General features: G+C 38.9%; 1 protein-coding gene across 1 annotated transcript; it reads left to right on the top strand.

The window, feature by feature from the left end:
* The first annotated feature begins 22,145 nt into the window (after positions 1 to 22,145).
* Zc4h2 (zinc finger, C4H2 domain containing) lies at positions 22,146 to 48,182 on the top strand. The gene is made up of 5 exons (XM_013034294.1): positions 22,146 to 22,390; positions 41,820 to 41,991; positions 44,023 to 44,195; positions 45,393 to 45,555; positions 46,814 to 48,182. Exons 1-5 carry the CDS (start codon positions 22,338 to 22,340, stop codon positions 46,925 to 46,927), a joined length of 675 nt encoding a protein of 224 aa, XP_012889748.1. The 5' UTR covers positions 22,146 to 22,337; the 3' UTR covers positions 46,928 to 48,182.
* The last annotated feature ends 23,907 nt before the right edge of the window (positions 48,183 to 72,089 follow it).

Genomic DNA, 72,089 nt, shown 5'->3' with positions numbered 1-72,089 from the left:
AGGATTGAAAAGATGTAATATTTGTGTGTCTGGATTATTTCACTTAACAAAATGTATTCTAGTTCTATCCATGTTGCAGTAAATGACATTATTGCATCTTTTCTTGATTGTAATATTCCATTAGGCCTATATACTACATTTAATCCATTTATTCATTGAAGGACATCATGGCTGATTGTATATCTTAGCTATTATGAACCATGCTGTAATAAATATAGGAGTGTAGGTATCTCTTTCATACAATGTGATGGCTAATCTAAATTGTTGACTGGATTAAAAGATTCACTGTCCTAGGTGTATCTGTTACTTCATTTCCAGAGCTGACTGAGGATGAACCTCAGTCACCATCTAATAGGCTGAGGACCCAGATGGGGAAAAAGGGAAGAATGTAAGAAGCCTGTTAATAAAGGTTCATTCTCTTCTCTCTTCTCCTCCTCTTCTCTCCTCTCCTCTCCTCTCTTCTCGTGCCTTCGCCTCTCCTTTCCTTCTCATATTCTCTCTGTCTCTCTGTTTCTCTGTATCTGTGTCTCTGTCTCTTTCTCTTCTCCTTTTTCTGGCCGCCATAAGGTAAGCAGCTCCTATCACATTCTGTCATGATATTCTGCTTCATCTCAGAGGTCACTAAACAATGGATCCAACTGACCATGGACTGAAGTATCTGAAACAGCTTAAATAAATCATTCCTCTTTTAAATTGCTTTGTTCAAGTATTTGTCACAGTGAAAAAAATTCTGACTAACACCAGTGATCTAATTTCCTTTGGATATTTGTACGTTACAGTGAGATTGATGGATCATATGGTCATTCTGTTTTCAGTTTCCTGAAGAAACTCCATACTGTTTTTCATGATGCCTGTACTAATTTATACCCCTAAATGCAGTGTATAAGAGTTTCCCTTTTTCTATATTCTAGCCAATGCTTACTATTTTTTAATCTTTTAAATCATAGGTGTTCTAACTGATGTGAGTTTATAGGCTATTTCATTGTGGTTTGATTTTTCATTTCCCTGATAGTTAATGATATTGAGCATTTTTTTCTTTTTCTTTTCTTTTTTTCCCGGTCCAGGGACTTTAACACAAGGCCTGGGCACTGCCCCTGAGCCTCTTTGTACTCAAGAAGAGTGCTCCACTACTTGAGCCATAGCCCCACCTCCAGATTTTTCTGAGTAATTTATTGGAGATTAGAGTCTCACAGGCTTTCCTGCCCGGACTGGCTTCAAACCTCAATCATTAGATCTTAGCCTCCTGAGGATTACAGACATGAACCACCTGTGCCCATCTGTTACATCCAAATCTTTAAGATCATCAAGACCACATGGAAAACAAAGTCCTACATAATCTGATTCCTGTTTCTAGTGCTATCCAGAATGTAAGCTGTGGGTTTTTGGCAGCCTGTTACCCTTAGGCCAATATGAAATGCATTTTCATTTCCAAGCAAATATTAATTGATTACAACACAGACACATGCTGTGTAGCAGAGGGAAACCAGCTTGAGATTTTAATTTGTCACCAATGATCCACAAAGTATACAGTCAAGCAGATAATCAAGGGTTGGCAGTATATAGCCATTACTCACAAGTACGAGCTGTTTAGGTTATTCATTTATTCTAAGTATAGCAGGGGATAACAGAAAGACAACCAACTAATGCTACAATGTTGAGAATGATAGAGAATTTTTATGAAGTGAAATTATAGAGTTTTGCTCTCTCTATAATGGTATGACATTTGTGAGCTCCAGAAATATGTTCATAAATGCACTTTAATATAAATTCACTCACCTTTGTCGAAGGGAATAGAATTAGCATTTATTGAATGGCTAGGATCCTTGGAGATGCCTTATTCACTCTTCTGTATAATTTATTGATTATATAACTGAGTCCCAGAGAGGCAAAATGACTTCCCAGAAGATTATAGCCAGAAAATACAAATATGAAGATTTAAATGAAATTTATTTGAAGGTTAGTAAAACAGAGATTGCTGGACCTCAATCTCAGAGCTTCTGATTTGATAAGTTTAGGATACAATTGAGAGTTTGCATTCTACAGGGGCCAGGTTGTGCCTACTGCTGTTTTGGGACTCACACCATAAAAACTATTGCTGCAGGGATTCTAACTATGGAAAGCCTTAAGTCATCTTAACTTGGAGTTTGAAATCAATGAAATAAGGTACTAATGAATTCCAGTTATTCAAAATTCTAAGAAAGGTTGAGTAGGACCTAGAAAAATTAGTCACAATTTTTAGACCACAGCAGCTTTGTTTGCATGCAGTGTGCCATACATATTTTATATAATCTTTAAAGGGCTACCACACACTCATCTAGTTCATCCATTCATTTGATGCCTTACCACAAAACTTCTATATGTTTATACAGCTTCTGCTTGCATAGTTCTTGAGATGGGGAGCTCATTCACCTATGAAAGATTCCTTTCCACTCTTATACTCACTGCTTTAACCTGAAATTAGACTTTTCTTCCTTCCTTCCTTCCTTTCTTCCTTTCTTTCTTTCTCTCTCTCTTTCTTTCTTCCTTCCTTTTTTGAATACATTTTTTATTGTAAAAATACTGTATAGAGGGGTTACAGATACATGAGCAAGGTAATGAGTACATTTCTTATCAAGCATTGTTACCTCCTCCTTTGTTTTTCCCCTACCATCCCTTCCCTCCCACCTCCACAACTACACTCCCCCCTCTCCCCTCCCCTCTCCCCACCTAAGCTGTAAAGTTCATTTTTCAACATAGTGTCTTGTACATCTCATTGTTACAATGGGTCAACCTGTATCCCTATTTAAGCATTTTGTTTTTTCCCTTCTCCTCTCCAAGTTAGAGAAGTGTATGTACAAGATGCAGGGCACCGACATCAAAGTTGTGGGGCTTTGAACTCAAGGCCTGGGTGCTGTTCCTGAGCATTTTCTTTTCTTTTCTTTTGCCAGTCCTGGGGTTTGAACTCAGGGGTCGGGTACTGTCCCTGTGCCTCTTTGTGCTCAAGGCTAGTGCGCTACAATTTGAGACACAGCATCACTTTAAGTTCTTTCTGAGTGGTTTATTGGAGACAAGAGTCTCATGGGATCTTCCTGCTCAGGCTGGCTTTGAACTTCATCCTCAGATCTCAGCCTCCTGAATAGCTAGTATTACAGGTGTAAACCACTGGCACCTGGGTGATTATATCAATTGAAATGTAATTTTACTTATAGTGAATCTGCAATTTAAAAATATGAAGTTAAGTGGGCAGCACACAGTTGTAGTCCCAGCATTCAGGAGGCAAAGGAAAGAGGATCCATGTTTGAGGGAAGCCTGAGCTATTTCAGGGTGTTCATATTTCAGAAAAAAAAGTAGGGAACAGGGTTCACACCTGTATTCCTAGAGACTCAGGGGGTTGAGATACTAGGATCGTGACTCAAAGCTAGTCCAGGCAAGAAAATCCTTGAGGCGCCCATCCCCAATAAGCCCCCCAAAAAAGCCAGAAGTTGGGCTGTGGTTCAAGTGGTAGAGCACTAGCCCTGACCAAAAATAAATAAATAGCCCTGGGACTGCACCCAGGCCCCAGAATTCAAGCATCAGAACCAGCACACACACAATAAACCTAGTTTGTATCTCCTCCCCACTTTTATTGCTGGTCATGGGGCTTGACCTCTGGGCCTGGGTGCTGTTCACAGTGAGCACCCTACCACTTGAACCACAGAGCCACCTCTGGTTTTCTGGTGGTTAACTGGGGACAGCAGTCTCACGGACTTTCCTGACCTGGCTGGCTTTGAACTGTGATCCTCAGTTCTCAGCTTCCTGAATGGCCAGGATCACAGCCACTTGCCACCGGTGCCTGGCTCCCCCCCTTTTTTTTTTAGTATTTGTTTTCACTCAAGTTTTACAAAAGAAACCTCAGCTATGGATTGAAAAACTAAAAGTGTGGGTAACTCAGCACAAATAATTTGAAAATCAGCTCTTTGAAGGTAAATTTCAAAACAGAGAGTTAACAGTGTAGTGAAAAGGAGGGCCCTGGAATGAGCTTCAAACATTGGATAAACCTGATCTAAGCTTTAGTAGCTAACATTCTGAAATGCTCAGATTGTCAGGTGCCTATAATCCTAGCTACTCAGATGGCTGAGATCCGAGGATCACAGTTCAAAGCCAGCCCCTGCAGCTAGCAATTTTTTTCTCTACATCTTGGAAAAGGAAGACTAGAGGAGAAAATATCCAAATCATAACTCTTCAGCTCATGACAGAAAGCTTGAATGATGTTCTGAACATCATTCCCTTTCTATGTTACTTTTGCTGAATAACAAATTATTCAAATTCAAATATATTATCCAAATATATTCAAATATATATTATATTACAAAAATATATGTAACTATATGTTATATAAATATATACTACAGTATTAAATATATTACTCAGATTCAAATATATTATTATAACAAATTATTCAAGTCAGTTTGAAACAGCTCACATTTACTGTCTTACCATTTCTGTGGGTCAGAAATCTGGAGACAACTTTGATTAGATCCTTGGCTTCCAGGGTATCTCACAGCCAGAGAGTTTGCATGTCTCCCCCAGTTGTCTAGGATATAATCATCTTTATTTTTTTATGCCAGTCCTAGAGTTTAAACTCAGGGCCTGAGCACTGTCCCTGAGCTCTTGTGCTCTAGGTTAATGCTGCTCTACAACTTGAACCACAGCTCCACTTCTGGCTTTTTTTTACTCAGGGCTAGCATTCTACCACTTGAGCCACAGCTCAACTAATGGCTTTTTGGTGTTTAATTGGAGATGAAAGTCTCACAGACTTTTCTGCCTGGGCTGGCTTTGAACCATGATGCTCCGAGCTTAGCCTTCTGAGTAGCTAGAATTACAGGTGTAAGCCACCAGCACCCAGTAGAGATATAGTCATCTTAATGTTTAATTTTGTAAAAATTAACTTCCAAGTTAATGGAGAGAATCTCTAGTGAAAGAAAAGTAATAATATTTTGTAACCAAGCATTCAATGATCTTTCACATTTTCTGTTCATAAGAAGCAATTTACTAAGTCTAGCTCACACTCAACTGCCAGTTGCAAAAAGAAACTAGGAGACAGGGATCCTTGAACATCACCTCAGAAGTCTATCTACTATAGAAGTTCTTTTTATTGTAAAGGTGATGTACAGAGAGGTTACAGTTACATAAATAAGGTAATGAGTACATTTCTTTTCTTTGGGGGGGGGTCCGGTCATGGGGCCTGAACTCTGGGCCTGGGCGCTGTCCCTCAGCTCTTCAGCTCAAGGCTAGCGCTCTACCACTTGAGCCACAGCGCCACTTCCGACTTTTTTTTCTTTTTGCTTATGTGGTGCTGAGGAATCGAACCCAGGGCCTCATGCATGCAAGGCAAGTGCTCTACCACTGAGCCACCTTCCCAGCCCTACATTTCTTTTTGAACAGTGTCACCCTCTCTATCATTTTCTCCCATTCCCTCCCCCACTCCCCTCCCTCCCAAGTTGTAAAATTAATTTTCAACATAGTGTCTAGCGAGTATCACTGTTGCATTGGTTTTCCCTTTGTCCCACCATTTCTGCAATTCTCCTTCCCTTCCCCAAATCAGATAAACTTATATAGAAGACAAAGGGTACAGAAATCAATAACAGTGACAAAAGGTAATAAAGCAAAGGGAAAAAAGAAAGAAGGAAAGAAAGAAAGAAAGAAAGAAAGAAAGAAAGAAAGAAAGAAAGAAAGAAAGAAAGAAAGGAAGGAAGGAAGGAAAGAAGGAAGGAAGGAAGAAAGAAAGAGAAGAAACAACTGTAAGCAGTACACTAGAAAAACCTCTTGTTTCCATTTCTTGGAATTCATTTCAATAAGCATTATTTTGTATTGTCAAGCACATAACTATTGAGCTATTGTGATCATCTGCTAAGAATATCCTAGACATATTATATAGTTATTACAAATGAGGGAGACCAACAATGAGAAAAGTGAGGCTAAAATCAAGAAAGCAACTCCTATTGTTATAGACTCAAAAAAATAAAATACCTAGGAATTATCTTAATCAAAGGTGTGAAGGACCTCTATGATGAAAACTTTAAAAAAAGGAATGAAAGCAGACTGAAAGAAGTGGAAAAACCTAGCATGCTCCTGAATTAGGAGCATGAAAATGGCAATACTATCAAAGCTATCTACAAATTCAATGCAATACCCATCAAAATCCCAACAATATTCTTCAATGATATAGAAGAAGCAATCTAAAAATTCATATAGAATAAAAGAAGACCCCAATAGTAAAAAGAGTGCTGGAGGAATATAAATACCAAATTTCAAACTCTATTATAAAACTGTAGTTATAAAAACAGCTTGGTTTTGGCACATGAACATGCCTGAGGACCAATGGAACAGAACTGAAGATCCAGAAATGAGCCCACAGATCTGTGGTCACCTAATCTTTGATAAAGGAGCCCAAAACAGGAAGACAGACAGCCTCTTCAACAAATGTTACTGGCCAAGTTTGCTATACATATGTAGAAATTGAAGTTAGATCTTTATGTATCACCCTGCACCAGAATCAATTCCAAATGGATCAAAGATCTCCATGTCGAAGTTCTTCTTTCAAAATATTTATTTTATTGTAAAGTACATTTCTTCTCGAACATTGTTACTCCCTCCTTAATTATTTTCCTACTATCCATTCCCTCCCCCACCCCACCCCACCAAAGTTGTAAAGATCATTTCCAACATAGTGTCCTGTGAGTCTCATTGTTGCAATGAGTCATCTTGTGTCCTTATTTCAGCATTTTGTTATTCCCCTTTCCCCCCCTAAATTAGATAAATGTACAGATGCAGGGTACCAAAATCAAAAACAGTGACAACAGGGGATATACCAGAGGGGGAAGAACATACAAAAGAAACAAAAAAAATCACATAGTATATTAAAAACAACAACAACCAAGAAAAACCTCTTGTGTCCATGTCTTGGGATTCATAGAAAGCCCAAAGATTGGAAGAAGAACCTCACTAGCCATACGACAGACAAGGGCCTCGTATCTAAAATATACTTAGAATTCAAAAAAATAAATCCCCCATAAACAAATCCTCAAAGAAAAAACTCCCCATTAATAAGTGGGTTAAGACTTAGAGACTTATCTGAAGAGGAAATAAGAATGGCCAATAGATACATGAAGAAATTCTCAACTTCTATGGCCATAAAAGAAACGCAAATCAAACAACATTGAGATTCTACCTCACCCCAGTTAGAATGGCTATAATCAAGAGATCTAATAACAAAAGATGCTGGAGGGGATGTGGTCAAAAGAGAACCAACTGCACTGTTGGTGGGAGTGTAAACTTGTTCAACCACTTTGGAAAGCAGTATGGAGATTCCTCAACAGACTACATGTAAAGATCCCCTATGATCTAGCAGTTCTACTTCTCGGCATTTACCCCAATGATCGCTGTTCTTTAATACTTCCTAGAGAAGCTATCCCTGACACAGCTTCAACAAGGCAACTTTTCAATGATTTAGATTAGGCAATACAAAGACTAGGTTGCATGCCATAGGGAGCTGAGCTGGCAGGTTGTTGCAGTGTACACACAGCTACCAGCATAGCATTCAGCAGGTCAGAGATTTTATTCAGGTCAACGAGTATAAGTTCACTTTCCTTCCCTTTGCAGCTAAGACTAGTTCTAGTCATTGAAACTTAAGAGAAAATGTATGGACATTTCTGAGAATGCTTTTCTTTTCCTATAGAAAGGAACAAAAAAGAGCTGGGTGCTAGTGGCTCATACCTGTAATCATAGCTACTCAAGAAGTTAAGATCCAGAGGATGGCTGCTTAAGGCCAGCAGAACATTCACTAGATCTCATCTTCAAATCAGGTTGGTGATTTAAGTGGTACAGTGTTAGCTAAGTAATAAAGCCAAGTAAGAGGGAGGACAAGTTCAACACTCCAATACTGAAAAGTGAAGACAAATAGCTAGAGGTTTGTTCTATCCTTACTGTGTTTTTTGCTTCCATGAACATAAATATGATCACTAGAATCAAAACAGCTATCCTACAACCATGTAAGAAAGGTCAATGAAATCTTGGCCTGGACAGCATTGAGCTATTCTATTAACAGCAATAACCCCATACATCTAGACACATTAAGTGACAAAAACATTTGGTTAAGTCATTGTAGTTGAATTTCATGTTTCTTCCTACTAAAAGCATATCTATCTGGTCCAACCATGTACATTAGATGACTGGAACTTTAATCTTTTTTTGCCAGTCATGAGCTTGAACTCAGGGCCTGAGCACTGTTGCTGAACTCTTTTGTTAAGGCAAGTGCTCTACCACTTTGAGCCACAAGTCCACTTCCAGTTATCTGGTGTTTAATTGGAGATAGGTGTCACATAGACTTTCCAGTGGCCTGGGCTGGTTTTGAACCACAATCTGCAGATATCAGCTTCCTGAGTAGCTAGGATTACAGTCATGAGCCACCAGCTCCCAGCCTGGAACTTTAATTTTTGGTTACCCATAATTACCTATCATCATTCCAATAAATAAGCAAAAGATAAATAAAAAGTAGAACTGTATCCTGTAATCTTAGTATTCAGGACACCAGCTATCAGTAATTAAATATAAACAGATTAAATTGTTCAATCAAAAGATAAAAATTAGCAAGTGGATCAAAATATATAATCCAACTATATGCTACTTATAAATGGGTCTGTTTATATCTAAATGTACAAATAAATTGAAAATTAAAAGATGAAAGAATATTCCATGTAAATACTATAAAAAGGGGGAGAAGTGGCTATATTCATATCAGAAATATAGATTTTAAATAAGCATATTAAAAGTGACAATAAGAGGTGCAGAATTAGGAGCAAGCCATGAAGAATTAAAACCCTATTTGTAAACAGCTTAGCATTATGTTTAAGATTCTGATTCCTAGAACTGATAAAATAGGTAAGTATACCCCTTTCAGGATGGTATACTAATGAATTCTAAGTACATTTGAATGACCTATAGAATGAAAAGTTAATTATTTCTGGCAGGAGATAAGGAGTATTCTGGAAAGTATGTGAAATGAATGAACCTACCTGAAAGATAGTCAAAAGCCAAAAATCAGACATTTCAATTTTTATCCTGAAAAGTGTAAGGAGCCACAGATTGATTTAGATAGGAGAAGGGGGCTAATTGTAGAAGTAGATTAAAATTAACACCTCAGGGAGGAAAAATGGAATGTGAGAAGGAGATCAGAGGTAGGCAAGATTTGAAACTTTCACATTAATCAAGACATGAGGTGATCAAGCTAGAACTAAGGTATTGGGAGGCAAGGCAGATAGGAGTAAAGAGGAGTAAAGAGGAGTAAAGGTATTTGAAACAGGAATAATGAGAAAATTTGTGCTATTATCCAAACTAAGTCATGACCTAATGTTTGACCTGGAACTCTGAAATACCTAGAACTACTGGAAGGAAACAAGGAGAAACACTTTCTGTAGTTGAGAAAGATGACTTTTTTTATAAACAGGAAAAACAAAGAAAAAATTGACAACAGGATTACATAAAACTAAAAAGCATCTGCAAACAAAGAAAACAGATAAAGAGATAATCGACCAAATGTGAGAAAATATTTGTCAAAATATTTGACAGAAGATTAGTATTCAGAACAGGTAAGGAAGTGTAACAAAAATAATCAAGTAATCCAGTTAAAAGTTGGGCAAAATATCTGAATAGACATACAATACAAATACAAAACAGATACACATAAAAATATTCTAAGCTGGAAATGTGGCTTAGTGGTAGAGTTCTTGCTAGCATGCATGAAACCCCGGTTCAATTCCTCAGTACCACATAAACAGAAAAGGCTGGAAGTGGCACTGTGGCTTAAATGGTAGAGCGCTAGCCTTGAGCAAAAGAAGCCCAGGGACAGTGCCCAGGCCCAGAGTTCAAGCCCCAGGACTGGCAAAAATATATTTTATATTGTCTGGCATGTTGACCCTTTGCTTATAATCTCATGTATTCAGGAAGCAGAGGCCAGGAGAAATGTATGTTAAGGCTACTCAGGGACAAATGTTAGTGAAACCCCCATCTCCATCAATAAACAGAGTATGGGAGCACAGCTGTGGTCCCAGCTAGTGGGAGTCTATAAGTAGAAGAATCATGGTCTGAGGCTCTCTCCAGTCAAACAAACAGAAGAAAATCTTCCAGACCCTAACTAAAAAATAACTGAGACAATAAAGAAAGGGCTGGTGGCATGGGTCAAGTGATAGAGTGCCTATTTAGCAAGGTCCTAAATTTGTGCACCAGCACTGCCAGAAAGAGAAAGAAAAAGAAAGAGGGGGGGGGATGGAGGGAAAAAGGAAAAAGAAAGAGACAGAGACAAAGAAGGAAAGGAAAGGAAAGAGAATATATTCAATATCCCTTAGCCATCAGAGAAACACAGTCAATAGTATAGGACATCCTTAGAATGATTGAAATATATTGTAAATATGTGTGGAAATGTAATGGGTAAGTCTTCCCCTATAACTAAGATAAGCTAATAAGAAAACAAATCATGGGTGAAAAAATAAAAGTGAATATATGATTTGAAAAGAGCTCTTATGCCCTGCTAGCAGGAGTGTAAATTATTGTAGTATGGAAGTTCCTCATATAACTAAATATACATCTACCATTGATTTTGGAGGTACATATTCAAAAGAATTTAAATCAACATACCATACAATGATGGGAATTGGTGTGTGTGTGTGTGTGTGTGTGCGTGTGCATGCGCACATGCGTGCATGTGTGTGAAGGGGGGTAAGGTACATAACGAAAGGTTGAACTCCATTCACATTTATAATTAAACAACAAACTAGAATCTTATTACAAAGAAAATGAGTCAGGAAAGCAAAGACAGTTAAAGAAGACCACCAGGTTTGTGGGTTTTATTATTGTTATTATTCCCTGTTAATTTTCCCTTCCTTTGGTAGTAGCATCATTATTTTATATGGAAATGATCTTTCTAAAGCATTTTGTGTAGAACTGTTAAGAGTAGCAACGTAAGATTTTCTCCCGACCTTGGATAAGAGTTCATTGACCAAAGATTAGACAATAAGATTATCTTTTGTGAAGTTATATAATTTAAATGAAGTGATATGTTAATGGGGAAAATACATTTGGAACTAATTCATCATAGTGGTAGCACCCTGAAGAATCTCTGGAAGTACTCTAGTTCCAATGCTTTAGTTGATTCTTTAATTCCCAGCTAGCCTTATTTTTCCTTTTAACTGAATCAGAGGCACTTACCATTACATACAACCAATGAATCTGTTACCAGAGGAGGGGTGAGGAGTTCTGTCTTCTACACAGTTATGATGAAAAAAAAATAAGTAGTCAAGATCCACATGTGAAATTCATTTTATAGAGTCTGAGAAAAATGAGTCAGCTCAGTGATGGTGGCTCCTACCTACCCAGGAGACTGAGATCTGAGGATCTGTTTAAAGCCAGCCTGGGCTAAATAAAAGTCTCTGAGATTCTTATCTCCAATTAACCACCAGTAAGTCAGAAGGGGAACTGTGTTTTAAGTTGTAGAGCACCAGCTGTGGGCAAAAATGCCAAGTGAGAGTGCAAATCCCTGAGTTCAAGTTCCAGTATTAGCACATGCATGCGCATGCACACGCACACACACACAAAGAGTCTCACAAAGTAGACATTTTAGCAAGGATTTATTTTAGGATACCTGGGTAAAATGGAGAGTAATGAGAAATGGAGGAAACATTTCAGCTCTCCAAACAGGAAATGGGAATGAAGACTCATAACTGGTAGTTTTCATCTGAGCTAGGAAAATACACATGGTCATAGCAACCAGCAACTCCTAATCTTGAGACAAAGGTTCTAGGTGAATTAAATTGGTGCTGTTTATTAATCTATAATATCAAAATGTGATCTAGGCCTACGTAAAACATAAGGGAAATATACTTCTTTACTCAGCAGGCATGGAGAACCTTTTATCTATGAAGGACCACTTGGATATTTCTAATAACATTCATAGGCCATACAAAATGATAATATAGTCAGATGGTTACATGTAGCAATGAGGAACATACAAGAAGCACCCGTGTGTTTGGAGGCATGGCTAAGGTAGTAAAGCACCAGCCAATGTGCAAAAGTGTCAGATACTGAGTTCAAATCCTGGTGTTGGACAAAGAAGTATATATGTCTATCTCATTAAATACTAAATGATTTCATGGGCTATATATGGTCCTCCAATGTACTACACCCCCAAAAAGTTTGCAACTTTCTAACACCTCAAAGGATAAGGAAGGTTCAGGTAGATGGTTTACGTTTTCCTGGCTTTGTAAGTTAACATGTGAAAGGAAAATGGTATGGGAACTGATTGCTTTTTTCCCCCAGTTTACTTCCTGATTCTAACTTCTGAGTTTGGCCCTTTGAATGTTGATTGATTTTAATTTTCCTGTTTCCTCACCTACCTTTCCTGCCTCACAGCCTCCTTCATACTGGTGTTGTAATCAAGGTAATTTATACTCACTATTTCAATTATTATTTCTTAGCCCCAAACATATCCTTATAAACTCTGCTTTATGTGCTTGGTGATTGCAAATACAGTTTCCTCTGGCAACTAACTCCCTGTAAAGCTCTGCCAACAGGGGCCATTAAGAAAAGACCTCAAGGCTGAAAGAGGAAGACTGCTTGTCCTTAGGGTATTGGTTCCTATTTGTGTTGCTCCAGCAATGTATTTTCATTAGTTGGTGGCAACTGAATTCTGTAGCAACTGGTTCCAATTCCTAGTTTCTGCTCTACTGTCATAACTCACAGAACTAATTTTATCAGGTTTCCTCAGAGAACCCCCAGCACCAGTGGGGCCTCTTTTAGCAGGAAACTGGATCTTAGCTACCAAGAATCTTCCTTTAAATGCTTAAAGTCTAATAATCTCCGTCTTTTCCCCTAGCCATAGGAAAATAGCTGCTTCTTGAAATTATAACCTCTGTCAGATCTCAATGTCCTTTTGCTCTTTGAGTTTTCCAATAAAAATCTAAAATTATGGGCCTGGGAAGGTGGCTCAGTGGTAGAGTGCTTGCCTTGGATGTATGAGGCCCTGGGTTCAATTCCTCAGCACCACATAAGCAGAAAAAGCCAAAAGTGGCGCTGTGGCTCAAGTGGTAGAGCACAAGCCTTGAACTGAAGAGCTGAGGGACAGTGCCCAGGTCTCAGGACTGACCAAAAACAAATAAATAAATAAATAAATAAAATATTGTATTCTTTGTAAAAATTCATGGCATGTCTAGGGTTTTGGAAGTGGAGGGGGGACTCGAGAACAGTCATGGATATATGGAACTCAAGAAGAGGAATAAGGGCTGGGAAGGTAGCTCAGTGGTAGAGTGCTTGTCTTGCATGCATGAGGTCCTGGGTTTGATTCCTCCGCACCATATAAGTAGAAAAAGCCAGAAGTGGTGCTGTGGCTCAAGTGGTAGAGTGCTAGCCTTGAGCAAAACAAGCTCAGGGACAGTGCCCAGGCCCTGAGTTCAAGCCCCACAACTGGCAAAACAAAACAAAACCAACAAAAAAAGAAGAGAAATAAGTTGGGGACAATGCAGTTACATGGTGACTTTTGTTCATGTTGAGCATGAGTTATCTGTAAGACACCTAAGTGCCAATCAAAGGAAAGCAGTAGTTTATATGAATCTGACTGATACTGTCTAGGTTTGAGTTCATTTTCACTTCCAATTAAAGAATTAACAAGCATAAAAGTGTTTAAAGCAAGCAGGCTAGGTTGATTTCAAACCAAAGGAAAGCAAGCAAAATGAACTCCTCTAAGAATATAAAGTAAGCAATAAATCATGGGAGTGTTGTATCACTTTAGTCACAGAGGTATTACTGGTTTTTTGGTGGTTAATTAGAGATAAGAGTCTCAGACTTATCTTGCCTAAGCTGGCTTCAAATCATGATCCTCATATTTCAGCCTCCTGACTAGGTAGAATTACAGGCGTGAGCCACTGGCACCCAGCTTCAAACATACGTACATACATACATACATATATATATATATATATATATGTATATATGTAAAAAGATCATGTTTTTAAAATGCCTCCTTTATGAGACCTCCAATTATGAAAAATCATACTAGTTGAATTCTAGTTGAAGCCAGTAAGCAGGTATGCCTCCCCTATATTCTGATATCTTAGGATTCTACCAAACCTAGTTTGAAAACCATTGCTCTTGCTGATTTCTGAGACAACATCACATCTCTGGCACTTACTAACCTTTGCAGGATTAAATGAATGGATGAAGTAAAAGAGTTAAGAGGGAAAATGTTGGGTTAGTTTCTATCTAAAATGTGCTTGGAGAGGTGCACGAACTAGGCACATGGCATACTTTTATCTCCCACAGAGAAATTGATTGAGGCTCTGCTGTGGTGTCATGTCAGCAACAGAGCAGCTTTGAAACCATCCATCTGGAAAACCTTTCCTGATTCTCCAAGGTGGGCTTTCTTAGTCTCTTCTGACAGCTAAGACCTGGACACACCATGACTTAAATTCCTTCAGTTGCCTTCTAGGAAAACCCTCCAGGCATTTTACTAATGATTCTTTTTTTTCTTAATATATATTTTTATTGTAAAGATAGTGTACAGAGGGGTTACAGTTACATGAGCAAGGTGGGGAAAAACAAAGGAAGGTGTAACAATGCTCAATAGGAAATGGACTCATTACCTTGCTCGATAATGATGCTTATAGTTTGGAACTGGTTTTTCAAGGATGGACATAAGCAGAATAAGCCAGCTTTTCCAGTCAATGATATCCCCTACATAGAGCACAACACCCTTGATAAAAAGATGTGTAATGGGAAAATTGAGGGTATAGGTGGGGCTCGAGAGAAAGAGAAGAACAACGGAAAGGGTAATCAAGATACATTGTATTCATGCACTGGCACGTTGAATTAAGATAATAAAATAATGGAATTATTGAATTCAATAAAATAATTGAATTAGAGATAATAAAATAATAACATGATAATAATAATTTCAAAAGAAAATAGAAACGTGACTTTTTTCTTGTCATCCAACCAACAAGCAAAATTTCCCTCTCTTTTCTAATATATTTCCTTATAGAAACCACTGATTGGGGAGACAAATTTGATCTTTTAGCTCCTGACCTCCTTTACAATAAAACCTTTTTTACAAAAACATGGGTGGCACCATATTGGTTTGTATACACATTGGATAGTGAGCCCTTGCTCAATAACACTTCTTTGTAGTCACAGAGTATGCTATTCACTCCTCTATTATAAAACAGTTTCCATTGTTTTGGCATTGTTTATTTACTGGCCTATCTCTAATTAGTCTATGAGCATCCTGACAGCAGAAACTTCTGATTTCTCTGGCTTTCCAGCTCCCAGAAAAACACTCGAAACAGGGAAGATATTTGAAAAACATGTACTGACTTGAAGTGTTATGCATTTCTCACATCTTTTCTCCCTTGAGGAAACCAAGTTGTTCAAACCATTCCCCAGAAAATATCTAAATTTTAAGAAGGAAAAACTATTTGTATTAAATATTTTAGTAATGTTCAATAGCCAGCATTTTTATCTAATTGAGAATGTATTTTGTCTAATTGAGATGTATTTTTATGTGCCAACATGCCATATATAGAATTTCTCACGTTATTTTATTTTGAATAGCAGATCATGAAATCAATGCATATAGTGTATATGTAAAACACACACACATAGTGTATATGGCCATTTTATAACACTGAGAACATGATTTCCCTATTTTAAATGGTATCAGAAATTTAAATTTGCTATAACCTCCATTTTATGATAAACTGGCCATAGCAATGATGCATTTGTTTGGTATTTTCATTTCTAATTAGATATGTACAATCATTCTTCTTTATCCTTATGATTTAAAGGATGCTGGGGGAACTGTTAGGAGTTAAGCTGCCAACACCAATGATAAAGTTAATTGAAGAATATCTACCCTGAGCCAGGTACAGTGGTGAATGATTGTAATACCAGTGTTTTGGAGGCTAAGGCAAAAGAATCACAACTTTGGGGCAAGTGAGTGAAATCCTGAATGAATACACACACACACACACACACACACACACACACACAGACATGCATACACACAATTATTACCACTATTACCAACAAAAAGAAATATAACAAATATAGTTGTGATCATTTTTTTAAATTTAATTTTGTTGTCAAGGTAATGTACAGAGGGGTCACAGTTACATACATAAGATAGTGAGCACGTTTCTTGTTGAATATTTTTACCTTCTCCCTCAATTTTCTCCCACTTTTCCTTCCTCAATCCCCCCGCAAGTTCTAAAGTTCATCTCCAACATATTGTCCTGTGAGTATCGCTGTTGCATTGCCTCTCCCTTTGTCCTTTGTCTCACCATTTTGTTGTTCACTTTCTCTTCCCCAATTCAGATAAATGTATATACAACATGTGATTTTTTTCACCTTTCCTGGTTAAGATACAATTAATATGTGAACAATTCCATAAGGAGAAAGTTTAAGGAAATCAGAAAATCACTGCATCTTTTAGAACAACACAAGCAGGAAATGATGGATGAAATAGCTCATACCTACTGAGAGTGGTAGGGATGGATAAGATGGGCTCTAGATTCATATCTTATTGGTCTTAGAAAATAGATATATCTGCATTGTATCCTTAGACTTTTTTTTGCTAGTGGTAGGCCTTGAACTCTGGGCCTGGTCTTTGTCCTTAAGCTCCATTTGCTCAAAGCTAGCACACTTGAGCTACAGCACAAATTCTGGATTTTTCTGTGATTAATTGGAGATGAGTCTTAAGGACTTTCCTGCCAGAGCTGGCTTCAAACAATTATCTTCAGCTCTCTGCCTCCTGAGTAGCTACGATTATGGACATGAGCCACCAGCACCTGGCTTTTCAGATATATTTTAAGCACCGTAATAGTGAGTTCCACCTTATCATTTTATAGATAGCAAGACTGAAGTCTAGTAAAGGAAGGGAGTCAGTATCAGAACTGGGATTTGAATCCAAATTCTTGGGACTCAGAATTCAATGTCTTCTCTGAGTTTTAGAGGGAGTTTATAAAAATTATTGAGAAAATTTAGCAGAAATACACAAAGCTACTTTTACAACAATGTTTTCCACACTAAAGTTTACAGACTTGGAAAAGGGAAAATTAAGAGTCCCCAACTGTAGTTCCAGTTCTTCTTTGTTGACTGCACTTCACACTTGGGGATCTAGGTCACTGAATAGGTGAGAAAGAATAAGGAGTGAAAATTCAGTGATATAAAGCCATCAAAAATAGCATGAATCTTAGCTGAAACATTGCCTGGAGAGTACCTAATACACTTTATAAAGGCAGATACAAATTATCTTAATCACAAGTAACTCCCATCAATCAGGGAAATCTTAGATAAGGCTCTAATTACTACTCCCCAAATTAAAGGGATAGAGAACATGAAAGTTTTCTGGTAAGTAACAGATTGGTAACAGATTACCAATTCAGTCTTTCATTCCTAAATGCTGGCAATGGCAGCAAGCCAATTCCATTGCCATTTCCATTTAATTCTTTGCTTTTCTTTTTTTGTTCCAGTACTGGGACTTGAACTCTGTCCCTTAGCTTTTTCATTCATTGGAGATACACCTTGACTTCTGGATTTGGGGTAGTTAATTAGAGATAAGAATTTCATAGGTTTTTCTGCCCAGGCTGGCTTTAAACTAAGATCCTTGGCTCTCAGCCTCATGAGTAAGTAGGATTACAGGCATGAGCTTGCCAATTCTGGTCTTTAGTTTTTCTGTGTGTCATATATAGGGTCCCTTCTAACTCTGATATTCTATAGTTCTCTTTTACTCTTTTCTGTCTCAGTAAATGGCACTGTCCTACTTTTCAGGCCCTGAATCCAGGAATTATTTCCTTTAAACATATTATTTTTATTAATTTTAGGTTTTATTTTATTTTTGGTTCATACATTGTAACTGTACACTTTCATGGAGTACAATGTGATATTGTAATACATATAGTGATCAAATCAAAATAATTAAAATATCGCCTTAACTATTTTTCTTATTTTTGTGGTAAAGACATTTAAAGTCCTCTTTTCTAGCTTTTTTTGCAATACACAATGCATTATCAGTAACTATAGCCACCCTACTGTGCAATAGAACACCACCACTTATTTTTCCTAAATGTAATACTGTACACATTACAAGAATCATTTTAGATGTGCTATTGCTCCCACTGTACCTTCTATCTCATCTATGCATGAGTCATATCAATCCAGTAATATGTTTCCAGTAAATCTATTTTTCTTCATATCTACTATTACTACTGTAATTCAATCTATCACCAGCTTTTTCCTGGACAACTGTAATCACTTTTCTTCTACTTTCTTTTGCTTGTACTCTTACTCGGTACAATCTATTCTCACAGCAGTCAGAGGGCTATTTAAAACCTAGATTATGTTGTTCCACTGCTTAAAATAAAATCCCAGCTCATCATGGTGGCATAGAAGATTCTGCTTTTTCCTGCTTATCTCCACAATCTACTACTGCTTCACTTAATTGTCCAGAGCCCTGACAGCTTATGTGTTTGTCATTGGTGCATGGGTGCATGCTTCTTGAAGCTTGAACTCAGGATCCAGGTGTTGTCTCTTAGCTTTTTTGTTCAAGGTAGGCACTCTACTACTGGAGCCACAGCTCCATGTCTAGCTTTTTGGTGGTTAATTGGAAAGAAGAGTCTCAGGAATTGTCCTTCCCCTGCCAGCTTTGAACCACAGTCTTCAGATCTCAGCCTCTTGAGTAGCTAGGATTACAGGCATGAGCCACCAGCGCCCCACTCTGAAGACCATTCTTAAACTTCTTCCCACACATTCTCATACATATATTTCACTTCTTGTCCAACCAATGCTCACTCACTTTGTAAAGTACTTTATGCTTATTCATCACCCTATTTTCTTTGTCATATTTTTCCATACATACTGTCTTCATTAATCTGAAAATGACTCAATTCAAATTGAGTTCAAATTCTTACTTCATACCTTTGTGCATTGCCTTGATAAGCATGTTTTTCTCATTTGAGTCTATTTTCAGTCTTATTAAAGAGGATTAACCTGTCTCCTTCATTGTAGTTCTGAGGATGCAATGAGAAACTATACCTATAGTCTTCTTGCACAGAAGTCATTACATGATAGGTACATGATGCATAAATCCTAGGTACACAGCTTCTTCCTCAATGCCACTCATAGACATGGTGGAAGCCAGTTCTTGGCCTAAATCCACAGGCAATGCAAATAATCAATTCAGTGGTCTTTAAATGACACATCGTGGCGCTATAATATAGGGACCTTCAAGATCGCCAGAAAATCTGGGTGCTAGTGCCTCACACCTATAATCCTAACTACTCAGGAGGCTGAGATATGAGGATTATGGCTCAAAGCCAGCTCATAAAAAAGTTCCTCAGACAACTATCTCCAATTAAGCTACAAAAATCTGGAAGTAGAGGTTTGGTCAAGTGGTAGAGCACCAACTTGAGGGGAAAAGCCAAGCAAGAACATAAGGCTTTGAGTTTAAGTCCCAATATCAGGAAATTTTAAAAAGAGATCATCAGAAAAACATCAGACTAAAACCACTTCTGGGTTTATGCCCCTAAATAATCAAAGTCAGCTTACAATAGAGACACCTGTAAAACTATATTATTCAAAATTGGTGGAAAAAGGGATAGAGAAAATACAAGAGTTTTTTTTTTAATTAGGGATGGAGTGTTCTAAGTGGTGGAATACCTGCCTAGCAAGCACAAAACCCTGAGTGCAAGGCCCAGGACTGGAAAAATATGAAATTATTCTGGAAAATGGACAGAATTCAAGATCATCATGTTGAATGTAATAAGCCAGTTTCACAAAGCCAAGTATCACATTTTCTCTCATTTGTGGAAATAAGAAGAAAACAAAATAATCATGAAATTAACAGGGGGACTACTAGGAGGAAGAAAGAAATAAAGTACTAGATGGGTGACTACGATTGGGTGTATATGAAAAGGTCATGATGAAATCCCTAACTCTGTACTATTTAATATTCATGAATAAAAATACATATCCTGTTGATTTACAAAAAGGAAAAAATATAGAGGATATCCTGGCTATGACAATTATTAAGATCTGGGATTCAAAGAACAGAAATGTTTCAGTACCTTACCCAGAGAATATTTAAATTGTGTGGACATTCAGAATGGGCTGAGATTCATGTTTCACACACTTTTTTAAGCTCCTACAAAATACCAAGTCATGTATTCAGCACCATTATGGAGGATGATCTCATTGAGTCTTCAAAATAAACATTTGAAGACTGGAAGTCCATTTTTTCAGATGATAAACTGAGTTTCAGGCAAATGGAAGCTCGGGGAAATTTCTGACATACCTGTAGTTGGAAGAGAGTCAAATCCTCCTTTTGACCAAAGCCTACTTCTTGGGGTATGTCCTTGCTCTTTGAGTAACTAACTCTTTCCTCTTAGGTACTGTCATTTCTAATTTTCCACTTTGCTTCCAATGTCACTTTCCTCAGACATGCCTTCAACATTATCATTCCTATGCTGTTCAAATTATTTTATGTTAGGGACTGGTGCATAGTTCATGAGTAGAGATTATACTAAATATGCATAAATCCCTGGGTTCCATCTCCTCTGCCTCCACCAAAAACACTTAATATAATGTCACATTACTTGACATATAGCGAGCACTTAATAACTGCTACTGAATATATGTGGTACATAGGATTAAGTCCCAACTTTTTATTCTGACATTCAAATCTCCAATTTATGCTTTTAAAATTTTTTATTGTAAAAGTGATGTACAGAGGGTTACAGTTACAGAAGTAATGAGTACATTTCTTTTTGAAGAGTTACCCCCTCCCTCATTTTCTCCCATTTCCCTCCACTCCCCTCCAAGTTGTAAATTTCATTTCCAACATAGTGTCTAGTGAGTATCACTGTTGCACTGGTTCACCCTTTCCCCTACCATTTTTGTGATTCACCTTCCCTTCCCCAAATCAGATAAACTTACATTCAAGACAAAGAGTACAGAAATCAAATCAGTGACAACAGGGAATAAACCGAAGCAGGGCGGGGGGTGGGGAGGGGGGAATAAAGAAAAAAGAAATAATTGCAAACAGTACACTAAGAAAAACACTCGATTCCATTTCTTGGAGTTCATTTCAATTAGCATAGTTTTATATGGTCATACGTACATTGAGCTATTGTGATCCTCTGCTAAGGGTAGCCTAGACATATTCTAGTTATTACCAATTAGAGAGACCATGCAGCCTATGTTTCTTTGGGTCTGGCTTACTTCGTTTAATATAATTTTTCCCAAGTCTTTCCATGTCCTTACAAATGGAACAATGACAACTTATGTTTTCTGTATACATTTCTCTTTTTACCTCCACACCTGTCATATGAACTTTATTCTCCTGAGACCCTGAACGATTTTTCCTTTCTCTGTGTGTTTGTTGTGTCCTTTCGTGGAAACCCAATTTTTCTTCTATGCTCTGGGAAATTCTTAGTAACCTTTAGAGAGATCTATTTTCATCATCACTGCTCAGGTTACAACTTATTTATTCCTGTAATAGGACACCTCACTGAACTGTAATTAATGGGCTTTTTTTTCAGTCTCGCTTTTCAGAAGCAAGGACTTGCTTTTATTTTATCTTTGCCTGTTCCAGTACTTCCTTTATTGAGTGGCAAAGTCTGAGCTTAGTAAAGTTTCACTGGATGGATAACTAGAAGGAAAGAGGTTTCCCCACCAGCTTTCCCCAGTTTTTATCGCTATCTCCTCCTTCCTTCCTCTCTCCTCTTTCCTCTTTCCTCATTCCACCCCCACTTCAATCTCAATACCAAACGTACAAGTTACTAGGCAGAAGCTAGGACACTTGACATTCCCCTGCAGGGTTTCACTCAGTGTCCAGGGGCTCACTAATTAGAGACTTGCTAATGTGTCTGGGGCAGAAGGCCCAGAACGGTTGTGGGTACGTGTATTTCTCATTTCTCTAGTTGTCTTCGGGACTATTTCCCTTCATTTTTTTCCATATGCTGGTCAGACGAATATTTCCATTGGTCTGCCCTCCCCACAACCTTTGAGATAATTATCTGTGACAAACTGATTTAAAGTGCGGCTGCAGGAAGAGAAACAGGAGTGTCTCGCTTGGCCTTCTGGGAGTTGTAGTCCTGCAGGGCCTTGGGCTGCCTGGCTGGCCCTGGAGCTGCGGACTACAGCTCCCAGGCCTTCCCCAAGCTCCTAACGCACAGGCTCAGAGCCCCAAGCCTGGAGGAGGTGGCTACATTGTATCTATTGTATCCCTTGGCTGGTGCATTTATAAGATTCTCCCGGACGGGAAATTGAGAGTGAAAAGCATGGCAGATGAACAAGAAATCATGTGCAAATTGGAAAGCATTAAAGAGATTAGGTAAGTGAGCCACTGTACGTCGCAGCATCCCTGCCCCCTTCCGCCGCCCACCTCGAGACCCCCAACATCTCTCGCTGGGCACCAAGCTGTTACCTATGGAAAATATCTATTGTTGGGCTACTTGCGGAGGGGAACTGGAGAGGGTCGTGTTCACCAGTGATTTACAGGTGAGGTGAAGATTAGGGGTGTTGGAGAGAGTCGGAAACAGACTTCAGACTTGGAGGAGGGTGGGAAGAGATGAGAGGGAGGAGGGAAAAAGGAGGGAGGGAAAGCAGGGAGTGAGAGTCAGTCTCCAGATGGAGACCCTAGGGACTGGTTCCAAGACAGCTTTATTCTTTTCGGGTACTGGTCACAGCATTCACGGATGCTTTCTTTTTTTTCTTTTTTTTCTTTTATTGACTCTAAAGTGTTTTTGGCTTCTTGCTCTTTATGGTTCGAGACCCGACATCCCCCCGCCCCCCCCACCACACACACACACAGAGACACACAGACACACACACACACACACACACACACACACACACACACACACACACACACACACGCCAGCCAACTTCGGTATCCCCAAGATCGGGAAAGCCTTTTGAAAGCGGAACCTATCTAATCTGCTGTGGCCGCTGCCCTTGGCTGTGGGGCTGGGATGCTGAGGAATCCGGGGGGGGTTGGGGGGGGGACCCAAGATCGGGAAAGCTTTTTGAAAGGTGAACCTATCTAATCTGCTGTGGCGGCTGCCCTTGGCTGCGGGGCTGGGATGCTGAGGAATCCCGGGGGTTTGGGGGGCCGGGACCTGGAGGATGGAGCGCGCTCGTTTTCCTTTTACTCTCTTGCTACTACTTTCTTCCTATCCCGCGCCTGGAGGGGGGGATGGGAGCTACGGTAGCCAGGCTGATGAGATCACGACGACTGCTCTGAGGAGCAGGAGGTAAAAGGAGTGCTGACAAAGTGTTCATTGCCATAGTTCGTCACTAGCTACCCCAGCTTTGGCCAGAGAATGTTGATGTTGCTCTGAACACAATAGTGTCTTGAGAGCTGACCATGTGGGCCAGCACTTGGTCTTTCATGGCCTCCCCTGATCTGCCTGAGTTCCTGCTTCTCTCCCACTCTTCTTCGAATGGTGGCCTTACTGGAATTGTCTTCGTGTTTCTGTGGTGTTTTCAGGATCCTGGGGGAAAAGGTGTGGAGGAGATCAAATGTATCTGTTCAAGTTATTAGACTATAAGATTTAAACATGATAAATTAGACATGAGATTGAAGCCCTGGAATACTTAAATGAGATCTACACATGGCATGGGTAGTTTCTTGGTTTCTTCTTCCTCTGAATGGATTGCATCACACCTTTGACAGGGAAAGGAAAAGGAGGGAATTGTGATTTATTGAGCCTCCAGTGTGCTGCGCCTTGTGACCTACTTTTACTAATTTCTGCAAGAATCCTGTGACCTTCCTATGCCTCCTTTCCAATTTGGAAAATGGAGACTCAAAGAATAGGGATGAGTGTCCCAGGGCCATGCAGCTTGAACATGCCACATTTAATCACACGTGTAAACAAAGCCTCTGTTCTTCTTGCAGTGGTCTATGAAAGGTCTGAGAAGGGAGAGTCATGATGCAGTTTTTCTACAGAAGCAGCTGGACATTGTCTTATCATGGTTTTAATCCTAGTTACTCAGGAGGCTGACATCTGGGAATCTTGGTTCAAAGCCAGTCCAAGTAGGAGACTCTGTGAGACTCTTATCTCCAATTAAACCAGCTAGAAGTGGAGATGTGATTCAAGAGTGCCATCATTGAGGGGTAAAAACTAAGGGACAGCCCCCAGGCTCTGATTTCAAGCCCCAGACCCACCCCAACACCCCCCCCCAAAGCAGCAAGAAACAGGGAGTGAGATACCTGCATGTAGTAAAATGCTAGGGATCATAATACTGTAGCTAATAAGAAGTTTAGGCCATCTTGTACACAGAGAAGGACCATTTGGGAGAAAGGACATTTATCCTAAATGAAAATGGACCCCTCCCAATGGAGACCACCATGATTTCTATTCTCAATAGTAGTAACCAGGAGAGGTTGTTTTGTTGTTGTTAGTGGTGGTGGTGTTTTTTTTTTTTTTTTAGCATAACTGAGATAGAATCAGTGGAGGTTGAGGCAAGACCAAACTCACACTCCTAACCAACCTGATTAGCAAGAGACATCTTGTGTAAAAACTGGACTTCTAATGACCTGCCCTATCTGTCCAGGAAAGTATCAGAGGAAACCTGCTTAAACAATTTGAGTTCCAGAATGTTCAACTTCTAATGAAAAATTTCTAACCATATCCACTTGAATGAGAAGAGAAAATACACAGATGTCAATATTGAAAGAGACACTTAAATTATCTGAAAAACATTTTAAAATATCCCATGAAATACTTCAGTGAGAAATTACAAAACTCTTCAAAATATTATAAAATAGAAAATCACAGCAAATAAGCAGTGTCAATAACAAAAAAGAGTGGAAAATGAATGGAGTTTTTAGAACTCAAAAACATAACACTACCAGTACTTGAGAACTCAGTGGATAGGCCCAACAGCAAGGTGGAGAAGACACAGAAAAAAATTAACCATCTTAAATAACAATTAATAAGCCAACCACTGGTGGCTCATGCCTGTATTCTAGTCACTCAGGAAGCTGAGATCCGAGGATTGCAGTTGGAAGCCAGCCCAGGCAGAACAGTCCATGACACTCTTGTCTCCAATTAACCAGCAAAAAGTTATAAGTGGAAGTGTGGCCATCCTTTGATGAAAAAGCTAAAGGACAGAGCCCAGGTCTTGAGTTCAAAACCCAGTACTGGTATACTCATTTGCAAAAAAAAAAAAGCCCCATAGAGTAATAGAAATCACTCATACTATTACAAAAGTTTTAACATTCATACCAACAGATTCCCCATAAGAGAGGAGAAAAAAGACAAAATTGAAAGGAATGGAAGAAACAATGACCAAAACCTTCATGACAACCTCCAGATTCAAGAAGCTGAGCAAGCTGGGTGCTGGTGGCTTATGCCTATAATCCTAGCTACTCAGGAGGCTGAGATCTGTGGATCACAGTTCAAAGCCAGCCCGGGCAGGAAAATCTGGTGAAATTCTTCTGTCCAATTAGCCACCAGAAAACCAGAAATGGTGCTGTGGCTCAAAGTGGGAGTAGCCTTGAGCAAAAGAGTTCAGGGACAGTGTCCAAGCCTCAAGTTCCAGCCCAATAACTGACAAAAAGAAGAAAAAGAAAAAGAAGGAGGAGGAGGAGGAGGAGGAGGAGGAGGATGACAAGGACGAGGAGGAGGAGGAGGACGAGGAGGTGGATGAGGATGATGACAACAACGAGGAAGAGGAAGAGGAGAATGCAGAACCAGCAGCAGCAGCTGAGCAAACACCAATAGAAACAATGAAAAGCAAGCCATTCCAAGGCACACTGTAATTAAACTTCTGAAAAAGGAAAATCTTGAAGAGAAACAATATCTTATTTATACTTACTAAGAAAATTACAGAGCCTAACTAACAAAGCAGCACATTTTCAAGTGCTAAAGGAAAGGAATGGTCAACCTATGTTGACTTATCAGTGATAGTATATATCATTATTGAGGGTGTAAGCTAGACATCCTCAGATGATGAAAAACAAAGGGAATTTAACAGTAGTGCTATCATGAAAAAGTAACAAATGTGATGGGCTGGCACAGTGGCTCAGTGGTAGCAAGTGTGAGGTCTTGAGTTCAAACTCCAGTACTGCTAAAAATAATTCTTCAGAATAACAAAAGTAAGTTCACTTTGTAATAGCAAGAAGGAAATATAAACACTGAAAGCAAAAGTGTGAGTAAATATGGGATACTTTTGAGGTTTAAAAAGTTATGTTTCCTGATCAAAGGGAAAGTTTTCTCTTTTTAAATTACCAATATTAAATTGCTGAAAATAAATTTAATGATATTTTCTTTTTTGTGCTGGTACTGGGGCTTGAATTTGGGGCCTTGTACCCTCCCTTAGCTTTTTGGCTAAAGGCACTTGAGCCACAGTTCCATTTTTGGCTTTTTGCTGGTTAATTAACCAGCCTGTGCTGGTATGGGACTGTGATCCTCAAGTCTCAGCCTCTTAAGTGGCTAGGATTATAAGTATGAGCCAGAGGCACCCAGTGAATTTAGCAATATTTTTCACACATATATGTAATATCCTTTGATCATATTTACCCCCATCACCCTCTCCCACACATTCCCTGCTACCCTTGACTGCCTTCCTCATTCCTTATTAGGAATTCCCTGAAAGTTTGTAACATGTAATGTGATCACAGTGTATGTAGAAAAAAATGTGACATTTTATAAGTAGAGGAACTTAAAGGGATATAAAACGGAGACATTTCTCTTCTTTAAACTTTTTTCTTATTATCATCTTTAAGTAGTTGTACAAAGAAGTTCCCATTCTACAAAACAGTACATGAATACAAGGTGTCTGACATTGTCACCCATCGAAAAGGGAGAAGTTTCTATATTTTTATATTTCACAAAACCTGATACATAATAATGTTAGAAGATAGTGATAAATTTTGTATTTATAATGTAATACTGAGAGCAAACACCAATAAACACTATGCAAAGAGATATACTCGAACACATTAAAAACAAATAAAAATAGGATTATAAAATGTTCAATTCATATATGGAAAATAGGGCAAAGAAAAAGAATGAAAATTAAAAAGACAGATTTAGTTTCTTGAGAGAGGGAATTTACATTTACATTTGGGAATTTACATTTCTAACTAGTTCCCAAGCAGCAATGCTATGCTGTGATGAGAAGGTAATCAGGTACACAACACTGGATTTTTCACTTCCTGAATTTCTGATTTTGGCAATTCACTTTGCTTCTCTCTATCTCAAAATCTTCCCCTGTAAAAATAAGCTGAACATAGTTGTAAGGATGGGAGGTAGAAAATGTGGGAGAATGATGGAAAGTGTGACATTGATCATGCATTGTACTTATAACCTGACTTATGTAATTGTAACCTCCTGGTCTAACTACTTAATAATAATAATTTTTTAAAACAATCAACTTGTGTTGTTGCAGAAAAATGGATGGAATTGGAGATCATGATCATGATCATGATCATGTTGAGTGACATAATCCACACTCAGAAAGTTACATATTTATTATTTTCACGCATATGCAGAAGCTAGATCTAAAACATGTAATAATATGCTATGGTTTTTTAAAGGATACTGCTGAAAGGGAAAAGGAAAGAGTGATTGGAAGTGGATATTAAAGGAATACATAATATATGTATGAAAAAAGCACAATGAAATCCACTAAAAACTCTAATAAAAGAAAGGAAATAAAGAAGGGTAAGAAAAAAATAACAGATGGTATGAATTTGATCAAAGTATATTATATGCATGTATGTAAATCTCACAATGGAACTCTTATAAGTTAATATTTGCTAATAAAAATAAAATATTTGCTCTTCAAAATGGTGTAAGAATCTAAAAATTATTCAACTTTTGTTTCCTTCTTTCTTTTTTTTTTTGTGTTGGTTGTGGGGCTAGACAGTGCCTAGGCACTATTCCTGAGCTGTTTTGCTTAAGGCTAGCAGTCTACCACTTTGAGCCACATCTCCACTTCTGAATTTTTATTTATTTATTTATTTTATTTTTTGTCAGTTGTGGGGACTGAACTCTGGGCGTAGGTGCTGTCCCTCAGCTCTTCAGCTCAAGGCTAGCACTCTACCACTTGAGCCACACCACTACTTCTGGCTTTTTCTGCTTATGTGGTGCCGAGGAATCAAACCCAGGACCTCATGCATGCAAGGCAAGCACTCTACCACTGAGCCACCCTCCCAGCCCCTCCACTTCTGAGTTCTGAGTGGTTAATTGAAGACAATAGTCTCACAAGGGCTCTTCTGCACCGGCTGTCTTTGAACCATGATCCTCAGATCTCAGCCACTGGCACCCTGCCCTCTTTCCTCTTTCTGATGTCATGTTATTAGACTGGTTAAATTCTTATCTTTTCAGTGTAATTCATCATATGTTTCCATGCAATTCCCTTTTTATTGTTCTTTATTAGTTTGTATAGACATATATTTCTCTGTTATCATTTTCCTTCAGGTTGAAGGACTTCCTTTAAATTTTCTTGTAGTATGGTTTGCTGGTTGGTAATGGGGTATTTCAGGTTTTGTATGTCTGGGAAGTACTCAGACTTAAGTTTCAGACTTAATGTCACTGGAAGAATAATTCTATACTGTCAAGAATTTTGTCAGTACTTTAAACAATGGTATCATTCTTTGGAGTATGCTCTAAGTAGGCCAAAATGTATTCATCATTCTTTGTTCCTCTAATGTGTCTTTTTTCCTCTAGCTGCTTTAAAATTTTTCTCTTAATCACTGTTTTAAGCAATATTATTGTGATATAATTGTAGTTTTCTTTATGTTCCCATGCTGGTGGTTTGTTGAACCTACTGGATCAATAGATGTGTAGTTGCTATTAAATTTGAGACATTTTTGCCATTAATTCTTAAAATAATTTTTTGCCTCCTTCTTGTTCTCCCATTACTTGTACTTTATTTTTTAATTTATTGATTGTGTGTGTGTGCAGGCACACGGGCATGTGTGCTGTTCTTGGGACTTGAACTCAGGGTCTGGGCACTGTCCCTGAGGTTTTTTGCTCAAGGCTACTGCTCTAACACTTGAGCCAGAACTCCACTTCTGGATTTTTGGTAGTTTTTATTGGAGGTAAGAGTGTCACAGACTTTCCTGACTGGGCTGGCTTTGAATCCCAGTCCTCAGATCTCAGCCTCTTAAGTTGCTAGCATTACAGGAAGTACCCAGTGCCCATCTAGTTATTTTATTTTTATCTTGGTAAGCTCATTGAATATGAGATGTACATATTTGATAAATATTTTGTATTTATATTATGGTATTGTTAACTACAGATGTCTTGAAATTATTCATCTTATGTAACTGAAACTTTGTATATATTTTATATGCCCCAAAAAACAGCTCCACATTTTTGTTTTCTCCAGTCCCCTAGCAACTACCATAGAAGCAACTCTCTGCTTCTGTTAGTTTCACTACTATAAATATCTCTTATAAATGGAATCATGTTGTAATTATCCCTCTCTGACTTGTTTATTTCACTTAGCATTATATCAAAGTTTATACATGCCTTCATATGTGGTAAGATTTCTTTTAAATGTTGAATAATTCCATTGTGTATATGAACCATGTTTTCTTTGTCCTTTCATCTGTTGATGGACATTTAATTTTTCCCAGTTCTTGACTACTGTGAATAATGCTGCCATGAACATGGGTTGTTGGCAACTCTTTGAGATCTGGGTTTCAATTCTTTTGGTTAAATACCCAGAATTTAGATTTCTGGATCATATGGTAGTTCTATTTTAGTTCCTAAAGTTTTATTTTATTTTAAATTGAAAAGTAAATGTATTTTTATGGAGCAAAATGATATTTTGACAGATATATACAGTGTGTAATGATCAAATCAGAGTAGTTAACATATCCATCAGCTTAAACATGTATCATTTACTTGTGGTGAGACCATTCAAAATCCTCTCATACTTTTTTTAGTGTCCAATAGTTTGCTTTTTTTATATGTGTGTGCTGGTACTGTGACTTGAACTCTGGGCCTTGCATTCTCATTTGGCTTTTTTGCTCAATACTGGCATTCTACCAGTTGAGCCATACCTCCACATCTACCTTTTTGTTGGTTAATTGGAGAAAAGAATCTTATTGAGTTTTCTTCCTAGGGTGGCCTTGAACTGAGATCTTGAGGTTTCAGCCCCTTCCTGAGAAGTTTAGGATTACAGGCATGAGCCATCAATGCTCAACTCTAATAGTTATTAATACATGTAGTCACCTTACCCTGTAGTAGAATACTAGAAATTATTCCTTCTATCTAACTATAACTGTTCCAATTGACTAACCTTCCCCAATGTTGAAAACACATGACTCCACATTGTTAGAAAATGAACAGACACACAAGAGATACTAGAGAACTTGTCAAGGAATGTTATTTCTATGCAGAAAGGTACTGCCATTATTCTCCCCAGAGCTAGGTAGGCATCCTGGGTGGAGTGGTCTGCTCAGTTTTTAATCCTAACCCAAGGGGTAACAATGTCCTTTCTTGTTGCTAAGGAGTCAGCCTCAGAATGTTTTACAACTGGTTACCAGGGTGATGGGGTAATACAAGGAAGTTAGAAAGCATTCTAACCATAAGTGAGAGGTCCCTACTAGGGGGAAGCTTTCCTTTTGGAGGCAAAGGCACATGTCTTGTGTGTATGTGTGTGTGTGTGTGTGTGTGTGTGTGTGTGTGTGTGTGTGTGTGTGTGTGTATGTGTGCATGCACCTTGGTAATGGGGCTTGAACTCTGGGCTTGGGCACTGTCCCTGAGCTCTGTTGCTCAAGGCTAGCACTCTACCTTGAGCCACAGCTCCACTTCCAGCTCTTTAATTTTAATTTTATTTTTTGTGGTTAATTAGAGATAAGAGTCTCACAGGCTTTTTCTGCCTGGGTTGGCTTTGAACGATGACCCTCAGATCTCAGCTTCCTGGTAGCTAGAATTACAGGTGTCAGACACCAGTGCCTGTCAAAGGCACACATTCTTCTCAACACGGCTGGCTGGGGACAGGGCTGAGAATAGGTCTGCTGACTCTTACAGTTGGAGGATATTGGTAAAGACAGTGGAAAGTTCCAACTCAAGGGTAGTCTTCTTTAACTCCATTTGTTGATTTTTTTCTTGTTGTTGGTTGTAGGGCCTGAACTCTGGGCCTGGGTGCTGTCCCTCAGCTCTTCAGCTTAAGGCTAATGCTCTATCGCTTGAGCCACAGCACCACTTAAGCTTTTTTTGCTTATGTAGTGCTGAGGAAGTGAACCCAGGGCCTCATGCATGCAAGGCAAGGACTCTATCACTAAGCCACCTTTCCAGCCCCCATTTGTAAAGACTCATACCCTTGACATGGCTGGCTAGTTCAAAAAATACAGATGATAATTACAATAGAAATCAAAAAGCAAATAATTCCAGTTATTATCAGTACCAGGAAATATCAGTACAGAATGGTGAGTTGTTACAAGATGGAGAAATTTTAGTTTGACAGAAAAGATTGCTTTTTCCCACGCCAAGTCTCTGTAATTGCTGTTCTACAGTTTACTAAGTATCAAATTATGGATGAATGGATAAAGAAAATGTGAGATATATATATATATATATATATATGTACCATAAAAAAGATAAAATGCTGTCATTTTGACAAAAAGTTAATAAAGACAGAAGGCACGCATGTTAATTGACAAGCCATATACAGAAAAACAAACAGCACATATCACTCGCGGAATAATCAAGGAATATGCATACTATTTTCTATAGTTGCTGCACCATTTTCCATTCCTGCTGACAGTATACAAAGATTCCAATATCTCATTAACTTGGTCAACAGACTGTATGTACGTGTATGTGTGTATGTATATGTTTATGTGTGTGTATAATACTGAGTGTTGAACCCAGTGTCTCACAATGCTTATCATATGATCTTCAAGTGAGATAAACATCCAATATGTCTTTTAAATAATATGTCTCTTAACTAGTGTGAAGAGATATCATTATATATATTTTTTCTGATGATTTAGCAACACTGAAGATCATATATACCTGTTGACTATTTCATTGATCTTTTGTTGTTGTTTTTACTGTAACAGAGAAAACGTTTAAAGGAGAGAAGGTATCTTTTTGGTTCATGGTTTCAGTCCACTGTTGGCTGGCTCTGTAGTTTCTGGGCCTGAGAGTGGAAAGGAATGAAGGAATGAAGATGCTCTCCTCATGGCAACCTGAAAGCAAAGAAACACAGGCAGGAGCCAGGGACAGGATATATCCTCCCAGGGCATGCTGCTCATGGGCTATTTCCTCCAAATAAGTCCCATTGCTAAGATGTAAGTCAGAAACTCTGTCCTATGTTTTCTTTAGGAATCTGTGGGCTAGATATGTTTGTCTCAACAAAATGTCACAGACTCAGTGGCTTAAACAACAGATATTTATTTTCTCATAGTTCTGGGGGCTAGAAATCCATGATAAAGGTTCTGGCAATTTTACCTTTCTGAGAGCTCACTACATAAATGGATGAATGTATTCTTGCAGTGTTGTTACTGGCCTTTCCTGTGTGTGGAGGGTGGGGGAGAAAGTAGCGGGGAGGAGAAGAGAGGGTTGTGATTTTCTTCTTGTTTATAAGGGCACAAATTAATTCTGTCAAATTAGAACCCTATAATTATGACTTCATTCATTTTTTCCTTAGAATGGTTAGGGGGAGAGATAAAAAGTATTAGCAATAGAAGTAAAAGTGAATTAAGGTACTAATGAATTAAGTTATTAGAAAGACCTTATTTTGGAGACAGGATCTTGGGGTATAGCTCCAAGTTGGCTTAAAACTCAAGATCTTCCTGCATCTGCCTCCCTAGGGCTGGGGTTACAGATATGTGCCACACCACTCAGAGAGGTCTTTCTATTTGTTTGCCTGATAGAAAGTTTCACTATGTAGTCCAGGCTGTCCTTAAACTTGGAATCTTCCTGCATCATTCTCTACTTTTGTAGAGTAGATAGAGGCTAGGGCTGAAAAAATACTTGATGTTATGGTTTGAAAACTCTCTAAAATTCCAAGAGAAACATAATAAGTCATCATTTTTATGAATTTCAAACAGTATAACTCTGAAAATTCGAGAAAAATTCCTTTAACGAGGCAAAGACAAATGACACCATATCTGTAGGAGAAAACAATTGGAATGAAGATGCCCAAAGTAGTGGCACAAGACTTTTTGAAATACTGAAAGAAAATAACTTACAACACAGATTTTATTTTATTTTATTTTTTCCAATACTTGAAAATCAATGTACATCAATACATTGTTAAAATAAGGAGGAAAAATCAGGTCAATTGATAATCTTATCATATTCATCTCAGTAACCAAAGAATAGACTGTTCTCTGTAAGAGTACATTTATCATACTTGAGAAGTATAACATATCTATATAAAACTGTCTAATAATGTATATTCAGATTTACCCAGTTGTTCCAACACTGTCCTAGCTGCATTTTTTCCAGTATAAAACCCAGGTGTGTGTGTATGTGTGTGTCTGTTATAAATGGGGATGGGTAAATGGGCATAAAGGGAAGTAATATGATATGAAATATAATATAGCAAGCATTAAAATAAGCTATGCAAAATACACACACTAGAAATGCTGTAGGTAAAATGTATTTATTTAAAAAGTGATATTTATGATAGGAAGGCAGCAAAAAGAAAACAGAATCAAATATGAGAAATCAAATATTAGACTCAAGCTCTAACATCAAATTTAAATAGTATAAGTAATAAAGTGAAAGCACTAGTTACCCCAGAAGATTAGAGGGGAAGGAGGTAAAAAAGAGTAATAGAATAGTGAATATGATCAAAGTAAATTACATGCTTGTATAGAAATGCCCTAATGGAACCCTTTAACTTGTACAGTTAATATACAACAATAAAAACAAATTATAAAGTATAGGTAAAAACAGAAATTTAAAATATTACTCATTTATACATTGTCTAGGAGAAACTGACCTTAAATATAAAAATATGTAAAAAATGGAAGATCATATACCATAGATACATTAACCAAAGGAAGTCAGAAATCTATTAATAGCAGATCAAGTAGCCTTGATAGCAAAGGAATTGCAAAATACATGAAGCAAAAGCTAAAATAACTGAAGGAATAGATAAATCAACAATCATATTTGGAGTCTTCAACACAGCTCTGTCAACGTCTAATACTACTAACCAGTACTAGCCATAATATAGAACTCCATATCACCATCCACAACAGGATTTAATTGATGTTTGTAGAATGCTCTACCCACCTACAACAGAACATATATTCTTTTCAAATGCTAATATACCATGTATCAAAATAATTCAAATACTGTGATATAAATATGATCTTCAACACATTTAAAACAGTTGAAATATATAATGTTCTCTGACATTAATAAAAAAAAACTTTATTCCTTTCTGTTTCAAAGGTAAAATCTCAAAGTAAAAATACACTGAACTATATAAAGATGAAAATGTAATTTATCAAAATTTGTATAATACAATAAAAGCATCAATGAAAGGAAAATTTATAGCAATAAATATTTACATTAAAACAAATTCCTCAAATCAATATTCTGAACTTTTATCTGTAAACAATAGGAGAGAAAAAATATGAACAAAGCAAGCAGAAAACAGGAAATAATAAATATAAGAACAAAAATCAGTGAAATTAAAAACTACACATACACACATATTTCAAAATATGGTAGCAGCACTAACAAAAAATATAGACATCAAAAGTAAAACAAAATGTCAGCACAGACCCCTACACAAAAGGATACCAGCTATAAAATTCTATATGAGCCAGGTGTTGATGGCTGACGACTGCAAACCAACCTACTCAGAAGTTTGAAACCTGAGGATTCCAGTTCAGAGTCAGCCTAGGAAGAAAAGTCTGTAAGACTCATATCTCCAATTAACAAGCCAAAAGCTCAAAGTGTAGCCATGACTCAATTGGTAGAGTACTAGCCTTGAGAAATAAAGTCCTAAATTGAAGCCCCAGTACTGGCACACCAAAAAAGATATATTGCAAGAATTTTTAAAATGTGATGTACAACAAAATTAAATGTATGTTATTGAAAAATGGAAACAATAGACTTGGTCAGCACAAGTTTTCCCCAAACTTTGTTTGTAAATAATGCATATTAATTTTCTATTGTGACAAAAATGTCTGAGAGAAACAACTTAAAGGAGGAGCAAATGTTTACTTTGGTTCATGGTTTTAGAGTTTTCAAACAATGTGTACTTGGCTCCATTGTTCTGGGCATGGGATGATGTGAAAAATTGTTGTGGGAATTGTGTGGTACAGTATAGGTTCTCACTTCAGGGTGGCCAGGAAAGGGGGACAGAGGGAAAAACAGAGAGACAAACAGAGACAGTAAAAGAGACAAAAAGAGAGACAGAGACAAAGACAGAGAAAGAGAGGAGTCATGCACTACCCCAATGATCTACTTTCTCCAACTAGGCTCCACTTCCTGAAATTTCTACCACCACCCAACAGATCATTAAGCTACGAATCAATTAGTGGATCCGTCCACTTATGAGATCAGAGACTTCATGATCCAAATATACCTTAAAGGCCCCACCTCTGAGTACTAATGTATTGATTGTGGGACCAGCCTTTAATGCATGAATTTGGGGGGATATTTCAAATCCAAACCATAACAAAGTATAATGTTTGTGAAGCAAATTAAATACATCTATAGATAATTTAAATAGCCCCATGTAACTATTTAGGAAATTGAATATGTAACTTAACAACTCTCAAAATTGGAATCTCTGAGCCCAGATGGCTTCACTGGAAAATCCTTCCAAACATTTAAAAAGAATTAACACCAGTGCTTCACAGTCTCTTCCAGAAAGTAGCAGTGTAAAGAACACTTCTCATTTCATCTTCTGAAGTTATTATTACCCTGATACCAACTTCAGGCAATGACAGTATAAAAAAAAAGAAGAAGAAAACTACAGAATCATTTATGAATGTAGATGCAAAACTCTTTATTAACAAATAGGATTTAGCAATGCATAAAAATAATTATGCATTGAGACCAATTGGGATTTTTTCAGGAGATGCAAGACCAGCTAATGACTCAAAAATCCATCAGTGTAGCTGGGTGCTGGTGGCTCATGTGTGCATTCTTAACTACCCAGGAGGCTGAGATCTGACAATCATGGTTCAAAGTCATCCCAGGCAGGAAAGCCCATGAGTCTCATATGTCAATTAAGCAGCAAAATGCTAGAAGTGGAGCTGTTGCTCAAGTGGTAGAACACCTGCCTTGAGCAAAAACTAAAGGGACAGATTCCAAACACTGAGCCCAAGCTCCAGTACTGGTTCAAAAATAATTAGTGTCCATCAACAAGTTCAAGAAAAATCACATGATCATGTTAATTTGTACAGATAATACACTTGACAAAATTCAACACACATTTGTTGTGAAAATCTATTAGAAAACCAGGAATGTCCCTAAATATTTAATTGTGAAAGAACTGAATGCTGTCCCTCAAAGATCAAAGAGAGCAAGGGTGTTTACTCTCAGCACCACTATTCAATAGATGAGCAGAATTTCTTACCAGTTAGGTAAGAAATTTAGAAAAGACATATGCTCATAGAGAAGAAGAAATGAAACTGTACTTATTTGCTGATGACGTTCTTGACTATTGTAGGAAATGGCTAGAAATATATTTTTTAAACATATTTTAAGGAAATCTCCTAAATCTAGTGAGTTCAGTGAGGTTACTAAAATCGATGGTATATTTATAATCTAGCATTAAGCATGTGGAAGCTATGATTAAAAACATAAAGCCACGATTAAAATCACAAAATTATTTACATTCACTAAGAAATATGTGAAATGAGCGCTCAAGCCTGTAATTGTTGCTACTCAGGAGGCTGAGATGTGAGTGAGGATTGAAGTTTGAAGCCAGCCCAGGAAGAAAAGTCTATGAGACTCTTAACTCAAATTAACCACCTAAAAGCTGGGAGTGGAGATGTAGCTCAAGTGGTAGAGCACCAGCCTTGATAGGAAAAATGCCACATAAGAACTTGCTTGAGACTCTTAAGTTCAAGTCCCAATACTGGCACAAAAAAGGAATAAAAAAAAAGAAAAGTGAAGAATAAAGAAAAAGGAAAGAAATGTGAAATTATTTGGTTGTTAGTATTTGTTGTCATACAATTGAGAATGTCTATAATGATGTCGACATTGCAGCTAACATGTACTCACAGGCAAAGGTTAACACTACCCTCTTGCTGATGACAGACAGGGAGAGGAGATGCCACTGTGTCCTGATCCTTTGAGGAAGACTTCATGCCTTTAATTTACCATGCACAGACGGCAGTTAACTCTGACTCCACCATGAAAAAAGTGGTGTAATTTTATTTAATCTGGGATTGCAGTGTCTCCTGCCTGACAAGATGAAGTTCTGGGAACAGTAGACATAGAGGGAGGAGCAGTAGATAAAAGGCATTCATCCAAGTGGAGATAGCTATGTGCTATGCTAATTTCTACTAAGTATCAGCAGGAGAAACCACTCATCTCTAGTTTCATTTAATGGTACTTGTTGCTATGTTAATTGACTTTATTCTGAATTAGAAAAGCTTGTCTTGGCCCCCTGTAGCATGCCACTGAAATTACTAGGTAGCTTATGCTAATGATTATTATTTTGATCTTTGTAATCATAATACACACACACACACACACACACACACACACACACACACACTGCTTGATTTAAGCTCTTTGTAACAAAATCCAAACCTCTGTGGTGAAGGAGGTAGACATGGCACAAGCATTGGGCACTATCATATTGACTTCCCACCATGTACCATATTGTCAGCTTGAGAATTGTGTTAGTACATTAAACTTTATTATGTGAGCTGGCAAGTAGGTGTGATTATGCCCATGTTATTTTAATGCTGTTTAAAATGTTAAGATTCCCTCTTTCTCTGAAAACAAAAGGACTAACTCATCCTAAGCTCCAAACTGCATTTTGAGCTCTACCAAACTTCCTAGTTTCAACTATGCCCCTTTTTAGTAGATGATTCAGCCATGCTGGTCTTTGGAATTTTTTTTGTACTGGTACTGAGGCTTGAAGTCAGAGCCTGAGCTCTTTCCCTCAAGGTTGTCACTTTACCATTTGAGTTACAGCTCCACTTCTAGCTTTTGGTAGTTAATTAGAATTAAGAGCACAAAGACTTTCTTGTCCAGACTGGCTTCAAACTGCGATACTCAGCCTCCTGACTTTCTAGGATTCCTGGTGTCAACTACCTGCAACCAGCTGTTTATTTGCTTTTTTCTGCTTTGGAGCCATTATTCATGCTGCTTTCACTCTGGCCTGTTCTTTTCTGTGTCTACTTGCACTCACCAGCTAACCTACTAATTGTTTAGATCTCAGTGGAGATGCCACAACCTCAGATTGTCAGGGAACCTTTTTGTGGCTGATCAGACTCATTAAGGAGGCACTACTGAGGTTTCAACTTAAGGCCTCAAGGTTGCTTAGGCAGGTACTCTATGGCTAAGCCATGCCTCCAGGCACTGACAGCTCTCCTACCTCTACTGTATCCTTCAGCCTTCCATTGCATTCTGCATCTGCTTTCTACAACTTATCATGTGGTTCCACATATAACTGTGTCCAGGGGTTGGATTTTCTCATTAGATGAAGTTTCTTGTCCATATATTATTGTCCTCTTTCTGTCTGTCCCTAGCATCTAGTATAGTATATGGCTTATGACAGTTGTTCAGTACATATTTTTGAATGAATATGTAAGTAAACCCTCTATTTTTGGTCCTTAGTAGGTGTTGAATAAATATAGTTAAAATATAATTGTAGTTGTTATTATTGGCCAAGGCAAATAGTCAAGGGCAGAACCAGTATTTGTATAGTTTTAAATCTGATGTGATTTCCTGCAGAAGCAGTTCTCAGCCCAAGCCTGCCTTCACTGGGATATGCATCAAGTTGAGATAATATACCATTTGAAATCTCAGTTTTCCCATCTGTAATGCTCTACCAAGCTAGGCCATTTCCATACTCTTCATATCCTAGAAGAGTATAGAAATCTAGATATGAGGGTATCTTAAAAAGTCATGGCTAGGGGCTGGGAAGGTGACTCAGTGGTAGAGTGCTCGCCTTGCATGTATGAGCCCTGGGTTTGATTCCTCACCACCACATAAACAGAAAAAGCCAGACGTGGCACTGTGGCTCAAGGGGTAGAGTGCTAACCTTGAGCTGAAGAGCTGAGGGACAGCACCCAGGCCCATAGCTCAAGACAACGCCAAAAAAAAAAAGTTATGGCCAGTAAAAAATCAATATCATTCACATATAAGATATTTCAGTGATGTACCAAAAATCCTTGATATGTTTACGCCCTTCAGCCTGGTAACATCTGTCAACAGCAATATGGAGTAGTGGGTGATATGTAGGCATGATGGTAACTTTTACATTGCCATGACAAAATAGCTGACATAAACAACTTAAAGGGAAGATTTATTTTAGTTTACAGTTTCAGAGGTTTCAGCTCATAGTCCCTGGTTCCACTTTCTGGGCCCAAGGCAAGACAAAACCTCATGGGAATAGGAGGGTGTGACAGAGGAGGTTCTTCACCTCATGGCAACCAAGGTCCAAGGCAAGATATAACCCCTAGGATACATTTCCACTGACCTACTTCTTCCAGCTAGGCATCTCCTCCAGCTGGGAACCAAACATTGAACACATGGTTCTGTGGAGCAACATTTCATATTTAGTCTATAAGAACTGGATTCGGTATTAGAGATCTTTAGCTTCAAATCCCAATATCTGATTTACTAGCTCTGTGATCCCACCTATTTGTAAGACAGATATCTAAAGGATAATGGCTCAAAGCTATCCCAGAGCAAAAGGTAATGAGTGAGACTCCATCTAAGTCAGTTGGACATGGTGGTATTTTGCTATAACCCCAGTTGTGTGAGAGGCATACGTAGGAGAATCATGGCCCAAGGCCTGGCTGGGTAAAAATCTAAAAACAAAAGACAGAAGCTGGCTGATATTAGGAGCCAGAGGGCAATGTGAAGAGCTGGAACCCCATGAGATAGGCTGGTACAGAGGGCATACCAGGCATTGAGGCAGAAGAAAGAATGTACTAAGTATGAGTAAAGGATCAATGTTTAGGCAGGTCTTGAGAACAGGGAAATAGGGGTCCAGTATAGAAATAGTAATGTGCCTTGAGGGGACCTCCTTCTAGAATCTTGCATTCCCTTATGTAGGCCCCTTTGAAACCTCATGTATACTTTGAACTTAAAAGCTCAGTGTAGTATAATCACAACTTAAGGTATATAGTTTCTTTTAACAAACATGTCATTAGCAATTTCTATATTACAAACATTCCAGATTTGCTTGTCTATCATCTATTGACTTTTGCCTTTTTGAATTATTGCATTAATATAAACGCCTAGATGTGACACTACTGAGACAGAGGAAATGTACTCCAGATTTAACAATTATAAACAAGGTTTTATTAGAGACAGAAGTAATTCATAATAATTCACGTCCCCATTCTCTTCCGAAACTGAGTGAAGTCTAGAGTTGTGCTGTCCATGGGAACCATCAGCTACATATGTTTTTTAAAGTTACATTAATGAAAATGAATTAAAATTGAAAATTCAGTTCCTCAGTTGCACAAGCCACATCTCAAGTTCTCAGTAGCCACTTATGCCTAGGGCTACTGTTAAAGAAAGCACAGCTAAAAAGATTTCCATCTTGTCACACACGTGACACACACCTATAATCCTAGCTACTCAGGAGGCTATCTGAGGATCATGGTGTTCTATGTGATCTGTTCCCATACCTAAATGGGTATGCTCTCTCCTTTCCTATGCTCCCATGGTGCACATGTGACTGTCCATTCCATATCTTCTCACAGAACTTTCTGGATCAAGCCACTCTTGACTAAGAAACAAAAGAAAACCATTCTGTTGCCCAACAGGTTCAAATAAAAACTGGTAATAGCCATGGTTTGAAGTTATCCTGGGTAGACAAATCCTTGAAACTCTTATTTCGAGTTAACTACCAAAAAGCTGGAAGTGGAAGCCTTGAGCCAAAAATAAAAACAAAAACAAAAATACAAGCAAGAGTGCTATGTCTTGAGTTCAAGCCCCAGTACCAGCACTGAAAAATAATAAAATAAAAATAAATTCATCCCTGTAGAAAGTTTATTGGCTATGGGGCTGAGAAGGTGGCTCAGTGGTAGACCTTTTGCTTTGCTTGATGAGGCCCTGGGTTTGATTCCTCAGCACCACATAAGCAAAAAGAAAAAAGCCGGAAGTGGTGCTGTGGCTCAAGTGGTAGAGCACTAGCCTTGAGCTGAAGAGCTGAGGGACAGTGCCCAGGCCCAGAGTTCAGGCCTCACGACTGGACCCCCCTCCCCCCAAAAAAAGAAAGTTTATTGGCTAGTGCCTCCTAGAGTTTCTACAAAGGTCACTATTGGCAACTTTTATGGGAGTTCTCTGTAGTGTGTGACTTTCCTGTGTATCAAGTATCTATTTAATATCTCTAGATCGCGTCCACTAAATGCCACAGATAAGTGAGGCCTACACGCCTCATTTGAAAATATCCTAAGGGTACACAATTAACCCCATTTGTGAACATTGAGCATTTTTCTTAAAAGAAAACATCTTCTGACTTCTTTTGGGATGGTTTCTACTTGACTCTGCCCAAGAGAGGAATGTTTGGAATGATGGTATAGGCAGATAGCACTGTCTCAGGGCATAACTATGTTCTCTATTTCCATTTTTCTCCCTTCTTCTGCTGACCTGTTTCCTGCTTGGGGGAAATTTCAGGAATAAGACCCTGCAAATGGAGAAGATCAAGGCACGTTTGAAGGCAGAGTTTGAAGCACTTGAGTCAGAAGAGAGGCACCTGAAGGAATACAAGCAAGAGATGGACCTACTGCTACAGGAGAAGATGGCCCATGTGGAGGAACTTCGACTCATCCACGCTGATATCAATGTGGTATGGGGCTGGCTAAGGAAGATATAGCAGTGAATGTATGGCCTTTCTTTGGGATGTGGTTGTGGCCATCCTGAGGGACCATGTGTCAGGACATTGTACAGTGCAACAATCCAGGAGTTCCCTGGAAAGGCCTCTCACTCTGGGCCTCATTTTATTGTCTATGCATTGTACGAGGGGTTCACTAACCTCCAGGGGCTCTTTCATTTGGTTATGCTTTTATTCTGGAATCTGAGAGTCAAGAACTTGTCATGAAGAAAAGCAGAGCAGACACCTGGCTCTGAGGGTATATCTTAAGGTACTCTAAAGCTTCCAACCAGACTGAACAAATTATCTCAGCATACCTATCAAAGTGAGGCTCTCTTATTAGAACTTGCCTTTTGGAGACTCTCGTGACAAGGTGATAAGCTTCCCTTTTTTGGAGTTATCCAAAAACCTATAAGGTGTTTTTCCAATCCTTAGAGCCTATGACATTTCTTTAAATAAATTTTTGGGGAGCTGGTACTAGAGCTTGAAATCATGGCCTGGGAGCTGCCCCTGAGCTTTCTGGCTCAAGGCTAGAGCTCTACTATTTGAGCCACAGCTCCACTTCTAGGTTTGGGTGGTTAATTGGAGGTAAGAATCTCGAATACTTTCCTGCCCAAGCTGGCTTTGAACTGCTGTTCTCAGATCTCAGCTTCTTGAGTAGCTAAGATTACAGGTGTGAGCCACTAGTGCCCGCCCCTTTAAACTACTTTTTTTCATTTTAATTTTTTTCTTTTTTGTGCTTATCCTAGGACTTAAACTCAGGGCCTGGGCACTGTCCCTGAGCTTTTTTGCTCAGGGCTAGCACTCTACCATTTGAGCCAGAGCTCTATTTCCTGCTTTTTGGTGCTTAACTGGAGATAAGAGTCTTATGGACTTTTCTGCTTGGGCTGGCTTTAATTGTGATTCTCAGATCTCAGCCTCCTAACTAGCTTTTTTTGTTGTTGGTCATGAGCCTGAACTCTGGGTCTGGGCACTGTCTCTCAGCTCTTCAGTTCAAGGCTAGCACTCTACCACTTAATCCTCAACGCCATGGATTTTTCTGCTTATGTGGTACTGAGGAATTGAACCCAGTGCCTCATGCATGCAAGGCAAGCTACCACTGAGCCACCTTCCCAGCCCCATTTAAATTACTTTTGATGGAGTAAGAGCCAATGACTCAATATCTGGATAGGCCTATTAACAAACAAATTGTTAGGCTCTACCTACTTGAGAATTTCCAGTTCAATATGGCTTGGTTGGAACCTGAGAAGTTACATTTCTGACTTCCCAATGATGCTGGTGCTGGTGATCTGGCAACTGCATTTTGAGAACAATTGACCTAGGAGAAAAATCACTGGTCTAGGAGAAAGAAACTCTATGTTTTGTACAGACTTTGTCCTTAAGAAGTATTTCCCAGCTGGGAGATGTTGACTTATGCTGTAATCCTAGCTACTCAGAAACCTGAGATCTAAGGATAGGAGTTTGAAGCCAACCAAAGCAGAAAAGTTTGTGACACTTATCTCCAATTAACCAGCAAAAAGCTAGAAGCAGAGCTGTGGTAGAGTTGATAGAGCACCAACCTTGAGCAAAAAAAGAAAAGAAAAAGCTATGGTACAACTCCCAGGCCCTAAGTTCAAGCTCCAATACCAGAACAAAAAAAAGTATTTCCCTAGAGAAGTCTTTTCTTCTCATTGAAGCTTATGTCTCTGACCTAAAGGAGCTATAAAGGCCTTCACAGCTCTGAGGTGTGTTTGAACGTTATCATTCATTCAGTCTTTGTTCTGTTAGTCCTTATATTAGTGCTTTGTATGAATCATTAAATCTTCGTCAACATTGCATGGGATAATACACTAATACACCTGCAGAGATGAAGAAGCTGAGGCTTGACAGAAAGATCATGACAGATCCAAAACTTGAACATAAATTGGTCTGGCCCTAGAGTTTTTGTTGTTATCTGCTCAGTCATAAAGTGTCTTCAAGAACTTTGGGATTTTTTTCTTCCCCCTGTCATCCTACTCTATTTTCCAGATGGAAAACACCATCAAACAATCTGAGAATGACCTAAACAAGCTTCTAGAGTCTACCCGGCGACTACATGATGAGTATAAGCCACTGAAAGAACATGTAGATGCTCTGCGCATGACTCTGGGCCTGCAGCGGCTTCCTGACTTGTGTGAGGAGGAAGAGAAGCTCTCCTTGGAGTAAGCTGACTCCTTCTATACCCACAATACATCAATAACACTGACACACATGCAAGCAAAGACAAACACTGGCACTATGTATTTATACCCAAAACCTGGCCTGTAAGCCAGGATATATTGTCCTAATTCTAGGCCTATCAATGGTTGATTCATTGCATGATGTTAGGTAAGTCTGTGGGCTGGGCTAGCCTGGATGATTAGACTAGAATTAATAGCTGCCTTTTAAATTTCTTTTTGATTTTGACAACATAAAATTTTACCTATGACTAGTCAGACACTGGTAGCTCATACCTATAATCCTCGCTACTCAGAAGGAAAGCTTCCTAAAGGTAGAACAGGTTGCCTGTGGAAGTGGTAAGCTTCTGATGCTGAGGGGTATATAAAAGGAGTAGTGAAGCCGGGCATCAGTAGCTCATACCTATAATCCTAGCCCTCAGGAGACTGAGATCTGAGGATTGCAGTTCAAAGCCAGCCTGGGCAAAAAAGTCCATCAGACTCTTATCTCCAATTAATCACCAGAAAACTGGCACTAGTGCTGTGGATCAAAGTGGTAAAGCACTAGCCTTGAGCAAAAAAGCTCAGGGACAGCACTCAGGCCCTGAATTCAAGCCCTGCAACCGACAAAAAAAATGAATAGTGAAAATAGGCATGGATTGAAGGATAGGAATAAATATCTTAAAGGATTTTGCTAACCAGAGCAAGGTTTCATAATCAGATCTTCCTTCCTTGTTTCCTTCCTTCCTTCCTTCCTTCCTTCCTTCCTTCCTTCCTTCCTTCCTTCCTTCCTTCCTTCCTTTGTCCCTTCCATCCATTTGTTCTTTCTGGTGATGGTACTGGGGCTTGAACTCAAGACGTAAGTGCTGTCCCTTAAATTTTGTTTAAGGCTAGTGCTTTCCCACATGAGTCACAACTCCATTTCTGGCTTTTTGATGGTTAATTGGAGATAAAAGTCATATGGACTTTTCTGCCCAGGCTAGCTTTGTCTGAGGTTACCTAATCCACTAGGCTTCTTAAAGTCAAGGGCATGAGGGATATGCTCCTAGCTGATAAGAGACGGGATCTTTGAGCTCAAGAGGGTGTTATCACTTTCTAGAGAGAACCATAATCCAAACCCTAGTTCAGTGGCCTGGATACTTTAGAGGGGGAAGGTTCTTCTTGCTTTCAGAATGATTCAGCCAATGTCTTTTATCTCCAAAGTTACTTTGAGAAGCAGAAAGCAGAATGGCAGACAGAGCCTCAAGAGCCTCCCATCCCTGAGTCTCTGGCTGCTGCAGCTGCTGCTGCCCAGCAACTCCAAGTGGCCCGGAAGCAGGACACCCGGCAGACAGCCACCTTCAGACAACAGCCTCCACCTATGAAGGTGAGTGGGGGCTGTGAAAGAATCCAAGTATCTTCCTATAGGACGCCCATGGAATTCTGGGTGTGGGGCTTTGGGCCTTATTTTTTTTTTAATAGCCTTCTCTTGGGATGCTAGGGAACTGCTAAATTGGGCTCAGTGATTTTTATTGCTCCATATTCCTACATGTATTCAAATTAAGGGAGATAGGTCAGTCCTGCTGAAATGTTTCAAATGTTGCAGACATAATTATTTACACAAATATATAGTTAGCATGGATCAATGATGGAGCCACCAGGATCAGAAGGCATGTTCCCAAAATAGTTGAGGAGCAGATATTTATATCGTTAAGAAAACAAAGGAAATCTGAAATAAATTTGCAAAGTTAGATACAAAACTGATTTATTTCCTATGGGGCAATTTGGTTATCCACCACCCCAAAAGAACTCATTTGTATCATTACCGGGCAAAATCCATCTACAGGTTATCCTAATAACCTTACACAGTTTGATCAATAGTAAACAGTTAAACAAAGAGACATTCTGTTCGATCCTAGGCTCAGCAAACTATAATATACAGGCAAAGTCAGACCTGATCCCTGTTTTTGTTAAAGATTTATCAGCACACATTCATGCCTGTATATTTATATATTGTATCTTTTTGTTGTTGTTTTGTTTCTGTGCCCATACTGGGGACTGAACTGAGGTATTCAACTTGGCTTTTTCTGTTTAGGGGTGAGGCTCTACCACTTAAGCCATACCTCAACTTCTGCCTTTTTTGCCAGATAATTGAAAATAAGCATCTCACAGACTTTTCTGCATAGGCTTTGTATTCTGTTCCTCAGATCTCAGCCTTCTGCAAAGCTAGGATTTATAGGCATCTTAACATAAAATAGAGTTGAGTAGTTGCAACAAAACAATATAGTATCAAAAGTCTAGACTATTTCTTATTTTGGCCTTTTTAGAAAAAGTTTACTAACCCCTCCCCAGAATATTAAATAATCATGAGTCAGTCTGTTAGAGACAGCAGTGTAGTATAATGCTAAGTCCTCATTTTGCCTTATTTCCAAAATTTACATATATTTTTCAACACCCTTCTCTGACCTGAGTTTTTTCCTTTACCTCATCTTCTATGATATCCAAGAGCACTAATCTCTATCCTGGAGTCTGATTACTGTTCCATCCTGATGGAAAATCACAATTGCTTTCTGGGTCCCTGAGGAGCCATGGTCTAGATGAATATATGCACTAACTTTCTTTATCCTGTGCCCCTCCCCCACCAGGCTTGTTTGTCCTGTCACCAGCAAATTCACCGGAATGCACCTATATGTCCTCTTTGCAAAGCCAAGAGTCGGTCTAGAAACCCCAAAAAGCCCAAACGGAAGCAGGACGAATGAAGAGGAGAACATGTAGACTTCAGCTGATCATAAGCCCTCCCCTTGGCAGAGTGCTTGATGTCCTGATTCCCTACTTCACCAAGTCTCCTATTTAATGTGATAGAAGCACAACACCTTCCCCCTCCCCCCACTTTGCGCTTCATTTTTTCGTGCTCTTGGGATTTCTGATTTAAGAAGAAATGAGATTCAGGTGCTAACGACTGTATCTGATGATGAGGCCTTCTCTCCCATTTTCATTTCACTGCTCCTGTTTGGAGTTAAAGGCAGGGCAAAAGCCCAGAAGTGACTGTTGCTTGTACCTCATGCCTGAAGTCTTAAGAAGCTATAGGCTCTGAGGCCAGGGGGAATGCTCATATCTTGGTTTCTCTTCCATTTATTTTTGTCTAAGGCTCCCAAGAGACAGCAGTCTTCTTGATGGACTTCCTAACAGACTAAGTGCCATCTTTTCCTCCACCTCCATCCTCATCCTTAAGTACCAGAGGTAGCTTAGACAAATCTTCCTTTTAATATCATTTATGAGGCCTGGATGTTAGCCTATAGCTCCCTACCCAAGTCTCTCAGATGTGCTAAAATTCTTAAGTACCAGGTTAGGTGGCTGGAAATTCTGAGATCTGTTGGGCTGGATTAGACTTTCTCCACAATGAATTACAGAACCAGTCCCTGTATATAGGTCCTGCCTAACTCACTGCCCAAGCAAGACATTGAGGCTGAGGCGTAACCTACAGGAGTTATTTTTGGCTGAGAAGGGCCCGGTGATGATTATGATGTTGGCTTGTGTTCAAAATGGTTACTTTGGTACCTGCTCAGTGGTATATCATGGGGAGAGAAGGTGTGGACTTAAATTCACATGAGTACCAATCAGTAAACACTGATGAAGTGGATAGACTTATTTCCATTCATCCTTCTCTCTTCTAAGTCTGTCTTGTATAAGGCAACCTCAGCTCAGGATAGATGCTGGGCACCTCTTTCCTGTGGATTGTGCAGGAAACTTCATTCCAAAAGAAAAGGCCTCATGTTCTCCAGGTTCTACAATTCTCCTCTGCACCAAACCTAGCTAGGTCTCCTTTTCAAGTCATTCAGACTTAAAGAATGAAGAAGGGGGCTGACTGAATGAAAAAGTTTTAGTTCTAGGTCTCAGTCCCTGGCTAGGGAGAAGATATTTTTTCCCTCTTTCCTTAACTGTAGTTTTAAGTTGCCACAGTGTATGTGTTCATAATAACAAAGGCTCCTCTGCCTTTTGAAGGTAAGAGTGTTATGTCTGTATAAATCCTTTTCAATAAACGTTTGTTCATTGGAGTAAATACTGACTTGAGGGCCTACTGAATACATGATAATTCAGAAAATATAATACCATTTTCTCTCCTGGATAGCTCTTTATTCCCTCCAGTTTATAAATAGAATACCACAACATAATAATTCTCCTAGTTATCATAGAAGCTATTCAGTACCTACTCTGTATCAGGCAAAATGCTTTATCTCACATTCTTGATTTTCAAACCAGTCTTACAAGCTATTCCTTTTTCTATTTTTTCTGCTTTTCATTAGATAACTACTCCATGATTTCAAGTCCAGATTTAATCATCTCCCTGTTCAAGCCATTCCCAAATGCAGAAATGCCATTTATGTGGTATGTGTGTGTGTGTTGGTACTGGGGCTTGAACTCAGGCCCTGAGTGCTATCCCTAACCTTTTTCACTCAAGGGTAGTGCTCTACCACTTGAGCCACACCTCCACTTCCTAACTATACTTTTTCTTATTGTTTTTGAGACAGGGTCATGCTATGTAGCCCAGGTTAGCCTCTCACATTCTCAATTTTCTGCCTTTGCCTTCCAAGTGCTGGGATTATAGGCACACAACCTTATATCTGGCTACAGGTAAGTATTCTTATTATAATTTTCCATAAAACATAAACTGAATTTCAGAGGCTTCCATAAGTTACCCAGAATTAAATAGCTTAAGAGAAACTTTCAGGTTTGGGGTCAGAGTTTTCTACTTCATCACATGATTAATTTTTTTTCTTTCAACATTTCTGCATTTGGACCATGTGACAGTGGCTCACACCTGTAAACCTTGCTACTTATGAAACTGAGATCTGAGGATCCTGGTTGAGAACTATCCTGAACAGGAAAGTCCAGGACCAAAATGTGAGAAGTAGAGCTGTGGCTCAAGTGGTAGAGAGCCAGCCTTAAGTGAAAAAGCTAAAGAACAGTCCCCAGGCCCTGAGTTCAAGCACCAGTACCAACACACACATACACACACACACACACACACACACACACACACACACACACACCACATAAATGGCATTTCTGCATTTGGGAATGGCTTGAACAGGGAGATGATTAAATCTGGACTTGAAATCATGGAGTAGTTATCTAATGAGTGATTGATACAGAGATCTGTCATCCTCCATAGGGAGCTGCCATTAGGACTGCCCAACAGTCCATCTTTATCTACTCAGTCTTGTCTCATTTGCCTTGTATTACCTTGGCTTTCCTTCTCTCCCATGATTCTTGATCCATGGTCCCCCTAATTACTATCCGGTAATTGAGGCTGGGATTTTAGACCTCAGGCCCAAATTCTAGGAGTTCCAAGTTAGGTTCAGCCACTTTCCAGGTTGTGCCAAATAAAGATGAGGGGCAAAGAAAGGAGACTGATTACATGGAAGCCATGTAATCAGCACTTCAATACAGCTTTCACAGGCTTCAGAGGTACAGACACTGGTTTTAGGTTAAGGAGGGAGAATTGGGGGCAAGGAGTGTATAATCACAGGTATGGCCTGGCTGTTCTTTACTTCAGTCTTTGTTCCTGGAGTAACTCTATAGAAGTTGTTCCTTTATTACTGGAACAGAACAAGGAGCAAGGTGGTCTCCTAAATTTTAGACTGTTTTCTTTAAGATGATAAGAAGGAAGTATTGTTTGAGGTGCAGCTTGCCTTCCACACAAGATGGTTATCTGAATCTTCTCTTTCCTCTTGGAAACAAGGTGATTGCAAAGGGACCATGAGAGAATAGCTCAGATCCAAGGGCACAGATACAAAGTTGAGAGAGTTTTAGTTAATTCAAAGGACCCAACAAAAACATTGTGTGTGTGTGTGTGTGTGTGTGTGTGTGTGTGTGTGTGTTTGTCCTGGGGCTTGAACCCAGGACCTGGGTGCTATCCCTGAGCTTTTGTTTTCAAGGTAAGCACTCTACCACTTGAGCTACAGCTCTACTTCTGTCTTTTTGGTGGTTAATTGGAGGTAAGAGTTTCATAGATTTTTCTGCCTGGACTGATTTCAAACTATGATCCTCAGATCTCAGCCTCCTGAATAATTGCTAGGATTACAGGCATGAGCCATGGATACCTGGCCCAACGCATCTTTTAAGTTGCCTCTTACATACTATCAGTGCTTCCCAGGGAGCCCAAAGAGTGGGAAAAAACTTCTCTATCCTTCATGTTTATAATCTGAAAATAGGGAACATGATATATTTAATTCATTGAGCAGTGATGAGTAATGCCAGGCATATAACAAACAATTGATGTCTTAATTTCCTTCTCTGTGTTGCTGGAATTGGGTAGATTGAATGACTTACTATTCATTTTGCCTGGCATCAATTGAGCAGTACACCTGTAGGTGACACAGGCACAGTCTGGGCAAAGGGAGGTCACTTAACTGTGCATCCTTAACCTGTGTAACCTTCATGGGTGCCTTTAAATAGAGATGATGGTCATTACCTTACGTCCGTGTCACAATAGAGGTCAAGTCTCTCAGTTATGTTGTAGTGAAAGTAACAAGCTTTGATGATGAACAGCACCAACCAAGAAAGCCAACAAACACTTCAATTTTGTGTGTGTGTGCCAGTATTGAGGGCCTTGAACTCAGGCCTGGCTGCTGTTCCTTAGTTTTTTTAATCAAGGTTGGTGTTCTTCCACAGCTTTATTTCCAGCTTCTTAAAAATTGGAGACAAGAGTCTCACAGAATTTCCTACCTGGTGTGACTTTGAACCATGATCCTCAGATATCAGCGTCCAGAGTAGCTAGGATGACAGCTGTGAGCCACTGGCGCCTAGCCAAGGGACTCTTTTATTTATTTATTTTTGTATTTAATACTTTTTTACTGTGAAAATAGTGTACAGAGGAGGCGTTACAGTTACATGAGCAAGATAATGAGTACATTCCTTATCAAGCATTGTCTCCTCCTTTGTTTTCCCCCTACCATCCCTTCCCTCCCACCTCCTCAACTATACTCCCTCCCCCCACCCCGCCTAAATTGTAAAGTTCGTTTTTCAACATAACATCTTGTACATCTCATTGTTGCAATGGGTCAACCTGTATCCCAATATAAACAATTTGTTTTTTTTCCCTTCCCCTCCCCAAATTATACCAACATCAAATACAGTAAAAAAAGGGGGGGTTTATACCGTGGGGGAGGGACATACAAAGCAACAAAAAGTCACGCGGTACCTTAAATATATTAGAAGAAGGTGAGATAAGATGATGTTAAGTGAAATGAACCCCAAGGTAAGGAAACAAGTGGTTTTATCTTTCTTACTATTGTTTTTAATGTATTTATAAGACACTTTTTTTTATGTTTTGTTTGTCTTGGGGCTTGCACTCTGGGCCTGGAAGCTGTCCCTCAGCACTCTAGCTCAAGGCTAGTGCTCTACCACTTGAGCCACAGCACCCAGCAGGGTTTTTTTTTGTTTTCTGGTGGTTTATTGGAGGTAAGAGTCTCATGGGCCGGGTGCCAGTAGCTCATGCCTGTAATCCTAGCGATCTGAGGATCACGGTTCAAAGCCAGCCCATGCAGAAAAGTCCATGAGACTCTTATCTCCAATAAACCACCAGAAAACTGGAAGTAGTGCTGTGGCTCAAGTGGTAGAGCCATAGCCTTGAGCTGAAGAGCTGAGGGACAGCACCTAGGACTAGACTTCAAGCCCCACGACTGACCAAAAAAAAAAAAGAGTCTCATGGACTTCCTTGCGAGGGCTGGCTTTGAACTACGATCCTCAGATCTCAGCCTCCTGAGTAGCTAGGATTACAGGCGTGAGCCACCAGTACACAGCAGGGGACACTTAAATGAAGAATAATCAGGCCTTGAGCACTTAACCCTACCAACCACTTGGTGGGGCACTATTTCATTTTGTTTGTTTTTTTAAATCTGTTTTCTGTGAAACAAAATGTTCCACACTTATTGGTTTAATTCAACCACCATTTATGTTTATGCTTATGATTCTGAAGTTGGAACAGATCTGGTGAGGAATGTTTCATTTCTGTTGTCATATTTCTTCAGAAAGCTGGTTAGGGACTGGAGAATCCAATATGGCTGTTCTCTCATCTGGCACCTCATCTCAAGTGTCTGAACAGCTAGCTGGTCATCTATCACTCTTCTGTAATATTTATCTTCCAAAGCCACTCATAGTTCATATGGCATTTCTTGGGAGTATTCAGACATTTATACTTGGTAGCTGGCTTTCAAAAGGGTGAAAATATACTTGTTAGGTCCTTTGTGACCTAAAATTAGAAGTCATATGTGCACAATACTGCTGCAGTACTCATTCTGTTAATCAAAGCAAGTCACAAGGCTAATTTCAATTTGAAAAGTGAGAAAATAGATTTCTCTTCATGGGAGGAGCTGGATGCATTTCAGAGACAGTAAGAACTGCTGACATATGTCCAATCTGTCCCATTTTCTGACAACAACCTTGTGAGGAATGTGTTATGTGTGTTCACTTTTTACAGATAATAAAACTGAGGTTCAAGAAGAGGAAGTGCCAAGTGTTGATAGCTCATTCCTGTAATCCTAGCTACTGAGGAAGCTGAGATCTGAGTACTATAGTTCAAACTCAACCCAGGCAGGAAACTCCATGTGATGCTTTATCTCCAATTTACCACCAAAAAATGGCTGAAAGTAGAGTTGTGGTCCAAGTGGTAGAGCACTAGCCTTAAGTGAAAAAAGGTCAGGGACAGCACCCAGGCCCTGAGTTCTAGCCGCAAGATTGGCACAAAAAAAGGATGAGGGAGGAGTTACCAAACAACTTGGAAGGAACAGATTCAATATTCAGATCTCTTAAATAGACACTAAACTTTGTTTCTTTTGCCTAAGTGCAGTTCTGTTTGTTAAACTCAAGATCCAATTAGGGGATAATAAAAAAGAGAACAGAAAGAATTAAATGAGAGGAGCTGCTGGTGGGGAGAAATATAAGGAGAAAAATAATAGTAAGACAAGTGATTATATACTTAAGATGTTTTATGCTTCAAACACTGATGTTTGTATAAGTATGTGACATATGTGTATGTAATAGGGCTTGAACATAGAGCCAGGGTGCTCTCCCTTAGTTTTTTTTTCAAAAGCTTAGGTCTGGTGCTCCAATATGAGCCACACCTCTACTTCTGGGTTTTTACTGGTTAATTGGAGATAGTCTCAGATTTGTCTATCCATGCTAGTTTTGAGCTATGATCCTCAGATCTCAGTCTCCTGGGTAGCTAGGATTACAGGTGTGAGTCATTAGTATTTGCCTCACAATTCCTGTTTGATGCTTATACTGTACTGTTTGTACCATATATGTTAACATCCACTTATGATCAATGAGGCCCTGAGGAGGGAACTTACTTGTGTAAGTTAGAATCACAGTTATAACTAGAATCTATACCTTCAGATTTGGGATCAGTCAGTCTGTAGTCATCTTTACCTGCTCTACACAACTAGAATGAATTGTATGCATATTTTGTGTCATAGGTTACTGATTCTCTTACATTGGAGGTAAGAACTCCACTCCACATAAGATTAGGTAATTTCAACAGTTTTTCTCTTAAAGCCCTCAGCTCATTTTTTGTAGCAACTATCCACACTTTTTCTATAAATCAACATCTCCCAAGGTGAACACAGGGAAGGCTTAACTAGGCCAGAGGGCCAAGGCTCCTAACTTCATTACCAGCTGTTCAACGACAACTATGTATCTGCCTGTCATTGATTACTGTCTATAAAGGTACTTTGGTCAGTGAGTAAATATCAGTATCAATCCAATTCCAAAATGGAATTCCAGTTTTTAATCTGACCTTTCAGATCATTCAATTGGATGGCCTGGATATCTTCCATCCAATGGGATAACCCTTTCCTTTTTGGTCTAATATTATCAAAACCTGATGAAACACATACACTACAACACTACACTGGGCTAGCCCCAATTTAAACATTTCAGTCTTTTGGAGTAGATCACAAGTAGAAGCAATGAATCATAAACAAGATGGCCAATATGTTTCTGTGTTTTCGAGTTGTTTTGAGTTTTGCAACAGTTCATGGGACTTTCCCCAACATCTTCAGGAGTACCTCAAGGGCCAGACTTTGCTTTTCATATACATGCCATTTAAATTGCCTATAAACCAAGCAATCTCAGGGGAATGCTGTCATGAGGCTTTGTGTTAAAAATTCAAAGATCTTTTTTTGTGGGGGGGGGGTCCGGTCGTAGGGCCTGAACTCTGGGCCTGGGCACTGTCTCTCAGCTCTTCAGCTCAAGCTAGTGCTCTACCACTTGAGCCACAGCACCACTTCTGGCTTTTTTCTTTTTGCTTATGTGGTGCTGAGGAATTGAACTCAGGGCCTCAGGCATGCAAGGCAAGTGCTCTACCACTGAGCCACCTTCCCAGCCCCAAAATTTAAAGATCTTTTGACATTCCCCTGTCCAAATCAACGGTTTGTATTGGTTCATTTGAGAACTTCATACAAAAGCTTTGCTATTAGCCCACAGTTTGGAATCTAAAATGTCACAAAAACCTGTTATTCCCAAGAACCCATGTAATTTTATCTTGCTCCTTGGGACATGTAAATTTAAAAAAAATGGCCTATCTCAAGTCTGGCATGGGAATGTGGATTCCTCAAATTACTGAAGACCTGATAGGTAACTGTTGTAGATGGAGTCTGGCAGACTTTTCTTCCATGGCTAGCCTCAAATTGTGATCCTCTGAATCTCAGCCTCCTGAGTAGCTAGGATTACAGGCATGAGCTTAATCTGAGCCTTTAAAAGTGACACCTTGCAGCTATGTCAAGAAAGATGATTCAGCACTGCACTGATGTTAGCAAGTCAGTGTTCAGGATCAGGGCTGACCATAAGGAGGTCATTCACATATTGTAATATATTTTCATATTGTCAAGTATTTGTAACTGCAAATTCTATGAGTCTCTTGCTATGCTTTCACTAAATAGAGCAAATGGGCTTTTAAATCCTTGTGACAAGACTGTTCAACAATATTGTGTAGTCACTTAAGTATTAGGATCTTGCAATTTCAAATGTAAATAATATTTTTCCTCCATAAGGTTGCAAAAGAAAGCATCCTTTCAATCCAACACTAAAACTCATTCATGGTAGTTATTCCCCTCATTCACCAGACACTGTAGTTAGAAAGATTTAACTTTTTGGTATAATTGGGGTATATTACCTGAATCATCTCATTTATGGACCTCAAATCTGTATTCTACCATGTGGGGCTTTTTAACAAGTAATAATCTTGTATTTTAGGAAGGCTGGCAAGATTAAGTCCATGTTCTAAAAATATGCTTAGAAAAGAATCTGAATTCCTTTCATTTTTAGAGCGAGTTTCCCCTTCTGTTAATAGCACTTCAATGGGGACCAGTATAATGGCTCCATTAGCATTTCCAGCTTTACTTACTTTTCACAGACTTGGTGAGGCCATAACAAATCCACTTCAACCCCAAAATAAAGGTGGAGGGCATTCTCCAAAATTACCTTTTGGGGGAACTATTGCTTTCCAGGTAGCAAAGTTATTTGTGCATCAATTTACAAAGTAAATCTTATTGCAAGAACTAATTTATACAGAAAGCAATGTCTTCTTGATCCATTGGTATATATACAAAATGGAGTTCTATGCCTCTATCAGAAAAAAATGATATTTCCCCATTCCTAAAGAAATGGGAAGACCTGGAAAAAATATATTAAGCCAGCAAACCAGGCACAAAGCAATATAGGTTGAATGGTTTCCCTTATTTTATATAACTAGAATATGTCTATGATATTCTTAGCAGGGGATCGCAATTGCCCAATCGATGAGTACATTGTACCATATATAATGAAACATATCAAAATGCACTCCAAGAACTGGAAACAAGAAGTTCTTTTTATGTCCTGTATGCAGTTATTTCTATTTTTTCTCTCTGTTTTTGTTTTCTGTATGCTTTGTCTTGTATATAAGCTTTTCTGATCCATAGACAGGAAAGGGAATCACAGAAACAACAGGACAAAGGATGATTTAACACAACAATGATACTCACTAGACACTGTGTTGGAAATTAACTTTACAACTTGGAGGGGGGAAGGGAATGGTAAGTGGGAGAAAATGAGGGAGGGGTAACAGTGTTTAAAAGAAATTTACTCATTACCATTTGTAACTGAAAACCCCCTGTTCATCACCTTTACAATATAATATTAAAAAAGAAAAATGACACTATATTAAAGAATTTAAAAGTATTCAAACGAAAAGAAGGCAATATCTATTTCTAGTATTATTAAACCTTGTAAGAAATGTCAGCAAATTTTGAGAAGTCCAGTGCTGGTGGCTCATGCCTGTAATTCTAGCTACTAGAGAGCCTGAGATTGAGGATCATGATTTGAAGGCTGCCTGAGATTGTTATCTCCAATTAACCACCCGAACCTGGAAATGGAGTTGTGGCTTAAGCAGTAAAGCACCAGCCTTGACTGGAAAAAAAAAAAAAACAAGCGAGAGCCTAAGGCTCTGAGTTCCAGCCCTAGGACCAGCACAAAATGTTTTAATTAAATTTTAAAAGAGTGAATATAGAAAGCATTGTTTGATAAATAACTAAATTAATAAAAATATTCCTAGCAAAATTCTGTGTCATCAAGTTAGAAATAAGATAGTTAAGACTGAGAGAGATCAAGTGTCTTAGGTCTAATATGCTCCAAAATATACATAAAATAGTACTTGATACCAAATAGGTCCTCAATATCACTTCATTCCTTTTAGAATTGGAATTTGAAGGCTTGGGTATGAGTCTTGTCTTGCTCCAAGTCAATGAGTAGAGGAAGGAAACTGAGAAAGAAGCAAAGTCACAACTCAATAAGGAATCATGGATTGGAGGCTGGGCACCCATGGCTCACACCTGTAATTCTAGCCTTGCACACAAAAGCTCAGAGACAGTGCCGAGGCCCTAAATTCAAGCCCAGGATGGTCACATACACACACACACACACACACACACACACACACACACACACACGAGAAAGCATATGGGTTATTCATTTCTACTCAAGGGCCTTGCTCCCTTCGCAATGCACATTATTAGTGATTTCCCTGTTTGTCTGGCTTTGTTATCCACTATGAGGTGAGCTTCCAAAGAACAGAGCTTGTATCTCCAACTAATTAGTTTTTCACTGGGAGATATTGGTTCTGTAAGAGTATAAACAGGGTACCAAAAAAATATTCCAAAAAAGATCTGCCCCTCCTTATAGGTTTGCATCTGGCTTCCAGCTAGGCCAGATAAGACTGACATTGAAGACTGGAAAGTGAGAAATGGCAAAGGTCATTTAAACACCTCTGCCTCACTGACTGCCAAGCAGATTTTACCTAAATTAGGCTAAGGGTGGGCAATGGGAAATAGGAGGATATACCATCGTTCTCCGAGGATCATACTTACTTCTTTCTAGCTGCCTTGGTACAAATGAATGGAAAGAATCAGACACTTCTTCAGGAGGGGCAGAACTAGCATTAATTCAAGTGAATTATTCATTGTCACCTGGTAACAAGTGGTATTTCAATCCTCCGCTAATCCAGCCACACGTATTCCCTCCCCCTTATACTCATGGCTTTTCACACCCTGGCCTTTTCCCTTTTCCCCTCCCTCATGCCCTAGCTCCTATATCAGGCTTCATTATTTGTATATCAGGAAACTCATGTAATGAAAAACATATCCTTATTCTTATAGCTTACTCCCCTAAATTTTCCTTAGTTCTTCCTCAGTCTGTCATTTCCTGGAGGTCTGGCACATATGAAGACCATCAAACCTTCTGCCCTTATGAGATTAGGAGAGTCAAAGATATATGAGCCACAGTTACCATATCAACCTCTTTGCTTTCCTCTGATCTCTGGACTAATCAAAGCTAATTCACATACTTTGGTCTTGATTTTCCCTCTCCTGCTTCAATATATCAATTGTCCATCCTCTCTTTTCCAATCCCAAACTCTACTGTGACTATTTCTCACCTTATTTACAACTCAAATAATCCTTATCTTTAGGAAAAAGAAATAAAAGAGAAAAGGAAAGTAAAAGGTAAGGGAAAGGAAAGGAAAGAGGAGAAAAAGAAATCTCCATTAAGACTGTGTGTCTCTCACATGCTACCTACCCTCAGTCCTTCTGTCGTATAGGCAAACATACATATCTATGCCCACTACCTTCACTTTCTCATTCCCATCATCATCATCACTATAGTTTTTGCTGCCTCTTTATCCATGGACACACTTCAGAGATCTGAATTGATTTTCATACTGTGAAAGATAATGGACTTCAGTTGATCCTACTTGATTTGTGTATTTTTCTCTCGTTGAACCTCACTGCCTTCTTACAATGCTCCATACAGCACATCCTACATTAGCCATTTCATTTTATTCTCCATTGTATTTTCATAGACTCTTGCACTTCTGCCTTCTTCCTGCAGGTTGAACTTTCTTAGGATGCCAACTTCAGCTCTTTTTACATTTTACAATACATTTTCCAAGAAAAAGAATGAATCCTGTGGTTTTTAACAGCCTCTCAATAAAACAATCTTTATATCTGAATTTCTCTTCTAGATTCTGTCCCTCCTCTAGATAATAGAAGAATAACAACAGCTGGCATTTATTAAGAACTTACTGGGCTTGAACTCAGGGCCTGGGCACTGTCTCTGAACTTTTTCACTCAAGGCTGATATTCTGCCACTTGAACCACAATTCTGCTTCCTCAACTAGTACTAAACATGTTTTTTTTTTTTTTTTGTGGGGCCTGAACTCTGGGCCTGGGCACTTTCCCTCAGCTCTTCAGCTCAAGGCTAGCACTCTACCACTTGAGCCACAGCTCCATTTCCAACTTTTCTCTGCTTAGGAATCGAACCCAGGGAATGATGCATGCAAGGCAAGCACTCTACCACTGAGACACCTTCCCAGCCCCTAAACATGTGTTTTTCATAGACTCTCCACAAAAGTTTTATTGGGCCAGGAATTGCTCTTGTTATTCCTCATTTACTTATAGAGGAAATTGAAGCTTGATTAACATAATAAATTTGTCTAGTCCCACACTAGTAAGAGATGGGATTAGCATTTGAATTCAGGTACATTCAACCTCAGAATCTTTGTTTTCAAGCACTCTGTTCTGCAAAGTAGAAAACAAATACCAGGATGGCTAAGACACTAGTACAAAATCCTTCAAATGGAGAGCTTATTTCTCACCTGGACAGGCAGACTTGAGGGAGCAGCAATTTGCACTGGGAAAAAAATTGACATTTAGAACTGGAGAAAAAAATAAAGGACTTTCTAGGCTAAAGGAACAGCAAAAAATCAAAGCCAAGAGTCAGAAAAACACAGAGAACTCAAATTCCAAAAGAATTTGGAATTTAGTTCAAAAGATTTTTCTCTTAGCAGTATGGATGATAGATATGAAGGAGAGATTGAGGCAAAGTGATCATCTGAAAGGCTATTGCAAATGCCCTGGCAAAAGACAAAAATGTCTCAAACTAAACAAGTGCATGGAGATAATATGAGTTGGAGAGAAGGTAGCAAAAGGGCTCTTGGAAAAAGGAAATGAAGAAAATTGACAGCCATGATGCGTGAGAAGGCTTATTCTAGATTCAGAGTGTTCCTTCTCAGCTTCAGTACTACCACAATTAGTAGGTGCCAGAACACATATCTCAAAAAGGTCTTCCCACATGAGAGCAAGGCTGGATTAGGCAGTGTAGGGGAGGGAAGTCCAGGCCTGGGTGATACATGGAGTGAGAGATATTTTTTGCACATTTTCAGGAGTATCTTGATGTTGGGATAGGGAATGTCCTTCAGAAAAAGGATGGGAAGAAGGAACACCTAACTATTCTCATGGCCCTCATATAAGTAGTTTAAAGTCTGAACAGGGACACCTCCCTCCCTCGGCTGTTTCCTCCCAGTATCTGTTACCTAGGTAACTGGTAGACCTGGAAGCAGTCACCTTCCCCTCTACTATATCACATCCTGGGCCACCTCTGGTCACATGCCTCCCATCTGACCTTAGGAGGGTCCCAGACCCTGAGGTCACATCCAGATCCAGTGTGGCCACAACTTTCCCCCAGTTGGCCACACCTCTTCCTGTCCCTGGCCTAGATAAGTCCTGGGCCAGAGGTGGGCCCCCTCCCCCCTTTCCTTTTCAGCCATGCTTCTCCACCATGCATGGAGCGGGCAGCAGTTCGGTAAATAAACTTTTCTGGCCTGAATAGCCCGTGCTGTTCTTTCATCAGCTACCTAATGAAACCTACCTATTTAATATACCTTACAAGTAGCAGGACAGGATTTGGTGGTAAATGGAAGAAATTATAAACTATATACTTCTGAATTGTTTTCTTTTTCTTTTATTTTTTTTTACCTTGCTGGAGATGAAACCCAGGGCTTCCCATATGCTAGGCAAGTGCCTTACCACTAAATTACATCCATAGCCCTAAATTGTTTTAGCATTATTTTTGAGTATTTGTGTGCCAGTACTGAGGTTTAAACTTAGGGCCTCCCCACTTATGCTTAGCTTTTCCCTTTCAACATCTCCTCTTACAGTATTTTGTAAATTGGACATAAGAGTCCTGATTGGGCTAACTTGAAACCACGATCCTCAGATCTCAGCCTCTTGAGTAACTAGTATTATAGGCATGAGCCACTGGCACCTGCCAAACTGCATTATTTTTAACAAGTACATTTGGTTTGTTTGTTTTTTAATAAATAAAGCAATACTATGAATGTGACTGTAAATCCACTAAAATGACTAATATTAAAATGAATAATGACACCAAATATTGGTGAGAATATGAAACAACTAATATCCTTATGCATTGTTTGTGTGAATGTAAAATAATCATTTTAGGAAAAATATGAGTTTATTTAAAGTGAAGTAGTCACTCACATTATAACCTAGCACTATGACCCAGTAGTACATACCTCTGCTAAATAAGAGAAGGAACTTATATTTACAGTAAAATCTTACCTATGAATGTTTCATTAAAGCTCCAGTGTAGGTGCAACTCAAGGGTTCATCAATACAATAACAAATAAATTAGGTATGGCATATTCAAAGGAGCAAGCTATGCATGTGAAAACATGAACAAATCTTTAAAAAATATCCTGAACAAAGGAAACCATTATATGCTGTTTGATTCTATTTATATGATGTTCTAGGAAGAGGCAAAACTAATCTATAATGATAAATTATAACAGTATTTGTTTCTGGAGGATTGGGATGCTGAGGATTAATAGAGAAGAGGAATAAGGAAACTTTCTCTAAGGGTCACTATGTTGGGAATTTTCAAGATGACCCCTTTGCTTGGATGATTTGATGAGAGCTTACAGTGCTTAGCACAAAGTCACAATCATAGCTGTAATTTATTACATTTAAAGGGGAAACAGCAAAATCATCAAAGGGAAAAGATATATAGTAAAGTCTGGAAAAAATCAGGAAAATATTCTAAAGAGTCCTCTGTCAGGGGAATTACATAGGATGTAGTTAGTTACCCCACAAACTGTCCATGACAACACTGAAATATTGACTACCAGGAAGCTTTTCTTTGTGTGTGTGTGTGTGTGTGTGTGCCAGATTTGGGCTTAAACTCAGGGCCTGGGTGCTGTCCCAAAGCTATTTTGCCCTAGGCTAGTACTCTACCACTTGAGCCTCAGCTCTATTTCTAGCTTTTGGTGGTTAATTTGCAATAAGAGTTTCATGGACTTTCCCATTCATGGATGGCTTCAAACCATGATCCTTGTTTCTTAGTCTCATAAGTAACTAGACATGAACAACCAGGTCCAGGCTTCAGGAAGCTTATTAAAGACGCAGTATGCGGGACTGGGAAGGTGGCTCAGTGGTAGAGTGCTTGCCTTGCACTTTTTCTGCAGCAGAAAAAGCTGGAAATGGTGCTGTGACTCAAGTGGTAGAGCACTAGCCTTGAGCTGACGAGCTGAGGGACAGAGGGACAGAGTTCAGACCTCACAACATACAAAATAACAAACAAAACAAAACAAAGACTTAGTATGCATGATTTATTGAGCGCTTGTTACATAGCCAGTCTCTGCATAGGGTGTGCCAAAATGTCATATTTCCCAAAGCATAGGAAGTATAAAACATTAACCATATAATTTGTATAGATATTGAGTCATTCATACCATAAATGGTCGCAATCATTCCAATATTAAAGATAGATTCTATTCAAGAATTAGCCTCTAAGCAGGCTGTCAAAGTATAACAGTAAAGTTTGGAAGTGAACCCTTTTCTATATATTTCTATATTTTGATACAATTTGGGTTATGTATGCCAATGGATGCCTATGTCAAAATTCAGAGAACAGTGCATTTAAAATTTGTATATTTAATTGTATGTAAAACTTACCTCAATAACACTATTAGTGTCTGTACTAACATACATATAAATATTAATCAAATCCATTTTTAGGGATGAAATGTATTATTCTGTGCATCTTATTTTAAAATGCATCAATTATCAGGTTATTGATGTATGGATAGAAGAATAGATAAGGATAAATGATTAAATAAATCCAGCAAAATGCTAATTGTAGAATTTAAGTGGAGCACATGGGAGTTAACTATAAAATCCATATTTCATTGTAATTTTATAGTATTTTCTTTATAATTTCATAATAAAATAGTAGAGAAATAAAATATCTATGTGATGATGTTACTTCATTGGCTAAAAGCTTTAGTTTGCCTCCCAAATACAAGGCAATTTATAATCTAATCTCTCATGCAGTTATCATTGCTTTCACTGACTACAGTGGAATTGGCAATTTGCCAGGGAGAATAAGCTTTGGCTAATCATCCTTCTGCATCTTTGGGTCCAGGTGCTGTCAACCTTTCCTCTTTCTTTCTTTTTCTTGCTTGCTTGCTTTTTCATTCTTCCTTTTGTTTTTCTTCCTCCTTCTCCTCCTCCCCTTTCTGCCTCCCCCCTCTCCTCCTCCTCCTCCTCCTCCTTCATTTCCTTCTTCTTCCTTTTTTCCTTCTTCTTCCTTCTTCATCTTTGTGTGTTAGTGGCAACTCCCACCTGATCTTTCTAATCCATTTCATGACATGCTCTTGGTCTCTTCACAATTTGAGATCTGGCCCTGACACACTCATTTTGACATCTACATAGATGCTACCTTCTAAAAGCAGGTTTTTAGACCCCAGGGGTCCCATATTAGGTCTGTCCACTTGCCACTATAAGAGACATGGTGATGGGCAGAGAAAGGAGACTAGTTACATGGCAGCTGTGGGAAGACATTAGCTTCAGGTTAAATAGGGAGAATTAGGTGTAGGGAATGATAAGGGTATGTGTAATTAAAATAGTACCATATTGCAGGTGTGATATGGTTGACCATTAGCTCAATCCGTGTCCCTGGAGGAGTTCCAGAGAAGTAATTAGTTTATTACTAGAACAGAACAAGAACAAGGTGATCCTCTGAAGTTTTGGCTGTTCGCTTTCAAATTATGAGAAAAAGATACTGCTTGTCTGAGGGGGCAGTTGGCCTTCCACACAAGGTTATTTATTGGTTAATATATTCTTTCTTGGTGATGCAAAGTTGATTGGGGGGCTGGTAGTTAATTTATAGGACCTAGTAAAAGCCTCTTTCTAAAAAGCTTGCACTGGGGCTTGAACTCAGATCCTGGATGCTGTTCCTTAGCTTTTTCACTCAAGGCTAGTGCTCTAACACTAGAACTACACCTCTATTTTCAATTCTGGCTTTTTGATGGCAAATTGGAGCTCAGGGTCTCATTAACTTTTCTGCTTGGGCTGGCTTTGAACAGTTATCCTTAGATCGCAACCCCTAAGTAGTTAGGATTACAAGCATGAGTCATCTCTGAAAGATAATAAGTAGTTTTGACAATTTGTTGATTAATATTCCTTTTTGAAAAAAATAAAAATGAGTATTTTTTTAAAGTAAGAGTAAATGCTTTTATCTCATTCAGATTCTACTATAGAGAATTTAGTTCTCTAGAATATGCTGGATCTTAATTCTCTCCTGATTTTTATCCCAAGAACTCAAAGAATGTGGCTATGATTATATAAAACTATTGAAATGAAAAAAGAAAGAGTCTAAATTACCTTCCATGCTTAAAAAACAGACCACACTTTTACCATATGCAATACTTTTTACCAGAAGTTGCATGTTAGCGTCTATGAAACTACTGAGTTTAACTTCTTAATCTCTCCGCCGTCCAACAGCTCACTAAATCTGTCTGTTAAACTCAACTTGCTCCATGTGCAGCACTTAGCATAGCTGAGAATGGCTTTTCCATGAAGTGTTACTACCGAGCTTTTTTTTCTTCTGGCACCAGGAGAGAGATCAAAATATACCTATAGGCTCAAAAGATAAAATACGTTATGAACTTCAGCAATCCAAGAAACAATGGGTGATGTGTAATAAAAACTGAAATGTGTAGACACTGGAGTAAATCAGATTTCACAAGTTCATCTGGAAACTACTAGAGAGTCAGCAATCCTTTCACAGTTGAGGTTAACAGTTTCAGACAATTATTACAGCTATTATATCATATTATATCCCCACAAGCACTTGACCAACTAAACTCTTTGCAAGTTAAAAAAAAACAAAAAACAAGCGTACTGGAGTTTGAACTCAGGGCCTGAATCTGTTCCTTGGCTTTTTCACTCAAGGCTAGTGCTCTAACACTTGAACTACACCTCTACTTTTACTTCTGGCTTTTTGCTGGCAAATTGGAGATCAAGGTCTCATGGACTTTTTTGCCTGGGCTGGCTTTGAACAGTTAGATCCCAGCCCCTAAATAGTTAGGATTACAAGCATGAGCCGCAGGTGCCAGGCAAAAGCATCTTCTAAATTGCCTCTTACTCTCCCTGCTTGTGATAGAGTATATGTATTAGATTTTCCCATTAGAGTTCAATACAACCAGTATGGTATGACAGTTCAAATTGATTCTTTCTTTTCCATACCTCACTTCACTCTTGGCCTCTTGTGCTTAAAATATTATAATTTCATCATCTCCAGGGAAATAGAATCAGTAGTGATTATCTCCAGATCCTCATGCTTAAGTGACTCCAGGAATTCATCATCATCCTAGCTGCATAACCATATTGCCCACCAGGAGGCATCTAGGTTCCATGTATAAGACAGAATAAATGCTCACATATCAGGCATATTTTTTTTCCAAAAGGAAAAAGAAACAGATCCACATATATGGCAATATCTGGGTCAGAATGAAAAGGCTGCCTAGGGAGCTGCTCATGTGCTTTGAAGGAAGATACAAAGAGGTTTACTTCTGAAATAATAAAAAGTGGGATTGAGCTAAACTAAAATATGTAGAATCTCTGTACCTATCCTAAACATAGGGACAATAGGTGAGCTTTAGGGCTCCTTTTTCTCAAATAAGCTTTTCATCTTACTGTTTGTATCATGTTAAATTTTTACCATTTTAAAGGGGAAGGCAGTGTTTTGTTTTGTGGTGTGTGTGTGTGTGTGTGTGTGTGCGCGCGCGTGTGCTGGTCCCAGGTCTTGAACTCAGGGTCTAGGTGCTGTCCTTGAGCTCTTGTGCTCAAGGCTAGAGCCCTATCACCTGAGCCATTGCTCCACTTCTAGCTTTGGTAGTTAAATGGAGACAAGAATATCATAACTTTCCTGCCTAACCTGGTTTTGAACCAAGATCCTCAGATCTCAGCTTTGTAAGTAGCCAGGCTTAAGGCATGAGCCACTGGCATCTAGTTCAGGGGGCAGTTTTTGATATTTAGCCAATTTTAGGTCTCCCAGGTTTTATAACTTGGAATTTAAATAGAGGAAAGCTTAACTTCTTTGATAATCTCTTCCCTTGTCCAACTTCCAAGTCTAACCTTTTTATATTTGATAAAAATAATATAATTACCTGCGGGGAGCCGGCGCGAACGCCATTACAAGGCGCCGCCCACTTCCTTGCAACTCCATATTAGGCAGTGCTTGGCGGGACGGTGGGTCCTGGGCTTTGCGCATGCACGAGCCACGTAGAGTCCCCAGCCAATCCCGTGGCACCTGGTGACGGTGAAAGGCAGACGACCAATGGGAAAACGACACGTGTTCCTATTCCCTATATAAGTGGCCATGTTTTTGTGCGTTCTCTCGCGCTCAAGCTCTCCTACAAACAAGAAGGCTCTCCAATAAAGCGTGATCTGAGAAGACTCCTGGTGTGGTGGTCGTTCTTCCTCGCTGGCTGAGAAGGCATTCGCGGCAATTACCCTTTCTTCTCACATAGCTTTCCTGTAATCACAGGTAACTTGGAGAACTTTAGCTTGGTACCGTCTAGAGAAGTGTCCATGATTTGAGACAGGGATACTCTGGGGACATGAAAACAAGGAACCATTGCAACATGAGGAGCCTTAGTGCCTGGGTAGGAGATGATTAATAGAGGTGATTGAGGAAAGGAGGAGGGTATAATATGGACTCACTGAAAGTTAAAGCAGAAGTGATTTTTTTTTTTGCTCAGTTGTGGGGCTTGGAATCTGAGCCTAGATGCTATCCCTCAGCTCTTCAGCTCAAGACAAGCACTGTACCACTGGAGCCACAGTGCCACTTCTGCGAAACTTTTGATTACATTAGTGGTCTTTTCTTCTATTATAAAGGGTAATCCCCATCACCAAAGGAACACTGCAGATAAAAAGAATTTTTACGGGGCTGGGAAGGTGGCTCAGTGGTAGAGCGCATGCCTTGCATGCCAGAGGCCCTGGGTTCGATTCCTCAGTACCACATAAGCAAAAAGAAAAAAGCCGGAAGTGGTGCTGTGGCTCAAGTGGTAGAGTGCTAGCCTTGAGCTGAAGAGCTGAGGGACAGTGCCCAGGCCCAGAGTTCAGGCCCCATGACCGGACCCAAAAAAAAAAAAAAAGAATTTTTACACACTTATTTGTCTAAAAATATTTTGGTAATAAATAGAACAAATGTTTTGCTGTAAATAAAAAGTAAAAAATTCTAATTTATAGCTAGCTAGTAGCCTTTTAGCCTTTAAATCATATATGCCAGCAAATAATTCTCTAAGACACCTATTTATATTGCAATAAAAGATTCTTGCATACAAATTACCAGCTTCTCTGGGACACAGCAAAGGCAGTACTCAGAGAAAAAATTTATAGCTCTGAGTCTCTATATCAACAAATTAGAGAAATCTCAAACCAACAATTTAATGATATACCTGAAGCTCCTTGAAAAAGAGCAACAAGCCAAACCCCAATCCAGTAGATGTAAACAAATGATTAAAATTAAATAGAAATTAAATGAAGTAGAGTCCAAAAAACTATAGAACGAATCAACAAAACAAAGGGTTGGTTCTTAGGAAGAAAATATTAACAAAATTAACAGCCCCTTAGCAAATCTTACAAAAAAAGAGAACACACCAAATAAACAAAATCAGAGATGAGAATGGAAACATCACCACAGAAACAACCAAGATTGAGAATATTATAAGGGAATAGTTCTCAACCTTTATGCTAACAAATTTGAGAATTTGGAAGAAATGGAAGAATTTCTTGCAAATATTGATATGATCAAATTAAACCAAGATTTAAACCCACTAAACAAACATATCAAGCATTGAAATAGAAACAACAATAAGAAACCTCCCATCTAAGAAAATCCCAGAACCAGATGGATTTACAGCGGAATTCTACAAGGCCTTCAAAGCAGAACTCACACCAATATTCCTCCAACTCTTCAATAAAATTGAAAGTGAATGTTCACTACCAAACTCTTTCTATGAAGCCATCATAACCCTCATCCAGACAGGGTCTCATCAAAGAAAGAGAACTATAGACCCATTTCTTTAATGAACATCAATACAAAACTTCTCAACACAATTCTGGCCAATTGACTTCAACAATTCATCAAAAAAATCATACACTATGATCAAACAGGATTCATTTCAAGGATGCAAAACTGGTTCAATATATGCAAATAAATTAATATAATTAATCACATCAAGAAGAGCAAGGATGGGGCTGGGAAGGTGGCTCAGTGGTAGAGCGCTTGCCTTGCATGCCTGAGGCCCTGGGTTCCATTCCTGAGCCTACATAAGCAGAAAGAAAAAAGCCGGAAGTGGTGCTGTGGTTCAAGTGGTAGAGCGCTAGCCTTGAGCTAAAGAGCTGAGGGACAGCGCCCAGGCCCAGAGTTCAGGCCCCATGACCAACCCCCCCCCCCAAAAAAAAGAAGAGCAAGGAAAGAAGAGCAAGGATAAGAACCACATGATTATCTGCAGAAAAAGCATTTGACAAGATCCAACATCCCTTCATGCTGAAAGCACTGGAAAAACTGGGAATCCATGGAACACTCCTCAATATAATAAAGGCTGTGTATGACAAACTTACAGCCAGCATTGAACTTAATGGCGAAGAGCTAAAGCCATTTCTTCTAAATTCAGGAAGGAGACAAGGATGTCCACTCTCTCCACTTCTCTTCAAGTTAGTATTAGAATATCTAGGTAGAGCAATAAGAAAAGATGCAAACATAAAGGGGATCCAAATAAGGAAAGATGAAGTAAAACTCTCCCTCTTTGCAGATGACATGATCTTGTATTTAAAGAACCTCATGGACTCCAGCCTAAGTTACTCAAGCTGATCTGAACCTTTGACAAGTAGCAGTGTAGAAAATTGACCCTGAAAAATCAATGGCTTTTTTGTATGCCAATAATGAGAAGAGCTTGGCTGTCAGGAAAGCAACTCCTTTTGTAATAGCCCCCCAAAATAAAATACCTAGGAATTTACCATAGAAGTGAAGGACCTCTATGATGAAACCTTTAAAAACCTGAAAAAGGAAATTAAAGCAGAACTAAAGAAGTGGAAAAACCTCCCATGCTCCTGGATTGGGAGGAATAACATTGTGAAAATGGCAATACTGCCAAAGGCTATGTACAAATTCAGTGCAATACCCATCAATATCTCAACTTCATTCTTCAATGAAATAGAAGAAGCAATCCAATAAAAATCCTGAATAGCAATAACAATGCTTAACAGAAAGAACAATGCTGGAGGAATAGCAATACCAGACTTCAAACTCTACTACAAAGCCATAGTAATCAAAACAGCTTGGTACTGGCACAAGAACAGACCTGAAGAGCACTAGAATAGAACTGAAGAACTAGAAAGGAACCCACAGACCTATGGCCACCTAGTCTTCTATAAGGGAGTAAAAAAATGGGATGGAAGATAGATAGACTCTTCAGTAAATGGTGCTGGCAAAATTAGTTAAACAAATGTATAAAACTAAAGTTAGATCATTATATATCACCCTGCATCAGAATCAATTCCAAATGGATTAAAGACCTCGAGGTAAAAGCAGACACCCTGAAAACATTACAGGAAGGAATAGGAGAAACTCTAGGGATGAAACATATAGGCAGAAATTTCCTTAATAAAGAATCAGAAACACAAAAAATCAAAGAAAGGTTGGACAAAAGGATATCACTAAACTGCAGTGCTTCTGCATGGGAAAGGACATAGCTAACGAGATCAACAGAAAGCCCACGGATTGGGAGAAGACCTTCACTAGCCATATAACAGACAAGGGCCTCATATCTAAAATATACTTAGAACTCAAAAAATTAAATCCCCAACAAAGAAAAAACTGTCCCATTTATAAGTAGGCTAAAGACTTAAAGAGATACTTCTCTGAAGAGGAAATAAGAATTGCCAAGAGACACATGAAGAAATTCTCAACTTCTTTAGTCATAAAAGAAATGCAAATCAAAACAATATTGAGATTCCACCTCACCCCAGTTAGAATGGCTATAATCAAGAAATCTAATAACAACAGATGCTGGAGAGGATGTGTCCAACAGGGAACCCTATTGCATTGTTGGTGGGAGTGTAAACTTGTTCAACCACTCTGGAAAGCAGTATGGAGGTTTGTCAAAAGACTCCACATAGAGCTCCCTTTCAACCTAGCGATTTCACTTTTGGGCATTTACTCAAATGATCACAAACAAGGCCATAGTAAAGCTACCAGCACAACTATGTTTATTGCAGCATTATTTTCTATAGCTGATATATAACCCAGATGCCCTTCAGTAGATGAATGGATCAAGAAAATGTGGTATATATACAATGGATTTCTATGCTTCCATCAAAAAGAATGACACTCCCCATTTGTAAGAAAATGGAAAGACTTGGAAAAAATCATATTAAGTGAAGTAAACCAGACCCAAAGAAACATAGGTCCCATGGTTTCCTTTATTTCCAATAATAAGTATACGTCTAGGATAATCTTAGCAGATGAGAAGAATAGCTCAATAACTATGTACATATGACCATATAAGATGATTCTAAGTGAAATGAACTCCAAGACATGGACACAAGAGGTTTTCCTTTGTTGCTGGTTTTAATGTAGTATGTGATTTTTTTGTTTCTTTTGTATGTTCTTCCCCCTATGGTATGTCCCCAATTGTCACTGTTCTTGATTTTGCTTCACTGGTATTTTATATACATTTATTTCAATTAGGAAAGGATAGGGAATAACAGAATGGTAAGACAAAGGACAAGGGGGAACCAATGCAACAGTGACATACACAAGAAAATATGTTGGAAATGATCTGTACAACTTGGGTGAGGGTTGGGGAGGAGGGAAAGTAAGAGCAAAATGAGGGAAAGTGGTAACAAGTTTGACAATAAATGTGCTTATTACGTTATTTATGTAACTGTAACCCCTCTGTACCTTGACAATAAAAAATAAATAAAATATTATTTTTCAAAATGTTTTTATTGTAAAGATACTGTTCAGAGGGGTTACAGTTATATAAGTAAGGTAATGAGTACATGTCCTATCAAGCATTGTTACCCCCTCCTTTGTTTTTCTCCTACTATCCCTTCCCTCCCTATCTCCCCAACTCTCCCTTCCCCCCTCCCCTCCTCAAAGATGTAAAGTTCGTTTTCAACATAGTGTCTTATACAACTCATTGTTACAATGTAACCCCTCTGTACATCACCTTGACAACAAAAACTAAAATATAATTTTAAAAAAAGATTCCTGTTAAAATCAAACTGTGTTATTGGGTCATACTGAAGTAGGGCTTCCATTGCTACTAGAAATCATTTAGAGAGTAAGATAGGGCCACATTATCACCATTACTATTTTTTTTTGGTTGGTCGTGGGGCCTGAACTCTAGGCCTGGGCACTGTCCCTCAGCTCTTCAGCTCAAGGCTAGTGCTGTACCACTGAAGCCACAGTGCCACTTCTGGCTTTTTCTGCTTATGTGGTACTGAGGAATCAAACCTAGGGCCTCATGCATGCAAGGCAAGCACCCTACCACTGAGCCACCTTCCCAGCCCCTACCATTACTATTAATAAAAGTTAGAGAAGAGATTATTGCAGTGCTTTTCTTTATCAATACCATCATTGTTGCATTTATTAAAAATACCATCCAATATTTAGCTTTTAGATATATTGTAGGCATTTTCACTTAATTTTTGCAATTGAAACCAAAAGTACTTGTAGGGTTTGGTCCTAGGAACACAGGGAAACAGTCCTGGTCTGAAGTGCTGTCCCTCTGAGTAACAGTGTCTCTTTGAAATGAGCCACAGAGGGGCCATGCTTTACTCCACTTTGTTACTACTTGATCATAGCCATCTGCTCTTACTTCCTTTGTTTTCAAACTTTTTCTCCAATATTGTTTTCAGTCTTTTGTTTATGATTAGAAATTATAAAAAATAAAAACCCACAACTCCATTTAATGTTTAAAAATGTGAGGAGATAAATCAGACTTAACATGTATGTAAAGTCAGTTCTCTAATAGAAGTGTTTGGTCCAAGATAGCAAAGTAGGAGCAGATAAAACATGTAGTCACTCTCTAAAGCATGTAGTTGGTCTTTTGTCAGTGTCTGTTTTATTTCATTAAATGTCCAAGAGACACAGGAAGAATTGCTCAACATCTCTGACTATAAAAGAAATGCAAATCAAAACAACATTGAGATTCTACCTTATACTAGTTAG

Source organism: Dipodomys ordii, unplaced genomic scaffold (assembly GCF_000151885.1).
Source record: "Dipodomys ordii isolate 6190 unplaced genomic scaffold, Dord_2.0 Scaffold187, whole genome shotgun sequence".
In the NCBI taxonomy this organism is placed as follows: domain Eukaryota; kingdom Metazoa; phylum Chordata; class Mammalia; order Rodentia; family Heteromyidae; genus Dipodomys; species Dipodomys ordii.
Note: the sequence above shows the minus strand (reverse complement) of the source record. Positions and strands in the feature narration are given on the sequence as shown.

Bases quoted from the DNA above. Each gene is read 5' to 3' on its own strand.
- Zc4h2 (XM_013034294.1), top strand. From the start codon at position 22,338: ATGGCAGATGAACAAGAAATCATGTGCAAATTGGAAAGCATTAAAGAG. The intron at 22,391-41,819 runs GTAAGTGAGCCA...GGGAAATTTCAG, and splicing joins GAAAGCATTAAAGAGATTAG to GAATAAGACCCTGCAAATGG. The intron at 41,992-44,022 runs GTATGGGGCTGG...TCTATTTTCCAG, and splicing joins TCCACGCTGATATCAATGTG to ATGGAAAACACCATCAAACA.